Source organism: Eulemur rufifrons, chromosome 20 (genome assembly GCF_041146395.1).
Source record: "Eulemur rufifrons isolate Redbay chromosome 20, OSU_ERuf_1, whole genome shotgun sequence".
NCBI lineage: Eukaryota > Metazoa > Chordata > Mammalia > Primates > Lemuridae > Eulemur > Eulemur rufifrons.
In genome coordinates this window covers 47,529,573-47,599,344 of record NC_091002.1, presented here as the reverse complement: position 1 = coordinate 47,599,344, position 69,772 = coordinate 47,529,573, and the positions used below count along the sequence as shown (strand labels likewise).

General features: G+C 56.0%; 1 protein-coding gene across 2 annotated transcripts; it reads left to right on the top strand.

Moving 5' to 3' along the window:
- The first annotated feature begins 14,810 nt into the window (after positions 1–14,810).
- Positions 14,811–68,327, top strand: PMEPA1 (prostate transmembrane protein, androgen induced 1). Of its 2 annotated transcripts, none has more exons than XM_069495718.1 (4): positions 14,811–14,852; positions 63,156–63,310; positions 66,997–67,050; positions 67,427–68,327. In XM_069495718.1, exons 1-4 carry the CDS (start codon positions 14,849–14,851, stop codon positions 67,970–67,972), a joined length of 759 nt encoding a protein of 252 aa, XP_069351819.1. In that variant the 5' UTR covers positions 14,811–14,848; the 3' UTR covers positions 67,973–68,327. The 2 variants fall into 2 exon arrangements, with proteins under 2 accessions (XP_069351819.1, XP_069351818.1); XM_069495717.1 differs by lacking the exon at positions 14,811–14,852 and adding an exon at positions 15,391–15,822.
- Positions 68,328–69,772: the final 1,445 nt, after the last annotated feature.

Here is a 69,772-nt window from a genome sequence, read left to right as displayed (position 1 = left end):
ATTACAAAGCACATGTGCAGTTGGGATTGCATCTCGCCTTTCAGCATGGCCATGCAATTATCTGCTTTTCCCAAAAGCAGTGGCTGGGTTGGCAGCTGCCAACTCAAGACTGAATCCAAACGAGAGCTCAGATGCTGTGAATGGATGTCCAAAGCTTCCCTCCCCTTCCGTGAAGGTCCCTTCTGTCCCCCTGACCCATCTGCCCAGCCCTGTGCACGGGAGCTGGGAAGGGACACCCAGGGGATGAGGGCTTGGCTCCTTCCTACAGGGGACGGGACCCCAAGCTGAGCAGCTGCCCTGGGCCTTGCACTACTCCGAGGGCTCTGCCCTATGAGATCATTTTTACTTTTCCACCCATTTTACAGAGGAGCCGACTGAGCCCAGAGAGGCAAAGCAATTTGCCCAAAAGCCCCAGCTGAGTAGGGCCCAGCCTTCAAGAAACCAACCCCACTGATGGAGCTGAGTGATCAAGTTTCAAAACATACGATGCTGTGATCACAGCTGGGGACCCTCCAAGCAGCTGCCCCCCCCCCCTTGGGGCTGGACTTGCCACTTGGATTGTGAAAACCACTGGGTCGCATCACCCAGCCTGGAGGCACTTTCCCCAGAGCCAATCAGTGTTCCCTTACACTCCCACTGTTTTCAGTACTGGGCCAGTCAATTGACAAATCGAGCAGGTACATCAACATTTTCTTAAGTTTTTATTGTTGTTATTACCAGAAATGTAAGCGCATTGCTTCTTCATTTATCACCACAGTCGTCCACCTTACGGGCTTCTCTTCGCACAAACACACTTGCCTCTCCCTCCCTCTTAATTTGTCTCCCCCAGGTCATGTCCGACACTTCTAAGCCCACCCTCAGGTTGCACTAGCTCAATGCCTGAGTTTCCCGTGTGCCAGGAAACGGGACTCTCACCCTCACCTTACCCCGGCTTCTCAGTGACGGGCCATGGCGGGTCCTCACCATGTTCCCTCTCCCTGATGGAGCTAAGAAAGCTGGAGCAATTCACCTTTTGCGAGATGTTGAAGCCTCTGTTCTAGCCAGTGAAGCTGTTCCCTGCCGCGGAGGCACACGCAGCCCCACTGACCTTGGAGAGCTGTTTCCCATCTCCCCAACTGGCTGTCCCGGTCACTTTGAACCCTGGGACGCCACCAAAAGGGGCCAAGGCAAATGGTGCTATAAACTGGGGTGTAATGAGCCGCAGCTGGAGACAGCAGCACACTGGGCGGCCTCCTTGGGGGCCTGTCTCCCTCCTCGCTGGGGGAGGCCCGTGTTCATCTGACAGTCGCCTCCCTGTGGAGCCCGCTCTGCGCTGGGCCGGAAGCTGGGGTGACACAGCAAACAAGGCAGAAGGGTCCTGGTCTCCACAGGGGTTCCAGCTCAGTGAGGCAAAGGCAGTCAACAAGTAGACAAAGGCACACGTTAAACACAGGTTCTTACTGGTGACGCAAGGGAAAGAAATGGGGGTGTGGGGCGGGACATCACAGGGGTGTGGGGAGGGCTTCCAGGAGGCTGAGCCCTGAATGACGAGACCAGGCCAGGCAGCAGGAGCAGCACGTGCAAAGGCCTGGGGTGGGAGGCAGTGAATGGCCTGTAGGCCCCTGTGGCCGTGGGTTCCCGGCCAGAGGACGCAGGAGGAGACAAGGCTGGCCAGCGGGCAGGGCTGGCACGGCCAGACTGAGCACCCAGGGCAAGGGGTGTGGACTTGGCCGGAAGCGTCAGGGAGGCCTCCCAGGGTTGCAACCGCCTCCCCCAGGGCTGACTCTTCACCTGGCTGGCCCGGAGGCCCTTGGCTGAAAGGAGGCCTTGTCTGTCTCGCAGACTAACCTCAGCCGACCCCAATCGGGCTTTCAGTGGGAGAAAGGTGATCTTGTCCGCCGGTCAACAGGTTTGGAATTTCAAATCGCTTTGTCAGGTTTTGGGCGAGGAGAACGGGGCAAGATTTACGATTCTGTCTGCAGCGGGTGTTTTTTTGTCTGTTTTCCTGACAACGTCTGCTCTCAGAGGGGCGAGTGAAGACTCAGGGGACACATGCTCCCTGAGGTCAGGGCCAGTGTCTGTTTTGGTCAGAGCCAGATCATCAGGGGCGAATGAATGAGTGAACAGTGACATCCCGGTGGCCCTGTGGCTGTTTGAAGAAAACTTCCATTCTATTTCCTGGATTCTAAGAAGCAATCAACATGCCACTGATTCGGTGACAGCTTTTCTGGGAAAGGGAGCCCAGGTTGAATGCGCACCTCCACCGAGACACCGGAGAGTGTGACCCCTGGGCCGGGGGCGGGGGGTGGTGGTATTGGGTTGAAGAGTGCGTGGAGCCTCCGAATGTGACCTTATTTAGACACAGGGTCTTTTCAGGTGTCATGTATTAAATGTGTCTTCCTGGATTTGAGTGGGCCCTAAATCCAATGTCCTCCCAGAAAGGCCACATGAAGACACAGAGAGACAGGCAGAGGGAAGGTGGCCACGGGAGGACAGAGGCAGAGACTGGAGTGACGTGTGCACAGCAAGAAAGGCCAAGGACCCCGCAGCCACCGGAAGCGGGAGAGAAGCGTGGACAGATTCCCCCCAGAACCCGCAGGAGACCCCACCCCGTGAGATCCTGCATTTGGACTTCGGGCCTCCGGAACGGGGAGAGAAGAAACTTCAGTTGTTTCAAGCCAGCCGAAGGCGGGAACAGGTGTTTGGGCTTTGCTTTTGCAGTTGTCTCACCATTGCCCAAATCAGGAAGCGCCAACACGGGGGCCTTGTGCGCCAGACCTCGGAAAAACCGTTTTCAAAACTTCCGCCTTCACGTCCTGGGGCCGCTGCAGCAAACTCCCACAAACCGGGGGGGCTTAAAACAACAGAAATTTATTCTACCACAGTTCTGGAGGCCAGAAGTTCAAAATCAGTATCGCAGGACCGAAACTAAAGTGTCCGTGGGGCCACGCTCCCTCTGAAGGCCCCAGGGAAGGGTCCTTCCTGCCTCTTCCAGCTTTTGAGGGCTGCTGGGGTTCCCGGCTTGTGGCTGCCTCACTCCAAGCTCTGGCTCTGTCTGCATGTGGCCTTCTCCTCTGTGTGTGCCTAACCTCCCTCTGCCTCCCTTTCATTCTAGAGATGAGGAAACTGAGGCTTGGAGGTTGCAACCAATTTATCTGTAAAATGGGGTGCTGATACCAACCTCCCACGGCTGCTGGGCAGTTGACATTGAGCTTGTCCGGGTACGCAGCCCCCAGCACAGCCTCCCTGCAGTGAATGTGCCACAAGGGTTGGGGGTTATTTTTATTATTGTGTTTCTGAGATGCATTTTTTTCATATTTTAATCATTCGGGCATTAGGCCGCAACCTACAATCACTATGTAACCTTAACATGGTCAAACATCTGTGCTGTTCCCTCCTCTCCTCCCAAAAATGGTTTCTAAATAGAGCATGTGACACCTTCCTGCTCGGTGCTCAGCTGGGAGAAGAGCTGAGCGCAAGACCTGCCCACTAGAAGGGACTTACCCACCAGGAAGGCCCAGGTGCCTCTTCCCGAATCGGGGTTCCCATCGATCACGCACAAAATCAGAGAACCCACACTTGCCAAACCTGCAGGCAGCCTCCAGGAGTCTGAGAAGCTCTCCACAGTGGTCAGCAAAGAGCAGAAAACTTGAGTCTCGGCACCTCACTCCCTTAGGTCGGTTGCAAAAGCCAAGGGTGACACTGGCCAGAACGGCTACGATGAATAAAAGTGGCAGATCAAGTGTTGGTAAGGGTGTGAAACAGTAGGAAGTCTCAGACAGCCGCTGGTGGGAGTGTAGGTTGGTACAACCACCTTGGAAGACTGTCTGGCAGTATCGACTACAGTGGAACATAAGCCCACCCCTGGCGAAGTACCCTGGAGAAACAAGGACGTGAGCACGCCAAGGGACAAGTGTGTGACTGTTCACGACAGCCCCACCAGGAACAGCCACCGCTGGGAACAACCAAATGCCCATCAGCAGGAGAATCGACAGATTGTGGTGTGTTCACACAAAGGAATGCTACTGAGCAACAAAAAGAACAAACCATCATTACAACAACAGGAATAAATCTCCCGACTGAATAGTGAATGAGAAAGATACAAGAGAACACATACTGTACAATTCTGCTGTAGAAAGTCAAGGACAGGTGGAACGTCTGCGATAACAGAAGTCAGAATGGCAGTCCCCTCTGCAGCAGGGTGGGCAGGAACGGGAACTCGTGATGGAAATGTTCTTTATCCTAATCTGGGTGGTGGTTACCTAGGTGTAATCAACATAAAAAGCCATCAAACTATAGACTTTGGATTTGTGCACCTTACTCTCAATGTATATTTTATCACAATAAAAAATAGGTTGGCTGGGTGCGGTGGCTCACGTCTGTAATCCTAGCACTTTGGGAGGCCGAGGCGGGAGGATTGCTTGAGCTCAGGAGTTCGAGACCAGCCTGAGCAACAGCGAGACCCTGTCTCTACTAAAAATAGAAAGAAATTAGCCAAACAACTAAAAAAAAATAGAAAAAATTAGCCGGGCATGGTGGCGCGTGCCTATAGTCCCAGCTACCTGGGAGGCTGAGGCAGGAGGATCACTTGAGCATAGGAGTTTGAGGTTGCTGTAAGCTAGGCTGACGCCACGGCACTCTAGCCCAGGCAAGAGAGTGAGACTGTCTCAAAAAAAATAAAATAAAGTAAGTCGAGGAGGGAGAGCCTACAGCCGTGTGGAAGGGGACAGGGTCAGTCCTGTGACCTGGAGCCCCTCGGTGAGCTGCAGAGACAGAGCCCACATCTGCAGGTGGCCCCCCCGGGGCCTGGATGGGAAACGCCTTCAGAAGGGGCCCTGCGCTCTGCAGTCACCATCTTGAAATTCTTAATAACTTTTGAACAAAGAGCCAACTCAGAGATGGCACCCACCACCAGAGTTCTCAGATATTCAAGCTACTTTCCATCCAAAGTTCCCAGTTCCTGCCCACCCTGTTGCAGAGGTGACCACCATTCTGACTTCTGTTACCGCAGGTGTTTCACCTCTTCCTGACTTTCTATAAACAGAATCCTACGGCACCTGCTCTTTTGTGGCTTCATTTTTAGTTTGTACTGGACACCACAAACCCCGCAGCAGGTCTTGAATGGAAGCGTGATCTTTAAGTTAGTCCTCTGTTTCTGAAGGACTGTTGCATGGAAAGAGGAGCACATTTATGCTGCCAGAAGCATGACGTTATGGAAGTGACAAAACAGGCAGACCTCAGCTTGATGTACGGAAGAACTTCCTGCCAGTGACAATGGCTCTAAATGAGCTGCCTCCCAAAGAAAGAGCACCTACTCTGTGCCAAGCATTTAGCTTACATCATCTTACTTACTCCTCACAATAACCCAATGAAGAGGGAGCTATTATATCCCCATTTTGCAGAGGAGGAAACTGAGGCTCAGCAGCTTTTATTAGCTTGCCCAGCATCACGCAGCTGGTCAGCAGTGATGCTGGGACTCGAACCCAAGTTTGGCTAGCTCAGCGATGGCATCCACAGCCAGAGTTCTCAGATACTCAAGCCACAGGCTGTACAATATGAGGGGCTGGTGGAGGGGCTTTCAGCCCTGGGAAGCACAGGACTTCGGAGCTCAAGGTGGAGATTCTGGGATTCCAAACACAGAGAGGAGGCAAAGCAAGGAACACCAGAGTGGTCACTACACCGGCAGCAGAGGTGCCAGAGGCATTCAGAAGCAGGACATAGGAATGAAGCTGCACATGTGTGATAATAGGAAGGGGTGGGAAATGTGGCAACTTATGTTAAAAAGTTTAGAAAATTTCCAACATCGTGCAGGCAAAACCACAAACCCTTCCTCAGGCTGTCCCCGGGTCACCAGCTAGTGCTTGCTGGTTTAGGCTGCCAGCCCCAGGAGGGCAGGGCTGGGTTTGTCACGCCCAGCACAGTTCCTGGCATGCAGTGGCCTGTTCATGGGAGATGTGGCTCCAGTGGCTGTCAGTCTAATGGCCCCCTTCCTAATCACTGTGGCCTGGCAGGGCCGGGCAGGGTGGCAGGACCCCAGCTCCCCCATGGCCTGATGCCTACTCCTTCCCCTCTCTCACTTCCCAACAGCACAGGCCTGACTTAGGAGAATTGGCTTGGAAGAGCAATGCTGAGAACTGGATACGTATTGGGATAGTGCAGTGGTTAAGACCAAGGGTCCTAGAAGCAGAAAGACCTGAATGTGAATCAGGCTCCACCACCTCCTAGACACAGGCCCTCAGAAAAGTGACCCAGCCTCCCTCCGCCTTGGTTTCCCCATCTACAGAATGGGAACTATGAGAGTGCCAAGCCTGTTTTTTGTGAATATTAAATTAGATAAGACTGGTAATTCTGTGAATATTAAATTAGGTAATATACATAAAATGCCCAGAACAACATCTTACGCATAATATTTAATCAATGCTAGCTGCTGTTCGATAGTGCATGAATAGTGCCATTTATCAAACACTTCCTGTGTGTTAAGCACCGTGCTAAGAACTCGGCTTCACAATAATTATTCAACAAGCATATACTGAACAGCAACTCTGGAAGCACATGGGTACCTCCACCCTGGAGCCTTGCAGTAAAGCAGCGGGAAGGGCGGGATGGGTAGCGCTGAGCACCTGCACAGGGTCACAGAGACAGCAAGCCGGATTCCCCTCCCACTCCTCCTGCAACTCATCCTCGCTGCACCCCATCCTCGCTGGCCCTGCCTGGCACATAGTAGCTGCTCAGTAAATGTCTGTCAAAGGGGCAGATGCTCACAAAACCCCACTGGTACAAACAGGCCCGGGAGGCTGAGTAACTTGCCTAAGATCCTAGCGGGTGCTGGAGCAACCGCAGCCACACGTGCACTTCCCGGGAACAAATCGCGCTCAGTCTCGGCGGAAGCCCCTGCGGGCCCTGGGCCTTTAAGTGCCGGGCTCCCCGCCCCGCCCCGCTGCCACCACGTGGATTTAAAACCCATGCAGCCGCCAAGCCCCTGCCCCTCTTCCGCCATTGGCCGAAGCCGCTAGCACTTGTGTCCAATAGAACTGGCTTCTTCCGGAATCCGAACTTGGGATTGGTCCGTCCTCTGTGTCATTTCGGGCTGTCCATGACGTCATCCCGGTCTGGCCCCCGCCGCCCCCCGCCTCTTCGCTGTCTTGACTGGTGTTAAAGGAGCCGCAGGAGAGAAGACAGCAGAGGCACTTTTAAGTAACCTCTTGAAAAAATGTAAAAGCAATGTTCTTCGGAGAGAATACAGCAAACACCATAAGAGAAAGACACTGCATGTAATCCATTACACAAAGCTGACCAATATTAACATTTTGGCATATAGCATTTCAGTCCTTTTTCTGATAATATAATTTTATTTGTATGAAGTTGGGATCAGTTCTGCAACCTATTTTGAAATTTACTTTTTAAAGGACTTTTTCTGTATCATCAGATAATCTTTGAAAACATGATTTCAGCACTTGCATTATCTTTGACCTTTATTTAACCATCCCCCCTTTTTTTAAAATTTCATTGCACTTTTGCCTTTACAAATGAAAAGAGGATCAACATTCTTGTCCTTAAAATTTTGTTCAGTTCTCTGATTACTTCCTTAAATAATGTGGTAGAAATGGAACCTCTGGATAAGGATACACATACTTTAAGGGCCTAGTCCCCACTGCAAAATTGTTTTGTATTTGTTCATTAATTCAGTGAATGTTTACTGAGCACTTACACAGGGCAGTTGAGCTGTGGATACAGAAGAGAAGGGGAGGAGACAGGTGTAGCCCACGCCGCTGTCACAGATGCAATGCCAGTGTTGTCACCTTTGAAGCCGGCTCTGGGACCCGCATCTCCAAACCCATATATGAGGACAGACGCACCCAGCAGGAGAGCGCCCTGTGCAGACAGGACAGGACGGTGCCTCCAACCCTGGCATGGAGACGAAGATGAGGGCACAGAATGTGTTTCTGGTGCCACACTCGTGTGGGCACCGTGGGGGCCCCATTCCTCTGGATTCCAACAGTGCTTGCCTGGTGTCCTGGAGACCTTGGGGACATCTGAGCACGTGTTCTTAGGACCACACTAGGGATATGCAGGGCGCAGTCCAGCTGGGGTGACAGACATTGAAGAAAGCAACTTGGAATTCCATTAAAAATTAGAGTTGGGAGAAGTTCTCCAGAGGGGAGAAGGGGAACGTAGGGTTTCTTTGTATTTTGTATGGGACTGGGAGTCCCCGGAGTGCGGGGCCTGCAGTAATAAGATTCCAACAGGCCCGACTTATCCATGGGAAAGACGTTCCCAGCCCCCCAATGGATGCCTGAAAACTTGGGTAGTACCGAAGCCTATACACACTATGCTTTTTCCTATCCATACATACTTACAATAAGGCTCAATTTATAAAGTAGGCGCAGTAAGAGATTAACAACTAACAATAAAATAGAACAATTATAACAGAATACTGTAATCAAAGTTATGGGAATGTGCTCTCTCTCCCTCTCTCCATGTCTTACTGTACCGAACTCACCTATTTTTGGACCACGGGTAACCAGCACTTCGGAGAGCAAAACCACTGCTAAGGGGGCACTACTGTAACTTTTTCCACAAGCCCGGCCCTGTGCTGAGTGCCCTGTGCAAGTTCCCCATTTGATTCTTCCAGTGGCTTTTCGTGGTACCTTTCTGATCTCTGTTTTAAAGTTGAGGAGACTGAAGCTCAGAGTAGTCGAATAACTGCTCCAAACAAGGTCGCGCAGTTGGAAGTGGCGACACGCGCTTGTGTGAACTCACGGTTTTGGCCTGCAGATTAGGCGTTGGGGACGGGATCGATGAATGAGAGAGCACCCCCCCCCATGAGCTCTGTGAAGGTGGGGATGACTTGCCACAGTCACCGTGGACCCCAAGGCTGCTGCGGCGCTTGGCACATGGTACGGACTCGTCTCTGTGCCAGGCATTGGCACAGCACAGAGCCAGGCGGACATGGCCCCCACTGCGTCCTCTGATCAGCTCGGCCTTTGCCCCCACCCTGCCCTCTGACCTGCCTCCCTCACACCTAGCAGGGTGCCAAGGCCCAGCCTCACCCGAATCCCTTTCACGCCAGGAGAATCACAGCTTTACATTATTAATTGCTCCTGACAACAGTAAAATGTGTTGTTCATGACAACAGAGACACAGAACATTTTTGCTCGGGTATTTCTGGTCCATGAAATCAGCTTGAATGACAGACAGTTCTTTCTGGAAGTGTTTCAGACATGAGTTGAACATCTGGAATCTTCCAAACCCCCCTGAGGCTCAACCTGGGGTAGGAAGGTCTGCACACTAGGCTATTTAAGGTAACCAAAGGCCCTGCGGCACCCAGCCCGTGGCAGCAGCTGGATCCTAGCTCAGCTCTGCCTTTCACCGGCATCTGGACCTCTGCCAGGTCATGTCCCTCTCTGCACCTCAGTTTACCCATCTACCGGAAGACAAAACTGGCTCTAATGTTCCCCTCTGCCCATCCCCCATCTCCCTGCGTGACCCCCAAAGCCCTGTCTTTTTGGTAGAACTCAGTTCCTTGCTGGAAATGAAAACTGGACAGGAGAGGAGAATGGGATGACTCCCCACGTAGACCGGGGCGTGTCATCTGTGGCCAGTTTAGTAGAGCTTCCTTGGCTTGCTGTTGGAGAGCTCAGCCACGTGACATTGGTCCAGCAGCTAAGCTCCCGTGTCACACCTAAACACACATGACACAACCAAGAAGACACACACACACATGTGCACACACATACCCCCGTAGCACAAATAGTCACATATACACCCACACACATATACAACTCAACATGCACCCCCAAATCCATAACATGGACTACATACACACTCACACCACACATATGCAAACACACACCCTCACACACAGAATGAACAGGCATATATATAGCCCACCCATATATGCAACACACACACCCACAAACCCACAATACAACTACACACACACACACACACACACACTCACCATGCATCCTTATGGTTAAGACTTCTGGTTCTGGTTTTGGTAGCAGGCAAGTACTTGCTGTTCTTCTTGGTAGGCACTTGCCAGGTTACTGGCTTCCGGACACTTGGTTGGCAGAGGGGCTGAGTGAGCAGGGAAGAATTGTTACTAAGGAATGAAGGTAGTCAAAATGTGATTTGTGTGTTCATGGGTAGATGCCACCCAAGCATTTACTGCACAGAAGGCTGCTGCACACTTGCTACACGCCAGACCCCAACCAAGGCTCCAGACGCAGCAGGAAACTAGCCAGACTGGCCTGTCCCCCAGGGCTACCAATCAAGTGCAGGGCATCTGCACTCACAAACACTCGGGTTCCGGTGCCACTGGTCACTGTGCTGAGGCCTTGGCACACTTCCCTCCTTGCTGTGAAATACTGTCCCTGCCCTTGCCTAGTGGAGAAGGGATGCAGGTTCAGGGAGGTGAAGCCACTTGCTGAGGTCACCCACACAGAATTCTGGAGCAGGTGGCTGGAGGGCCCTCTCTCCCCGCCCAGCCTCTAGCCTCACTCCTCTGCAGAAGTCAGCTGCCCTTCATTTCTGCAGATGAGGTTTTCCGAACAAACACCACCAAGCAATGTGGCAAATGGTGGCTCTTAGGGAGCTGAGGGGGACAGTGTTGCCTGAGTCCAGGGTGCTTGGACAGGGAGGACCCAGGCAGAGGCAGCAGGAGGGAGAAAGGTGCAGAAGGCACCACTCGCCAAGGTGGCCCACGCACCTCCACATCTCAGCTCCACCTCAGTGTCCCCACCTATCAAATGGGAATAATATTGGCTTGGACCTCAGAGGGCCGTTATGGGGATGCAACGAGCTCCGTTCTGGCTCACTGTAGGATCCAGTGCATATCTGTTGAATGATTAAATGGAAGACTATGAAGTGGTGAGAACAGGGCCTGGCACACTCACAGCGCCCAATAAACATCAGCTCTTATTAGTGTTTCAAAGTAAAATAAGACAAACAAACAAACAAAAAAAAGTCCAAAGATGCTTTGGGAACGTTGACAGCCTGAATGAACCACAGGAAGGACTTGGGGGGAAACTGACTCAGCTGGAAGAGTTTCCAAAGGTGCTGAGTAGGGAGGAGAGGTGCTTAAACCGCTCGCTCGAGGCTGCCTCTGCAGGGCAGGCCTGGGGGCAGCAGGAGGAGGGGGCAGCACTGCCTCTGAGGAGGCCCTCCTGCCTTGTCCCCATAGCCCACTCTCCAGTCAGGCCCTTTGCTGGCTCAACCAGGCACTTCCCACCGGGCCCAGCCCCCTTGGCCAGTGGGCACAGTCAGGACTTTGCCAGCTACCCTCAGCCTCGGCTAAAACCCACCACTGGCTTGCACAGGGTCCCAATGGGCTGCCAGCACAGGCCTGGCAGCTGAGCAGGACCCGCTACAGAATTTGTGGGGCCCCTTGTTGAAACATTATTAATCATTATGAATTTCAAGATGGAAACAGCAGAGAATTAAATGAAGCCCAAGGCCCTTCCAAGCATGGAGCTGTTGAAGCAGCGGGGTCCACACCCATGAAGCCACCGGGAACAAAGCCTCCTTATGGCTCAGACAAGACCTTTTAATATCCCTCTGCAGCAGACTCAACCCACGGTCAGGGCAAACGGCACACGCTGTCTGGAGTCCCTGAAGGGCCTGTCCCTGGCAGCCGCCTGTTTCACAATCTAAATATTTCACACACCCGTTTCACAACCCGTGATCGTAGCCGGCTTGGGAAATGCATCCCAATGCCAGACTTCTGGGGACCATGAGGGTCCCTTAGCTCCTCTTCCACCAATGTCTTTGGCCTGGGACGCCCTCCCCACCATCCCTTACATGCCCACCCTTTGGACTCAAGTACCTTCAAACCCTCTCCCTTTTATTTTTCCAGGTCTTGTCCCTCTCCAGAATTATCACTCGGACTCATTTGTTTGCACACATGTTGTCTGTCTCACCTGCAAAACTATGAGCCCCAGGAGGGCGGGGGTTTGTGCCCAGCCCCCCGCAGGTGCTCAGTAAAGAGAGGTTGAATAAGATGCCACTTCCTGGGGAGGGCCTCCCCATCGCACCCCACTCGGCATGGGCTCACCGCCAGGTCTGAAACGATTTCCTGACCTTGCTCAGCTACAGGCTTGCGTGTGTGTCTACAGTCCCTTTTGCCCCAGCGATGTCACTCAACAGCAGGGAGTTTGTTTTCTTCACAGTCCTGTGCCCAGTACCCAGCACAGAGCCTGGCACTGAATAGAAGCACAATATTTGTTGAATGAAGGAAGGAAACTTCTTTCCCTGACTTGTGGCCTTCCTCCCCAGGACTCAGGCCTGCCAGGTAGAGGTACCCCCACTCTCCTGCCCCCAGCGTCCCCCCTCCCAGCAGAGTGAGCCCTCCCTCCTCAGCCCCTAGCACCCTGGGTAGAGTCAGCAAGTTGTGAACTTTTCTGTGTGTGCCGTGCCCCCTCGTGCCTGAGTTCCCAGCACCACAACGTCCAGCATACGTAGGGTTATAAGATCTAGCAAATAAAAACACAGGATGTCCAGTAACATTTGAATTTCATCATAAGCAGCACATACATTTTTAGTATAAGTGTGTCCCAAATATTGCAAGGGATGTGCTTACACTAAATATTATTTGTGGTTTGCCTGAAATTCACATTTAGCCCGGCATCCTGTGTTTTATCTGGCAGCCCTGGGCACACATGAAGCCCACTATGGGTGCAAGCAGTCAAGCCTGACCCCTGCCAAAGCAATTGTGTCCTTTCCTACTGCCCACCCTAGCCAGGGCCCTGTTGGTGCCCAAATCGTCCATCCTCTCATCTGTAAAATGGAAAATAAAATGATAGCAGCTCCTCCCTCCCAGAGTTGCCATGAGGATTAAATAGCATAGCAACTAATATGTATTCAGCCCTCTTCACGCACACTTTCAAGACATCGACCCCGTCATTCCTCACAATCACAGCATGTGAAGGCGCCATTTACGGCTCCATTTTGCAGAAGAGGAAACTGAGGTTGGAGAGGTGAAGGCACTGAGCCGAGGTCACACCGCTGTGTCACACTCATCTTTGCGTCCCACAGGCCTGACACCCTGCATTAAGTCCCCAAGCAGAACCAACTTTGGAAGTAGGACCGAGACCACTAAGCCAATCCCTGGTGACACCATCAGCACAGTGGGGTCACATAGCCACATAGCTGCACTCCATAAACGGCAGCCACTGCTGTTGTCGCAGACAGATCAATGGGAGGTCAAGTGTTGTGGGGAGGTTTGTTTTTTTCTAATCCACTGAATTAACTGGTTATTTTCGCCCCTCGGCAGTTCATTCTGGATTGTGTAAATGCTGCCTCATTTCCAAGACAATCAACCTATGAGTTTTCACTGCCAGACTAGCCAGATCTCTGGAGAGAGACTTCCGGGAGGGCAAGGGGCTGTGTCTGGCATTGCCACTGCAGAGTCCCCTGCTCAGTGAAAGTTTGTTGATTGGACACAGGGAGGGATCGCTGGAAGGAGGGGTGGTGATGGTGGTCTCCTTTGGCCTAGGAAATGAATGGGACCCTTGGTCTTCTCCAGGCCCACACAACAGTTTCAGTATCCCTCAAGAGACCCTCCCCCTTCTCCCAAGTTAAAGAGGCCAAATCACAGCAAGATCTTCCCTGGTGAAAGACCTGCTGGAAACACTGCCCCTTCCTCAAGGCAGGGGCTGAGAATGCCCAGTTCACAGCAGGGGCGCCGTCCACTTCCACGGTGGGCCCTGGGCACTGCCCCCCTCCTGGCCCCAGGCTTGGGCCCTGCCTAGGGCCAGCTGTGGCTCTAAGAGTGAGCGTCTCCCAAACAAATGATGGTCAGTGCCTTTGAACCTCCTTCTGGGCTGGACACTGTTGGGTTTCCCCATAAAGCTGGGACCAGCCAACCATCTCTGAGCTTGAACCCTCCAGAAAAAGTGTCCCCACCTTCCTGGGAGAGCTCTGGAGGCACCACTGTGCCTGGTGCAGGGAGAGAACCAGCCCACTTCCTGCGCCGGCTTTCTGAGTTCTGCAGGATGAATTTGCTCCGGTCTAGACAAGTTCTTCCCCCAACTGCACCTTCACTTCCCAAATCCTAGCTTTTCCTCCCCTGTCCAATCTATTAAAAAGAAAATAATAATGATTTTTAAAGCTTTTTTTGCTCTAAATACACCAAAAGTCTCAGCTCATCACTGAATCTCCAGGCATTACAGGAATATGTGGATATTTAAAGAACTAGAAATATGTAGGGGAGGGGAAGCAGTTACCCAGGGACCCGGGTGGGAACTGGCGCCCCACCATTGTGCCACCTTAGCAGGCGACTTCCCTGGCCAGATTCCTGGTCTATAAAATGGGGATAATAATATTCTGCCTCACCAAGTTGGTGCCAGGTTGAGTTAATGTTTGGAAAGTTTCTGGCACAGGGCAGGCACTCCATGTGTGCTCATTAAATAAGTGGAGCTTTAGGAAAGGGTCTAAGAGGCGACACACCAAATTCTTGAGAGGTTGGAGTTGGGCCAGGGAGGGGAGGTCTCTTATGTAATATTTTAATACTTGTGAAATCAGGAGAATGTGTTCTTGTAGCTCTCCTGTAATTAAAACTTAATGAAATAAAAGTAACGTCCCCCCACCCCTTTGGAACTCCGGAGCCGCGCCCTCGTAGCCGGTGGCCCCTCGGGCAGCAGACAATGGGTGTGGATTCGCCCCGGGCCCCGCCGGCTGGGGCAGCCACAATACACAAGCCACGGATGTCCATTTACATGACAAGGGCTCCTGGGCGTGTCTACGCGAGTTCCTGTCTTTCCTGGTCGACCTCCCTGGGCTCGGGTTAAAGTGCACCGGGGGCTTGATGGGCTAGGATCCTCGTGCTGCCACAGGACCGAAGGCGGAGAGTCTCCCGTGAAATCAGGCAATGGGTGATTGATCTTGGGGGCTTCCCCCCTTTCTCCAATTTCCCTTCCCTGAGCCCCCGGGGACCTCCGGCTCCTTAGAAGATAGGCTAACTCCAAAAGCCTGGGTCAAGGACCCCGGGGCGCGGGCGGGAGAGGGCGCAGCGGCAACCCGGGTGGGGCTGAGACCGAGCCCCCCTGCCTGGGAGAGGGCTTGTGCGAGGCGGGCGTTCCAAGCAGACCCCCGTTGGGGAGGGGGCACAGCGCCCCTCCTCTGTCGCTCCCGTCCCGGGTCTACGCGGGCCGTCTGACTCTGGCCCTTTAAGAGCCCGCCCCGTTTCATGTCACCCCGCCCCCCGGCCCGGGGAGGGGGTGCGGGGGAACCTCGGCGGGGATTGGCGCAGCGCGCGCCCCCTTCCCGGCCCCCGCGCGGTGGGAACTGGCAGCCCCGTCTAGCGCTGACGTCAGACCGTCTGCCTGCCTCCGACCGCGGTCTCGGAGCGAAACCCGATCTCCTTGGACTTGAATGAGGAGGAGGCGGCGGCGGCGGCGGCGGAGGCGCTCGGCTGGGGAGAGCTAGCGGCAGAGGCTCAGCCCGGCGGCAGCGCGCGCCCCGCTGCCAGCCCATTTTCCGGACGCCACCCGCGGGCACTGCCGACGCCCCCGGGGCAGCCGAGGGGCGGCCGGGGGACGCAGAGGAGCGCGGCCCGGCGCACTGAGCCCCGCGGCACCCCGGGAACTTGGCAGCGACCCGAGCCCGGAGAGCCGGGGCGCGCCTCCCCCGCCGCGCGCCTCCTGCATGCGGGGCCCGAGCTCCGGGCGCCGGCCGGAGCCCCCCCCGGCCGTCCCCGCGCCCTCCGCGCCCCGTGCCGCGCCGCCGCGCCGTCCATGCACCGCTTGATGGGGTTCAACAGCACCGCCGCCGCCGCCGCCGGGCAGCCCAATGTCTCCTGCACGTGCAACTGCAAACGCTCTTTGTTCCAGAGCATGGAGATCAGTGAGTGACCCCACGCCCCCCTCCCCGGAAGCCCCGTTGGACTCCGACCCGGTGTCGGGGCGCAGCTGCGGGCAGGGGCCCCGGCCGTGCGCGCCCCTTCGGGCCGAACGTCCTGCGCTCCGGCTGCGCCCGCCGCGCCCCGGGCGCGCCCTCCCGGCTCGCGGCAGCTGGCGGCCGGCCCGGCTTTGTCCCGCGGCGCTGCGAGCCTGGCACGGCCCCCGCTACCCGCGCCCCGCCCGCCCGGACTCGGACCCGGGGCCCGGCGGCTGCGCGGGGCGCGGGAGGGCCGGGGCGAGCGGATCCGTGAAGTTTCAATTTTATTTCCCTGAGGGGCAGCCGCGATGGAGCAATTAGGCCGGCTCTTTATCAACTTTGGGCGGGGGGGTGGGGCATGTGAGACACTGTCTGGTCTGCGAGGTGTCTGGGGCTCCGGGTGTGTGTGTCTGGAGTGTTTGTGGCGCTGTGTCTCGGTCTCTGTGAGTGGATTTCCGTGCGTCTGTGGAGAGTGCGTGTCTGCGTGGCTCTGTCTGGGTCTTCGGCGTCTCTGGTGTGTCTGGGTCTGAGTCTCGGTCCTTGGGAGTGTGCGAGTCTTCGGCGTCTCTGTCTCCCCCGTGTCCGGGTCTGGGGCAGCTCTTGAGTGTGTGCATGTCTCTGGGGGTCTGGTCTGGGTTTGGCCGGGTCTGGGGGCCATTTGTGTCCAGGTGTCTGAATCCAGGGCTCAGCGCTGGTGCATCTGGCCCAACGTGGACCCTGAGTGTGTGTGTCATTGTGCCAGTGTCTGTGTCCCCGACGCACCTATAAATAGCCTCTGTCTGGACAGCTTGGTTCAGTCTGGCTGGGACAGCGGTTACAGATGAGTCAAAGTTTGGTGCTGTTTGTGCCTGGGACTGCCTTGCCCTGAAAGGGGGCAGTGGACCAAGGGTGGGGAGTGGGGTTTGGAACCTTGTGGCTGACGTCCACACCCTGCGCATCCAGAAGTTGAGACAACTAAGTCTCTACTTCCTTCATGCACAGCTCACCCAGCTAGACGTTTGGTTGGGTGGGGGACTGAACCACCACCCCCTGGGTTCTGGCTTCTAGCCTGTGCCCTCGCCCCAGCCCGTGTTTTTTGGGACATTTTGCCTCTCTGAGCTCTCTTACCACCCCAGGTAAAGGGGCACACAGCCCCTCCCTGCTTGGGCCAGCCTCCCTCCAGCTGGGGCCAGGAGCCTAGGCAGCCACCACCGAACCAGGGAACAAGGGCAGTTGCTGGGTGACTCATAAGCCAGTTTCCGCTGGCGGCTGCCACAGTTTGTGGCCCCTGAGCCTCTACAGTGAAGCACAGGAGGTAAAAATAAGCAGCGTGGCCCGGCTTTGGTGGTGGGTCCTCCTGTCCACCTCCAGGCACTCCCTTCCACTCTGGAGCTGAAAGCCCTGCTCTCTCCCCCCCACCTGTCCCCACCCCACCCCTGCTGCCCTGCCCAGGCCAGGGAGGTGCCAGGAGAACCTGCCCAGAGCCAGCGTTTGCGGAACTGACTTGCCTTCCCAAAGGCCCTTTGTGAACTCAGGAGGCTAATGAGATGCACGGGGATGTTATTAAAATATGTTCGCACATGTTTGGAGTCTCGCTGCTGCTGGGTGGATTGCTGCTTAAGTACCCTCAGTGCCGTCTTTTTTCCCCCTCACTCTGTAAAGCTGCCTTAGGGGACCTTCTGCCCAAGGGCTACACATTGTTCTGTCACCTTTATTCCGAGAGCTGGGCATTGTGGAACATTCTCCTCTTGTATTCTCTTTATGTTCAGGACTTTTTTTTTTTAATGCTTCATTATTATTTCTGTCCCTTCTTGGGCTAATCAGCCCTTAATGATGTTTTGGCTGACACCAAGTCCTCTCTTTAAATTCCTCGTCTTTGCCGTGTGCACTTCCCCACTGATGGCATTTGAGGGGGATCCTTGAGGTTAGCGGCTGGAACTGGCCCCCTGGGTGCCCCAGTTAGTCCCCTGCTCTCTGTATACACAGGCCCCTACTTACTGGAAGAAACCCGCAGGGCAGGAAGGGAACCAATCTTAAAAATGCAGGTACAAAGTAACAGTTTGTTGCAAGCGTTAATCAGATTTCCCCTAAAGGCCTGGGTGAGGAAGCCTTAAGTTCTGGGGTTTCCTGGAGTTTCTTTACACCAAAAGATAGGAAGGAAGGAGGGAAGGAAAAAGGAAGAAAGGAAAGAAACTGCTAGTGGCTGCTGGATATTTCACCTCGTACATGTTGGGAGTTGTTTGCAATAGAACTCTGCATGCTGATGGATTTGGAGGTGAGCCTGGGACCACGTCCACACAGCCGCTCTTATATAAGGCACTTTCTTTCTGCAAAAGAAGATTGACCACCCCTGGGCCTCACTTTCCTCATCTGAAAAATGAGACCATGATAATTGAAATCTAAAATTCTAATCTCAAGATACAGCCTCTGTGCTCCGAAGTCTGGCTGGAGGCCTCCAGGCTTCCTGCCCTCTGGTGCGAGCTCCCCTGTGTGGTCTTCATTTGCCCAGATTTCAGACCTGGGAGGAGCCTGGGCAAGCTTGGGGTTCGAGCCCTTGGTTTATAGTTGAGGGAGTCTGAGAAGGAGAGCTTTACCCAAAGTCACCAGGGCACACTAGCCCCAAGCCAGGGTTGTTTCTCCTAGACCACACTCGGTGGGCCCCCAGGGGAGGTCCAGTTTGAACTTGAGGGATGGAAGAAGAAATCAGCAGCACTCCATTGTACCTGGGAGGGCAGGAGCCCGACGGAACAGGCTTGACTTTAAAAGACACTCTTGGGGCCCCATCTTTTCTGAGAGTCAAGGGGCGAGGGTGCTGTCTGTTCCCCCAAACACGCTACACGGGGAAATGCATCTTTCTTTTGAAAAGCTCCTGGCTGGGCGCTCGCTGCACCTACTTTTGAGGAAAGGACTCCTCCTGGCACGCGGTTTTCCTGGCACTCTGCTTGACCTCGTGTCAGTTCTGCTGTGTCTCAGAAATTACCCCTAGGCTTTCTCCTCCGGAGAAAGTTTGCCAGAAACTTTTTGGTGGGCAGAACCATGCTAGGTATGCTCTGGGGACAGACTGCATGGCAGTGCCGTCCAGCGCGTGTGGCAGGCCTTCCTGGAGGGCCCTGGGAGGTGCCCAGCCCTGGACCCACCTCTGGCAGTATGTACAGTGGCAGATAGATACTGCCACTGGCTGGCCAGCGTCACTGAGCCCCTCTCTGACTCCTCTTTTCCAACCTGTTCCAAACAAATATTCCAAAACATTCGAAACTCAGAGGACACCCAGTTTTCTATGGGTTTGTCTGGCACAGGCTGTTCACGGGTGACACTTGCTGAAATCTAGGGTATCTCAGCCTCGGCACTGTGACATTCTTTGTTGGGAGCGAGGGGAAGGCTGTCCCGTGCACTGCAGGATGTTAGCAGCATCCCGGGCCTCCACCCACCAGGTGCCAATACCCTTCTCCCAGCTGTGCCAACCAAAAATGTCTCTGGGCGTTGTCAAATGCCCCTGGCTGAGAGCCACTGTTTAATCAATTAGTGGTTTCTCCAAAGGGGTTTGGGGGCCAGAGAGCAGCCCCAGGTTGCCAGAAGATGACCCCTCAATTCCCTTCAGAAATCAGTTCCTATAAAGGCCTGATTTGGGGCTCACTCTCCATGTTAGCTCCTGCTACTCATCCACTCAGCCTTTATTGAGCGCCTGTTGTGTGCCAGGAAGGGAAGATAGGGGCTCCCTCTTGAGATGAAGTTTCCAGTTTTCACCTTGGATTTGCATTTATAAGGAGCAGAGACTCTGGCATCAGTGAAAGCTGACGTTTCAGGATTCGTGTTCAAATATAGATGTCTGACACCTGCTATTTTCCCCTGTGGGCCCTCTAAGCTGGAGCTTTTCACCCGCAGGTTTTCTGATATCCGGGTTTTAGGTGGTGGTGCAGTCAGCGAGTTGAGTTCTGTGACTGGAATCTTAGGTCAGACTGCTGGTGGCGTGGCTTCCTGGGAGGTCTGGGTTAACTCAGCTACACTGCTCAGAGTGACCCAGGGTCCGGGGGAGTTTAGCGATTGTCAGGATGCAAAATAAGTAATTATTCCTGCACTGGCACACATGCACGTGGGTCTTTGCACACACACACGCACACACGTGTGCACACACACGCACACACAGCTCCTACCCCTATCTACCTTTCCTGCCAGCTTCTCCTTGGGTTGGGAACGGTTAAAACTTCTGGGCATGTAAGAAGAAGAAAAGGGGGAAAAGTGCACATTCTCCCCTGTAAGTTGCAAGGGGCAGTGGTGTGTGCAGCTGCCCAGGAGAGGGAGGCTGTCCAGGAGGTCAGGTGGAGGCCGGAAGGCCCACAGCCGGGGGACTTTTCCCCAGGATGCCTGGCCTCTGGGTGGAGATGCAAGATGCACCTGCCTCCAGATAGCGCCAGAGCCACGGGATCAGGTGTGCCCAGATACCTGCCCCCACCTCCTTTCTCATCCCAGCCCGGGGTTAGGTTATTTAAACGTTTATGCTTTGGTCAATAGTTTAAAAGTAAGGAAATGTCCTAGGAGGGTGCTAAGGGTAGGGCCCAAACCAGAGGGTCCACGTGGCTTTTTCTGTTCAGGTATTACCACCCAAAGACAAAGTTTGCAGGCATCAGCGTCTGGGATCCTGCCCAGAGACAAGGAGCTCTTACAAATTGGATTTTGGAGGCTGTACTGTTGCCAGCGCTGGGTTCTGTGTGGCGGGCGCACATGCTGGGAGGAGGAGATTGAAGCCGAGGGCCCATTTTTTTGCTTCTGAGAAGGTGTTGTGTAACGCGTGCATGGCTGGGGCACGTGTGGGGAGCCGTGCAGCCGGCATGCCTGCTCTTTGTGTGCCCTGAGAAGCAACGAGGACAGCACCACTGTGCCGCAGCAAATGCAGTCATCTTGGGGGTGGGCTTCAGGGCCCGGGGGCGTGAGTCCTGTCTAAAGGGGCGACCGTTGCCACGTGGGCCCCGTGTGGCCAGATCTTTCAATCCCAGGGGACCTGAATGGTTAGATTTTGATGTAAAACTCCTGGGTTTTAAGTGCTGGCAATTCCCTTTTTTCCTCTCTCACCAAGAGGTATAAGAAAACCTACTGCCAGACCCAATCTGTCCCTTGGAGTGACCTGCCCTGCTTTGGGTTAAGAACTGGGGCCAGAAGGATGGAGGCTCCAAAACTTGTTGGCTGTGTCCCCCTTTGCTGTCACCTGGCATGTCTGTAAAGTGGGCTAACAAGAGCTCCTGTGCTGAGGGTGTCCTGAGCATTCGGAGGGCATCCCTGTCATGTGTGGCCTGGTGTCTGGCACCACTGTACGTTATGGGAGGCGGGTGACAGCAGTGGGGGTGTGCTGGATGCCACCCTACGTTCTGCCCAGCCCCCTGGTGGTCACTCTCTGGCTCATCGCCTGATGAGAAGGCCTGAACCAGAAGAAGGTTCCCCCTCTCAGGGACTGGTTAGGAACGTTAGAATCACCAGGCCCGTCTGGGGACCATGACCTTGAATGTGGAAGTAACGGAACGTTTGTGTAATATTCCTGCCTTTGCCAGGCCCACTACAGACCTGGCTGACAACAACCCAGCACACCTGCCCCTGGCCCGGGGGCCCAGACAGTCCCCTAGGGCCTGCCAGCAGGGTTCCCTTCATCCACTGCCAGCCTCGGGGGACAGAGGCTGGGAGAGGGGGTGTAAGGCTCAGAACCTGGGCCACGAAGGTGATACCACCTTGATGTCCAGACACTCCACTGGGTCCAATTCATAGGACAACCCAGGTGCAGAAAGCCTGGAAACTTGTGATGGTTTGAGGCTTTCAGTTTAGGAAATTTTTAAAATTCTAATTCCCAGTTTAAATTTTTAACGAGTGAGTGTAGATGGAAGGCAAACCACCAAAATAAAGCATCCCCCCACAGTGAGGTGGGGAGGGGCCGAGTCCGCGGTTCTCAGAGCACTCCTGCCCTGCCTTCTCCCGGAGGCGGGCTGCACCCTCCCTGCAGCCTTGACAACGCCGAGTACTGACAGTCAACCTCATTTTCCCCTGGGTGACACTACAAAGCCAAACCCTGACACCTCAGGGGTCTCGTCAGGGTCTTGTCAGGCACTGGCAGAAGTGTTTGTCACCAAGCTGGGAAAAAAATCCCAGAATGACTTGACAACTGGGGAAGGAGGGGCTTCAGCACCCTGGGGTGGGCCCAGAAAATCTTGGGGCATCCCTAGGCCTTCTGAGAGCTGCAGAATGGCTTCTCTCTCCTGTTCCCAGGGTGACTGGTGGATTTTTGCTTCCGCTCCTTTTCCTAGTTGGATGTGGAGAGATTATTATGTGCCAGGTACTAGTGACGCATTTTTCTAAATCTTCAAAACAACTCTGAGAGAGAGCTACTGCTGTCAGCGATTTGCAGATGCAAAAATGGGATCAGAGAGGGTAAGATACTTGCTCAAGGTCACACAGCCAGGAACTGCTGATGCTTAACTGGGATTCAAACCCAAGCTCCCTGACCTTACAACCCATGCTCCCAAGCTTTCTTCCCTGCAATACCCCACCACCCCCTCAACTCCAGAGGAGTTTTCTTTGCAAAGGTCATCATTGCAGTGGTATTTTAGGTTTTGTCCTAAGACTGCAAGCCCGTATTGGACCGTGCCTTAGGGACTAACACTGAAAAATTGGTCACCTCTCAGAGCAAGCAGTGGCGGTCACCCTGCTCCAGCAGGACACTGGCCTCGCCAGGCTACGTGAGGAGCCGGGGTCTCTGTCTGCAGCTCTCTCTTGCATCCCTGACACCAGCACTAACAGATGTTGTGGCAGGAGCTTGACGAGTGGCTGGGGGATGTTCCTGCAGGGACCAAGTCTAGGCTTGCTAAGGAACATGGTGGCAGAGCCTCCCTGGGTGCTCAGGCATTCGGCACCATTTGTCACGCACCTACTGCCTCCCGCGTTGCTCCAGGAACAGCACAGACAAACCTGCCCTCCGAGAGCGGCCGTTCTCCCCAGGAGACGGATGAGAGGACGCAAGCTCATTTCAGGGTGGGGGGCTTAGGGGAAACACACGGAGGCCCCTGCAAGGCCTCTCTGAGGGGAGCCACCCCAGCCTGGGCACCCCTTTTGGGATCTGTGAGTGACCCGTGGCTTTCTCCTGTCACACTTGTCATGGTGGTCATTAAACATCTGTGTAATTAGTTGTGTCGCGTCCGTTTACCCTCCGGCCACCAAGCACCAAGTTTGTTCTGTTCATGGTGTTCCCAAGCGTGCCTGGTAGGTACCTTTTATGCGCTGGATGAGGGAGGGGAGCGAGCGAGCGGACGGGCGGGCCGGCTTGTAGCAGCCTCTGGGCGGGTAATTAGGATGCAGACTCAGAAAACTTTCATGCTGGGGGCAAACGTGGAATCCCTCCTAAGCCTCCTCTTGCCTCTCCGTAAAATGGAAAGAATATCTGCTCGGTAGGGTTATCAAGACAGTTGCCTGAGCTAGGAAAAGCACCTTTGGTACGAAATAGGGTTTTTAATGCTCTGAAGAAGTTTCCACTGTTGGGGCAGGGAGCTGTGCCTTGGTCTCCTACCCATCCTCTCTTCTCAGAGTATCAAAGCTGAAGCGGGGCAGGTGCGGAAATCAACGCAGACCTTCCCCTTCCACCCCGGTTGTCTGGGCTGGGCGGTCAAGGTTTCACAGCGGTCGGTGGCTTTAGTGCCCCTCAGGGCATCCAGGTGACAAATGCATTGCCTTGGCTTGCCCCACGGCCCAGGAAGGGAAGTTTAGGGTGATTCTTCTTCGCAGGCACTTGCTGCAGGCTGGGGACATTTGGGGGTTACTCTCCTACCTGCCTGGCCCCCGAGGGTGGAGCTTGCACGTGCTCAGATGCGGTGTTGCCACGCCACGTTTGAAAGGAGTCAGGCGGCTATCGGGACTCACTTTCGGAGGTATCAGGTGGTGAATGGATATTCCTGGTGTTCCAGCGAATTCTAAGGTGTATTTGTTTTTCACTGGGGCGGGGGTGGGAAGAATCAGTGGCTTCGAGTCAGTGCCTGCAATAAATTTATGAGGATGTCAGAAAGGCGAGGAAATGTCAGGTCTGATTTTCTTTCCCTTCAGATGCATTTTAACTGGAATCATTTATTATTGTATCAGCGGGTTTGGGAAATGGCTCTACTGGCAGAAAAGAGCGTTTTAATTATTTGTTAACAAGTTTAAAATTCCCAGTGTGTCTGGGATCTGAATGCCCGATGAAGTTTGCTTTGGCCTCTGCAAGCTGACTGTTAGGGCTCCCCCGCCCGTGAGCAGAGCCCCCCAGCTCTCCTGGGCAGTACACGAGGCTCCCCCAGGCCAAGACCTCTGAAGTTTTGAGAAATTGTCATATATCCTTTGTCCTCAGTATGGGATTTTGGTGGCTGTGCTGGATCCTAGTTTGCACTGCTGTACCTTGCATGAGCTTGGCACAGAGTAGATGTTCAATAAACAGACAGCTGGCAAATGAGTAGATTTATATGTCCCTCAGTTCCCCCCCGTGACTTGTTTCCTCCAAAGATGGAGTGATGTTCTATAAAGTGTGGGCACGTGGTGGTGTCTTCAATGGAAGCTGTCATTGTTTATTGTCACCAGTGGGTTGTCACTGATTCCCGGTACGTGGGCCATGTCAGAATGAGGGACCGGAGAGTCTCCGGTGGTCCAAAACATCTCTGGGAGGGGATGTTTCCATCCCTGGCTTTGGGAGTGTGAACGTGACAAATCCAACTCTGAATTTGTTTGGGTATCAGGGGCTAAGAGTATGTATTTTTATATTTAAAACCACATATGTTTAAGTATATAAAGTGTGCCTATGTGTTATGTGTCATATGTATGAAACATAGACTGTGTAAACATGCATGAATTCCACCCACCGAGGCTGAGGGGCTTCTCCGAGGTCCCTTGACTGGAGTCCACCATGGTGACTTCGCTTCCCGCAGGTGTGCCCCAGGGTGAGCTCAGGTGAGCCTGGACCTTCCCCCGCTTTGCCCTGGGTTCCCCCAGGCAGGTGAAATCAGGTTTCCCAGGCTCTGGCGGCAGCAGGGGAAGTGAGAAGCTGAGTCAGTTTTTCAGAAATTTTGGGAGAAGCAAACTGCCCTTTCCCCAAGGAGATTTTTCTGCAATGGCTTCGGTTACCTGGTTGTCCGCTGCACATCTAGGCAAGATTCCGGGAGCATCGCTCTGCACCCTGCCTGCCTTGCTCTGCTGGTGGGGCTGTCCAGGCAGCTGGTGGTCTGAGGGAAAGAGACTGGGGGTGGAGGGGGGGGAGTCAGAATTTCCAATGCAGCTCAGCCTCTTTCCAGATGTGTGGTCTTTGGTCAGCTACTTCCTCTTCTTCATCTTAGCTGCCTGATTTGTAAACTAGGACTTATAATTCTTGCACTGAGGTGATGAAATAAATTGTCTTTTAAGCAGCTAGCACAGGGCTGAGCACGCAGTAGGTGCTCAGTGAATGGTTGCAGGGGTGACAGTGCTGATGGTAAGTAGACCTGCTGCCTGAGAGCACGAGCCAGTCCTGTGTCCTCCAGTATCAGGTTGCCCCTGGGGCTGGCCATCTGGATGTGAGGGGCACCCACAGGTGGCAAAAGCTGCCCGATGAGGTTCAGATGCCCAGGCAACCAATTTCAGTCCAAGCCCTGTGAGTGATTCATGCCAGAGGCCACACTTCCTTTGGGACGGCTAAGAACACGTGTGTAGCAGCCACGGCCAACGCCACTTCTGCATCAGCCTGAGTTTTGTAGCAGGTGAAATAGCTTTGATCTGAAATAACCCCGTCGAGGTCAGTGGAGAGATGGCGTGAGAGTTTGGTTGTTGTCGGTGATGTGCTTCCCAACCCCAGTCAGAGAAGGAAGAACCTTGGTGGTCTGTTATGGCTGCTACGTTTTAGGAATTAAAAAATAAGTTAATACGGAGACTTTTGCCAAGACTGTGTATGTACGAGCTCCCTTCCTGTACATTGCTCATGTGGCTACACATTTTAAGGGTTTAATTAAAGTCTTAAATAACTTTCTAGAAGAAGGTAGAAAGTGGAGGGGGAGGGCGGTTGGTTCAAGTCTGGGAACCCCGTGAGAGTTTGGGGAGCCCCCGCCCCGCTGTGCACGCTCCCAGCTCACTGGCTGATGTGCTGTCGCTGGCCACGGCTCTAATTGCCTTCCTAAAAACAATTTAGTCGGTAATAATTCTATAAACCTATGAATCAACTTTGCGCAAACACCCTGAGTAATTTCTTTGTTCTTCTCTTTCTGCTTTGTAATTGGTGTCTGCAAGAGCCAAAGGTTTGGTCTTGCGGAAGGCATGATTCATTTATTGGTGTCTGTGCCACCTCGTTATCATTCAGTCATTTCAGAACCGTCGCGGTGAGCCCGGCGTGATTCATGTGGGGCTGAGCTTGGAAGCCGACGGGGTCATGGCCATAAGAGGAAGCTATTTTTCTAATCTATTTATGATATGAGAGAAAGGGGCGGGAGTATTGGGATGATAGAGAGGGTGTCAATTACATTGGCGAATAGAACCTATTAAATATCACCCGCCGGCCCTTAAACACCGTTCTGTTTGCTGCTGTCGATCTGCTGGTGATCGTTGGATAGATCACAGCTAAATGCACTCCTATCTCGGTGCATCTCTCCCCACGTTTATGGATCACGATCTCTGAGTAGGCTGACGTGTAGGGGTGGCCCCCGCAAACCTGGACGGGAGTTTCAAGTTGGAAGCCACAAATGCAGAGACTGTTGCCTTTTAAAAAAGTGTATCCACTGGGTCCACCTTGGTACCATTTACGTGTCTAGGCTTCAGGATAAGGGGGCCACTCCCCCATCGCCTTCTCATTTCTCTAACAATGACGGTTATTAGACGTTTGCAATTGTTGGGTCTTTGCACTGTTCTGCAAAGCGTGTGGACTTACACGTGCTGCTACTGATTTTCCCTAATTTTATTAGTTGCTTTGGGCCCTAAATAAAATTGTCACCATCCTCCCATCTAGAGGGTAATTAGAGTGGCTTGCCACATGGCCCAGAGGTGTAATTACGAGTCCGACTTCCAATTGTCCGTATAAATCTAGGCTCTGCCTGCAAGTGCATAATCCAAAAGTTGCTTATGTGTAGTTGAGGAATATTTCTTCCTGTGGGCTGTTTCTTTCCTGCGGTGCCTTCTCCGGTTGGTTCTGCGTCTGCTTGACTCTAGTGCACCCTCTGCTCTGCGCCACCTCCCAGCCCGGGGCCAGACACAGAGCATGTCAGCTGGTGTCTGTCTGGTTCCTGGCTGAGCGGCTATGAGAAAGTTCACTGGAGGAGAAGTTTGCTGATAACCCTTTAGTCAGAGGAAAGTCCAGTCAGTATTTATTGAGCTGCTTTGTGACTTTCAAAGTATAGATCAGGGAGGTTGAGTGCACGGCATTTGATCCAGCATACCTTTAGCTGCCCGTGACAGACATTGCTAATCGATTGCACAGCCGTCCTTGCTGGGCTCAGATCCTTGCCGAGGTGCTGTTCCTGGGGTCCGCTCCCCGTCAGGGTTCAGAGTGGGCTTGAGTGATGACAACTGTGTGTCATGGAAGTTCTCTGTGCAGAGAAATGGCTGGCAGACAGAGAGTGGGGGCTACAGAAACCCTGGCACGGGAGGCATTGCTTCCTGTCCCTACTGTGCTGTTTAACAAGGCACAGGTAGTCCCTTCCCCACGGGTGGATGGCCCGGCCCCAGCCTTCAGCTGCCTAGTCGCAGAGACCTCCCAGCCCTTTGGTGAGGCTGCGTCCAAGTGTGACTCCAAGAGCAAGGATCTCACCAAGATCACGGTTAGATCTGCAGTAAGACCCCACACATTACTCCTCAGTCCCCTGACAATACATTATTTGTCTTTCTTTAAAATCAGGGTCACAAACCAAAATTGGCACAGAAGCCTCCATTTCATCTTGCCAAGCCTCTTTCCACCGAAGTTTGAACTCTACCCTCAGCACTTTGCAGCATTCCTTTACACTCTAGTGAGAGTGAGCTCTGAACCCTTCTAGAGTAGACTCACAGGCCAGTGGGGGTGGGGCTCAGGAACAAGAACAAGAAAGGGGAGAACCTGTTGGCAGTCAGTATTCAGGGCATGAGCCCAGTGCCCAAAACTTTGTCTACTGGGTTATTTTTCTTGGTACTTGCCAATGACATTGGCTTTTCGAACCCTAGCTGTTCCTCCTGACAGTAGCAGGTGTCCAAGCACTTTTCATCCGCTGCCTCATTAATCCGCGTGGCAACCCCGCTGGCCCTTGAGGACGGGGAGCCAAGTCACCCGCCAGAGATCACCCAGCACGGAGCTGGGCAGGGTTTGCACTTGGTCTGTGGCAGTCTCGGCGCAGGGTGGAAGGAAGAGCCACAGAGAAGCAGGAACAGGGCGCTGGCAGGCCCGTGGTCAAAGGGGCATGTGCTGGACACGAGGTTTTCTTGTGGTCCCTGCAGCCCCAGAGGAGCCCAGGCCACACCACTCTCCTGGCGGAACTGGTGCTTTGCGGGTCAGGCGGGGGTGCCCCCACCCCAGAACACCTGCCCTCCGTGTGAGGGGTGTGGCTGAATTTGAGTCTTCTGCTCCTGTGTCCTCTTGGACTTTCCAGCTGGGCCTGCGACCTCTTCAGCCGGCTGGAAACCTTCCCCTCCCCGCTCACCTTCCTCCTCTAGAGGGTCACCAGGCGGTGGGCAGCAGCGGAGAGCAGGAATTGTCTGGTGTCAGGTTGCAGCCAAAGGGAGAGGGGTCGCTGTGACCTGTGGGGCCGGGCCTGGGCTCCCCAGGAGCGGTGAGGAGGGACCCAGAGAGTACTAGGATCAGAGGGACCTTCTCCAGCCCCTTCAAAGTGGCTCGGTCCCCGCAGCATATCACCCCCACCCGGGGCTCTCAGGCTGCACCCGACCCACCGCGGCAGAGCCTCAGGCGGGGCCTACCATCGGGGTTTCTTAAACTCCCTGGGTCATTCCGGGTGTGGCGGGGTTAAGCCCCGCCAGGCTGACCCCAGTCCTAGCTTGCAGAGGGACAAATCCAGGTGCAGTTGGGGGAAGGAGGAAACTCCAGCCACTTTTCAGCCACAGTGTCCTCTGGCTGCAATCAGAGGGTATGCTGGGTATCCTAATAATGCTGTCCTCGCAGGGCGCGGTGCCGATGGGGGGCCTGGGTGCCTGGGTGCATCCTCCGGCTGAATGGGGAGCAGTCCCGTGGGCCCGGGAGCACTGGCACTGCCCTTGTCTCCCAGTGCAGAGGGCTTGGCCTTTCCTGTCATGTTTCTGCCGGGTGCGTCCAACAGCTGGGACAGGAGTGAACCCTGAGGCCCCCTGCCAGCCTGGGGTGGGAGATCACCGGGTTTGGGTGGCCTGGGGCCTGTGCGTTCCTGTCTAATTCAGGTAAAACAGGGAGGGTTTCGTCAGGACCAGGACGGACATTTGGCGTGCTGGCTCTTCCCTGCGCCCCGTTCCTGGTTAGATGCAACCTTGAACCTGGGCTTCAGGTTGAAGCCGCCCCCACCATTGCCTTCTGGGTTCTTGGTGACCTGTGTGTGGCTTTCTGCTTCAGCTGGGGGTGGCATCATCACTTCTCCAAAGGAGTATCTTGGTGTGGGGTCACAGGGAGAGGCACAGAGGAGCAGGAACAGGGCACAGCAAGCCCGCGGTTGGGGGTCAGCGTCCAGCTCCTCGATGGTCCCCTCTTCTCTCTTGCTGTCCCTGTAAAATGGGCCTAACCCATAATGAGCTCCCCAGGGGTATCTGAACACTGCAGATGCCGTATCAGACGCTCCAGCTGTCCTTCCTCTTCCCTTAGGAACCCGTGTGTCCCCTGCTGTGATGTGTTCATGGAGGTATGAGTGACAGACAGAACGCACTGATCCCAGGTGTGCGGATGGTGGGTTTGTGTGTGCAGCTCCTGTCCCCCGGGGCAATCGCACCGTGGATTCGGTCATCGGAGGTGACATTTACCTTCTGTGGGCTTTGCACGGGTGGAATCACACTGTATGTTCACAAGTTCTGTCTGGCGTCTGTCACTCAGCCTCATGGCTTTGAGATCGTCCATGATGTTGCATGTAGCAGTGGGGGGTCCTTTTTATTTCTGAGTAGCATTCCACTGTGTGCGTGAACCACGGGCTTGCAGTCTAAACGGGGCAGAAGGGCTGTAAAGGGGCCAAGCTGAGCCCGGAGGAACGACTCTGTCACCGTGGGACTCCAAGTGCCTCTGTGGGAAAACATTTTGTAACCTGAATCTGGGCCCATAACGGGTACCAGAGACCTGGGCGTCTGTCCCAGCCAGGGGGACTCAGGGTGGTGGCAGAAGCTTGGAAGCCCAGCAGGCTCCAGCACCTCGGGCTGGGATGGCCCCCCAGCGGCTGCTGCCCGCCCGCCCGCCTCACCTGGCCTGCATTCCTCTGCAGGGAATGAGGATGTGGGCGACCCCAGACAGGTATGAGTCATGTCTTGGGGAGGTGGTTACTGAGCGGCGGTGAGCACCGAGGCTGCCCTTTCTCCCAGACAGCTCGGACCTCGGAACGGAGCTGCACGTCCCTGGGGTTGGGGCACGGCCGTTGATGCGGGGCTTGTGGTGCCTCCTTGGAGTGAGTGAGGCTGGCAGGCTGTGGTCACCGCCCCCCAGCGTTCTCTGAAGACAACGGCAGAGTGGCCCTGGCGTCAGGAGTCCGGCTTCGTGGCTCCAGGCCTTAGCTCTTCCTCTGTGAACGGGGGATGCCAGGAAGCCCCCTGGCAGCACCTGGTTCACCACCCTCGCTTACCAGGTGCCCGCCATGTGCCAGGCACTGTGGTGCAGCCAGCCCTGCGGGAGCCACCAGACCCATTGTACAGAGGGGGAGACTGAGGCTCAAAGGACAGAAGTCACGTGCCTGAGGGCACATGACAACTGGTAGTTGGCCAAGCTGGAACCAGAGCCTGTGGAACCCCCATGTGTCCTAACCACCCAGCCATGTGCGTTGAGGAAATCCAGAAACCCAGAGCAAATGGTGGCCCACGAGAAAATTTGAGACGGCACGCAGATGGGCATTTAAAATTTAATAGTTATGTTAACGTAGGTTAAGTGTATGTTAGGAAAAATATAACAAGCACATTATTGATTCCATGAGTATTATTGTTTAAAACCAGGCTAGGTAATACAAGGGGATCTATTGAACCTTTATGTCAGTTGAAAAGAAAAATATTGAGGAATTTTAATTCCTTTAATGGGATATTTGGAGATGGCAACAGTCAGGAAGGCTGAGAGTGACATCAGGAGCTACGTCCCGAGACCCTCGCGGTTCTTAAGTTACGCAATCACGGACCTGGAGCTCCTCCTCGGGCACGGAAGCACTCTGCTCTTTGGCCTTCTGAGGTCTCCCAGCCATATGAAGGTCAGGGTCAACTCGATCCTAATGAGATCGAGGTCATAGTGTCATGTTGCCTGAGGGGAGTGGGAATTGGAATTCTGTTGCCCAGACTGTGGCCCTGCCTTGGGGATTGGGGACGAGTGCAGGGAAAGGGACTCCCATCCTCACTTCCAGAGACACAGCTGGCGGGTGGTGGGTGGATTCCTGGCAGGTGGTGGGGCTCCAGCCTTAGTCTTGGGTGCTGATGATGGACATGCCAACACTTCACTGAGTGCTTCCTGGGTAACACTGTCACCACCCCGCTGGGCTCTCACCACACCCCACAGGGTTTGCAGTGGAGTCCCCTGAGGCTGGGAGTGTCCGTAACCTGCCGAGGTTGCAACTCGTGTGGCATCCTGCTCTCTGAGCCCACATTCTCTTTTTGTAATGGAAAAACATCTCCTCAATTTAATTGCTCTATGGTGTCTGAAATGGCTTGATATTTTGCAGGATAGATCTGTGACTTATTATCTAACCCCCGATGCACCTTTTAACCCTGGGGAGAGGGAGACACAGCTGGAAGCAAGAGGAGCAAATGGCTGTGGGCCTCCCGCCCGCTGACACCCATCTCCCACCATCACCCGTTTACTGCTGGGAAAGCGTTGGGAAGTTCTGCTGCCTGTCTGGCATGCAGTTTGGCAGATCTTCCTTGAGCCACGTCTAGGATCCTGGGCCTGGATGTGGTCCTAAAAGAACTAGGGGGGAAGGTCAAAGAGGTGACACCCCCGGCCCACAGGCCCTGGTGTGTAGGGCAGGGAGGGCAGCCGGCACTCTCCCCTGCCTCTCCGCGCATCCCGTGGGCCTGCCTCCCACTGACTACCTGTCTAGGAATTTTTATTGCAACCCACAGAGGCATTGCAGGTTGGCTGGAATGTGAAAGATCCTGGCCCAGGGAGGCGTGGGGCGGGCGGGCTTCAGACACACAGTTCCTGGCCACTGGACAGGAACACCAAGGTGGCAGCCCCCTGGCCTGCTCACAAGATAAGCGTGGACATCGCGGTGCCCCTGCTTCCGGATGTTTCTTTGTGCCCTGATCCGGCTGGGTTAATTATGATTAGATTTTGGTGTGCCCACATCCTGGGAGACCTTGACCCACAGCAGCTACTGACATAAACAGTGGATTATGATGAGGAAAACAGTCACAATAGGCACAGCGCGTAGACAGCCCCATCGTGTCCCCAAGACACCGCGGAGCACTGTCCTGTTGCGTGGAACCCTGGGAGCTACCTGTTGTGAGGCCCATGGTGCAGATGCAGACACTGGGGTCCAGGAGGTGCTTGCCGTAGGTCTCGCTGATGGGCGAGTGGCGGAGCACCCCAGCACCCCGGCTCCAGCCTCCCCAGCGTGTCTGAGCATGGGCCACGTGGGGGGCTGGGGGTGATCACAGCCCCATGCAGATCTGATCAGCCTCACTGGTTTCAGGAGAGCTGGTGGCCTAGGGCCTCAGTGGAGGGGAGACGTCGCCGGGACTTGACTAAAGCCTGCCAGGCCCCGGCCCCAAGCGGGGTGGACAGAGGCCCCTCCGCCTTTGGGTGCGGAGCCAGTGGTGCAGCCGGGATCCCCTCCACCCGGCAGCCTCAGCCCTCGAGGAATTAGCTCCTCCTAGGGCCAAGAGTGGCCGTGTCACTGCCCCGTGGCCACAGGCCAGGTGGAGACCTTGGCTGTCCTATGGGAGGGTGGCTGGAGCAGGGAGGGGCTTCTGCGGGAGGCCAGGCCCGGGGTACCAGGTGCCATGACCGTGAGGTGGGGCCTAAAACCCCCCATCCTGGCTGCCCCGTGGTGTCCTGCCATTGGCCTTGACAGCCCCATCATCCACCCCTGCCCCTGCATCTCCGACACACGCTCAGGCCACGCCCTGACCCTGCAGCCTGTCCCCGTCCCCAGGGGTGGGAGGCCCAGTCCGTGGGGAGTCAGTGGTCTGACCCCCCCACGTGGAAGCGTGTGCACGGACAGGCTGCTCCTCCTCTCTCAGCCTCTGTTTCCTCCTCTGTAAAGTGGGGTTGTAATCAGCACCCGACACGTGGGGCTGTGGTGGGCACTGACTGGGACAGTGTGTGGCGAGCGGTCAGCTCAGGGCTGGGAGTCGACGGTGCCGCAGCCTCTTCTGTTACCTGGACGGTGCTGGAAGACACAGGCGGCCAGTATTGACTCCAGTATAGACGGCTGCGAGCCCAGGACCTGCCCGCGAGCTGGGGGAGGAGATACCAGACCATGCCCTCAGGCATGGGTAGGTGTTCCCCAGGGAGGGGTCCTCTGGGATTACCGTTGCCAGCCCCTCCCAGTCACACCCAGGGCTCTACTCTCCCCTTCTGTTGTCCCCGGACCACACAGCGGAGGGGGGGGGGTGACATTAGAGCCCAGGCTGTGGGCACAGTGAGGGGGGTCCGAGCCCTTCTGTGGACAAAATCTACAGACCCCGAGTTGGTAGCCCTGGCCCTGGTCTGGCCTGGCTGTAGCCTGCAGTGGGACCTGGAGGGGTGAGCCTGAGGGTGAGGGTGAGGGGTCCTGCCTGTCCCCACCTCCACTCTGGCCTGTGTCATTCTCCACAGCAGAGCAATGTTTGCCTTTGGGGAAAAACAGTCCCCCCTCCCCACCCCTGGCCTGGCGAGTAGGAGCTGGAGCTGGCAAAGTGGGGACAAGGGTGCCAGCCACTCTCCAGACCTGTCCCCTGGGGCTGGCAGCTGCTCCACCCTGGGCACCTCCTTCACCCGCCCTGCACCCCCCACCCAGGCCAGGCCCAGAGACCCTTTGTGACTGTCCTGAGTCATGGCTGGGACCCTCGATGGGCCCCACACCTGCTCCTTCAGAGCCTACACAGGGACCGGGCCCAGCCCCTCACCTGAAGGAACCTTGGGGTGTGCTGTTGGGGAAGGAGGGAGCGCCCCTAGTTCTGTGCTGACGGGGGTGCTGCGGGGCAGGGCGAAGCCGACGTCTGCAATTCCGTGCACATTTGGGAACCTCACCGGTGGGTGATTTCACTCAGTGTTTCACTGCGTCCATGAATTCATCTGGCACGTTGGTGAGCACCTACTGCGCGTTGGGCCTCGTGTGCTGGGAGCGCACCGCCACAGACAGATGCCCTGGTGCAGTGTGGCGCGGCTCCCACACGTCCTGTGGGAAAAGACCCAGGAGGCGGTGACAGGGAGGGCACCAGGCCCACTTCTCCGTCCCCGTCGGAAGCTGCAGCCCCAGATCTCAGGGTGTGGGTGCATCGGCATTTATGGGGCGCGGTGGTTCTTCACCCGGGTGTGGGACTGAAATGGGGTGAGCCCAGGATCCTGCATTTTAACAGGCCTTCTCCAGGAGGTCCAGGTTCATGTGACAGATGTCCAGTCCCACAGCAGAGGTTCTGGTGGACGGGGTTGGCTGGGCGTTGGTTGCATTTACAGAAATTGCAGCCAGAGCTTTGCCCCCTCTCCGAGCCCCTCCCAGGCAGCAGAGCCACAGGCTGACGTGTGTGTCTGTGGTTTGAGCTTCTGACACTCGTTTCCAAATGACCCTGCGGATCCCAGGTGGGTGTACGCCCCACCCGGCGGGCTACAAGAGTCATTAGCATATTTCCCCTTTGCTTCACCATTCAAATAGCATAGCTCTTCTGATGGTAAAAAGTGATACGCTCCTTATTTAACCAGAAATTCAAAGAATTTGATAAATGACAGACAAAAGTCAAAATGCCTGCAGTTCCGGCAAGGGGAGGTGAGTTATTCTGTGGGTAATATTCTTAAGTGCATTTGCATTTAAGGCTGATAGAGGGCTGGTAGCAAGGGCGGAGGTGTTAGGTGCTGGGCCCAGCCCATTCCCTGCAGCAGTTTGTCTCCGTCAGCCGGGCTGGTGTAGCTTTGTCTCCTCCCTTGGACCTGTGTGGTGGAGCCCGCTTGGGCCTCTCCTGACTCGGGGCAGCCTGGCTGGCTGAAGTGGAGAGGGACTGGGGACCAGCGTGGAGGCCCTTGGGCTGGAAGCTGGGGGAGGGCGTGTTTGGGTCCCAGAGGCCTGCGCCTTCACCCACCCCAGCCTCACCCTCCTTATCTGTGAAACGGGGTGATGCCGACAGTTGCAGCCTTGCAGGGCCGAGGGGAGGAGTAAGTTGGGTGTCAGGAGAAGCTCAGCCACCACCCAGCACACTGTCAGCACCCAGTGGCCCCTGGCTGCTCCTGGGTGAGGGGCTACATCCGCCCGTGCGGCGTGGCCTCTGCATCCATTGACACACGGAGCCCCGAGTCAGCTCGGTCCAACACCGGCCGCTTCTACTGGAAGACCAGGCCTCTCTCTGCAGACGGGGTCCCCGAGACCCAGAAGTAAGCAGGGGTTGGGGTCACAGAGCCAGCCAGCCATGGCCCCTGCCCCGCCCCAGGGCAAGGCCTTCCTCCTCCTGGTCTTGAGAGGCAGAGGCAGGAAGACTCCAGGTCCCCTGGTCACCTCGGCCTGGAAGCCACAGGAGGCTTCTAGTGACTCTGTGACACACAGCTGATCCTTGGGCGGTCGCCGTGCTGAGCACATCCCGCAGACTAACTACTTCCTTTGCAGACGGTCAGGGGGACTCCCAGCGTCTCATTTGGAGACAGTATGTCCAGTCTTGGCAACGTCCCAGGTTCGATTCCGGGCGCTGGGCTCCAGCCACATCTCCGTCTCAGGAGGGACGGGGCAGTGTCTGGTGCCCCAAAGGTGGGCCAGGCCAGAGCCGCCCCTCACCTCGCCCCACACCCCCGCCCTCCGACCGACCCTTCCGCCTGGGAAGGCCAGGCCTCCGTCCTGGTCACACAATACCCGCTTCTCACGTTCAGACTGGCGGTCTAGACGCTCATGCTCCCTTTGTTCAGAAGGGTCAGGGGTTGGGGGAGGGCCCCAGAGAGTGGGATTTGGGCCAAGACAGAAGGAGGGGGGTGGGGGTGGGTGAGGGGAAACAAGCTTCAAAGGAGGCGGCCGGTTCTCCCTCTGCTGCCCGGTGAGTGACCAAGCCCACCGGCAAAACGTGCACCAGTTTATAACGATGGAGGCAGCTCTCCGACAGAAACGCGTTTTGAAACCCAATCAAGTTGACGCCCACTCGGGCCCATGCGCCCAGAGCTGCTTAGCTGACACCGTCTAAATAAAACCCCACGGCCTGTGCCAATAAGTCTGGGGCAGGCTGCCAGCGGGAACCGAAGGCCCAGAGGCAGCGCTCAGCCAGGTCTGAGCCAAAGAAGCCCCTGGGGACAGACATGGCGTGCCACGCTCCACCTGCTCAGGGGACGCTCGCCACGTCCGGGTGTGTCCAAAGGGCAGGGCAGAGGAAACATCCTCAAGGACATATGAACCCCGAAACCACCTTGTCCCCATGGCCGTTGGTGACAAGAAGCTCCGAGTGCTGCCTGGGAGCTGGTGCTGGCCAAGGAGAGACGCAGAATCTGCAGTTTGAGTTTCTAGTTCTAAGCTCAGTTCTTTTTTTTTTTTTTACTTAAAATTGCTCTAAAAAATGAGATTTCTTTTTTTTTTTTTTTAGTTCAAAATAGATTTTATTTTTATTTATTTATTTTTTTTCCTGGCCTGATTTTATTTTTTTTATTTATTTATTTTTTTATTTCATCTTGTTATGGGGGATACAGAATTGCAGGTTACATACGTTGCTCCTGTACCGCCTTTCCCCCCAAGTCAGAGCTCCAGGCGTAAGCTCAGTTCTTGACTCGCAAGGTCTGTACCTCTGTGAGCCTCGGTTGCCTTACCTGTAGAACGGGGCCATGGATGGTCACCGTAGTTGCTCGCAGGGTGGACGAATGTGACGATTACTTCAGGTGGTTCTCATTCCCGGCGTGGCACCGAGTGAGTGCGACCACTTGGTGCTGAGGATTCGGCCCTTTCCCCCCCAGCAGTGCTCGGCAGCTTCCCATGTAAGAACTCTCACCCTGGGGTTCTCAGCTACCCCCACCCCGGGACGTTGGCAATGTCTGGAGATGCTTTTTGGTTGTCACAAATGGGGCATGGAGGGGCTGCCCTGGCGCCCAGTGCGTAGAGGCCAGTGGTGCTGCTGACATCCTGCCATGCACGGGAGCGCGGTCGGCCAGGCTGAGACTGAGGAGCCCAGATTTAACACAAGTGATGCCCCAGCACCCCTCCCCAGCGTGCCACCTGCATAGTTGCTCGAATGAGGCTACTGGACTGTGGTTGCACTGGCCCAAGCAGGAAAACAGAAACCTTAGAGTAGAAAAGACACATCCAGGGGCCCCTCCCCTGGTGAATTCAAAGCCAGCGGAGCCTGGGCTGAGGCCACCGCAAGGTGGGCAGGCTGCCAGTCGGAAAGAGAAGTACCTGAAAGTGGAGGGTGACGCTGGGGCAGGAGTGTGTGTGGAAGCCGGTGGCTGAGTGGGGACGTCTTGCCAGGGTGGGAGTTGGCCCACGTAGGACCCAGTTCTGCCCCCGACTTTCTGCTGTGTGATGTAGCCAGTCACTCACCTTCTCTGAACGGCCTGTCCCCACCAGAAGGTGCCTCCCAGCTCTGCTGTGCCCAGGGGTGGCACTGGGGAACCGGGGTGGCATCCAGGCTCCCTGCCCACTCAGGCACCAGCATCTGCTGCCCCAACTTTAGGGAAGGAGGAGCAAGAGTTCATCTTCAGGGGTGACGATTTCGTGCTGAGGGTGGAAAAAGCATGCGGTGCCTCGGAGAGGTGGCTGCAGCTGATGGGGGAAGAGCAGAGCAGTTGGAGACAGGGCTGCGGGGACAGGCCTGACCCTGCAGGGTGGGAGAGGAGCGTGGCATTGACTCTGGGGCACTGGGGAGCCCTGTACAGGTTTAGAGCAGGGGAGGGTAGCAGGCCGATGCATGGCTGGCTAGAGGCAAGGAGAGCAGTGTGGGGTCGTCCCGCCATGGTCAAGGGCACTGGTGGTGGTGGCTGCACCAGGTGGAAGGGGGGGAGGGTGGCAAGGTCATCCTGAAGGCAGAGGTGCTGACGGCGGGCGGGAAGATGGACAGAACCCGGGGTGGGTGCACGTTCTGGAGCCAGGGTCAGATTTGTGTCCCTGGATGGGAAACCGCAGAGGGGAGAGAGTCGCTCACCCCGTGGGTGTGAGATGAGTTTGGGGAAGCTGGGGTGAGTTTGCGACTGAACAGGGCAGGAGGCTAGACGCTTCTGTGGATGATGTGAGGGTTCCCGGCGCCCAGCTGCTCCTGTTGCTCCCCACTTGTCCCTGGTCTTGTCCTGCTGATTGCTCATCCTTCCTCTGAATATTTTGTCATTTCCTTTCAGGTCAATGACTGCCCATGACTATATTTGGGGAAGACTTGGCCAAAAGTTTAATTTGCCCGAGGAGTAAGGAGCGGAGCCTTCCTGGGGCCCTGGGGAGAGGGAGCTCCTGAGGCCAGGGCAGGGCCCTTTGAGAAAGAGTGTGGAAGTTGATTAGTAATGTCTGCCCTGGGTACCGGATCAGGAGTGGCAGTGGGTGTGTGGGGAAACCACAAATACAAGAAGTAACAGGGTTCTTCCTGGTCCTGGCTGGGTCACGCTGGGCAAGTCCCATTTGCTCTGGCCCTGGGGTCTGTCTATTAAATGGCAGGTGGACCTGTGACATGCCATCACTGCAGAGCTCAGACCTGCCCCGGGCCTCAGCACATCTCTTCCAGAACCTGCACATCCGTGTCTGGGCTCAAACCAGAGGCTTTGCCCACAGACAGCAGAGCCCGTGAGCTGTTCACTGCAGGCGCAGCGGAGAGTAGGAGCAGCCTTTCAAAAAGCAATTATTAAAAATGAGCATGTAAAACTCAGAAATAAAAAAAGGGGAAATTCAAGTCTATGGTCCTCTGACATGTAGCCCGTCATCCCCCCTCACTTCTGGGGGTTGTTGCTGGGAGAGGCTGTCCAGGGGTGTATGTCGGTGACACACTGTCCTTCCCAGTGCTTTGGTGTAGACAGCGCTGTTTTTGGTGGGGACCCTGAGCTGAACAATGATTTTGTTTATGGAGTGCTCGGTGTGGGTCCAGCACTGAGCTGCACTCCTCTGTCCCTCTGTCATTTCCTCCTCATTGCAGTGACCGAGGCAGGTCGCTGTCGCCCCACGCACAGGTGAGGGCAGCCCAGGGCCTTGCTGTACAGGAGGCCAGCAGGATGCTGTGCTGGTGGCTGGTGGCTTAAGGGTATTTAATCCTCACAACAGTCTTTTGGGACAGGTGGTCTGGACCCCATTTCACAGTTGAGGAAACTGAGGCTCAGAGAGGTGACTGGCCTTGGACTACCTGGCCTGAAAGTTGTGGAGCCTGGAGTTTGTCTAGCTCTAATGTCTGGACTCCATAACGTTTGAGAGAAGAAGGGAGGGAAGGAGGGCAGACTAGTCTCAGATAGCAGTTGCCACTAACAGGGAAGCATCTAAAGGAAGTGACCGTCCGGCCGGTACCCTGGCAGAGAAGGTGGCAGAGGTTGGTGGAATGAGCGATCCCTCGTCGGGCACCTGGCAGGCAGAGCAGATCTTGCCGTAGCAACTGACAATCCCAAGGGGAAGAACCAGAGACCCCCATTTAGGAGACTCGTCCCTATTGGGCTGCCCTAGATTGGCTCCCGCCTGTGCTGAGGCCCCGGGAGCCCCTGGGTGCTGTTCCTCCCTCCTTTGAACTCTGTCTGGCTGAGGGGGGCCCACTCCCTAGTTCAGAGGGTGTTTGGGGTCACCCTGAGTGTGCCCCGGGGGCACACCCTGGTGGCCGACCCACCTGCAGCACTGCCCTTCTTTCCTGGCAGGAAGGACAACCCGTTTCACAATGACCCTTTGTACAGCGAGGGTCAGGAGCTACACCTGCAAAATGCAAAGTTGGAGGTGACATTTATGTTCCACCAGAAGCAGGTGGAGACAAGTTCACAAACACCTCCCCATGCGTTTTAATTTAACCCTTTTTGCCACACACCCTTCCTTGAAGTGAACAGTGCTCCAACAAAATTGCCCTTGCCAGGTACTAGAAACATTTCAGCAGGCGGCTTCTTAGGACAAGAACAGCAAGAATTGTTTGCTGGTCGGTCACATACAGTCCTATTTTCAGAGCGACCTGGAGGACAGCCCAGTCACAGATTATGGTTTCTGGTTCTCCGGAACAGCCAGCGCCCTCCCCCCTCCCTGTCCACCAGCAGACCCTAGACCAGACCGATAACTTAGCATTTTCATTTAAGTCCATCTGACAAATCGTTTTAGACGGAGAAAGCAATACTGCATCTTTAAATGGCTACTTTGTCAGCGCGTCTCTGCGCGCTGTAAAAAGTCCTTTGTTATCTGTGTCTAGACAGCACGCCAGCGGAATATTTGGTCTGCGTGAGGGGAGAGAGATCTGACAAGGTTGAATTCATTTACCGGCTTATTTAAAGTGGGATTTCAAAACACTTGCTCATAAACTGCTTTCGGCCCAGACTCCCCCGGCCTCCTCCTAGCCTACACTGGCTTTTCTTGTTTTTATAATTTTTCACCTGCTTGGGCAGTTAGCGCGGGGCTATAGCCGGGTGGGTGCCCTGGCGAGGAGAGTGACTGCGGCTCCCAGCTTTTTTTCTGTTTTTAATTGTCCTCTTTATGACTGTCTAGACGTCCCGCAGATGTACGTTCTCCAGGGAAATGGCTTTTCCCTCTGGTTACGCTGCGCGGGAGGGTTGCAGACGCCACCCCCTGACCATTTGATCTCCCTCCCTCCCTAAACTGGTCTCCAGCGAGTCTTCCTTAAATGAAGGCGCTCTGCCTCCTGGCAGCGGCCTTGTGTTCATAACACATTTACTTGACTGTGCTAATTTTATACCGTCATCAAAAAAAAAAGAGAGAGAAAAGTGACATTCCAGGTTTTCTCCTAGCTGAGGGGTGGGCAGAGGCCCCCCCCCCGCCCCTCCCCACAACTTCCTCCACTTCTTATAGCTTTTCCTTTTGTGTTTGTTTGTGTTTTGTGCAGAGACTAATAAAACACCACAGGTTCGTTTCTTAACAATGAAAATATCAGGGCTATTTGAGTGGGTCCAAGGTTTTAGTTCTGCCAAATAGATGCATTAATTAACCTGATTGCCATAGCAACTAGGTCGTTGTTGCCCGAGTGAAGAGGGGGCAGGCTGTGGGGCTGAAGGGTCTCCCCAGTCACCCATCACCCGTTCGCGCAGGAATCGGGCAGAGGCCAAATAGGCATTGTCCTGCCTGCCACCAGGAAAGTGGGCCCACCCTGGGCTTCCTCTCGACTCTGCAGTACTCGGGGCTGGGAGGTGGCCCTCAACCTCCCCTCCTCTTGTTGGGCAGCCACGAAGCCCAGTGGGCTTGGGAAATTGTGCCGAGTTAGCGGGCAGCTGTATGTTAAGACCAGAAGGATGCAGGCTCCAGAGCTCCCTTCTGGAGTTAGTGCTGCAGGACAGAGAGATGACCTTGGCCTGCCCCGCCCACTCAGCCAGACCCCTGACTCCCCCCACCTTGAAAACTATTGTCATTGCTGTTGACCTGGCTTCAACGCCATAAATGTCCACCTGCCGCCAGCAGTCATCCATCTGCCCTCTGGTCTTTACGTGGTAGGGGGCACAAAAGGTAGGGAGGAGGGGGTTAGGGGTGGGCGGCCGACCAGATGTCTCCTGGGATCCCAAACTGCATCTCATTCCTGCTGGACGAAGCAGACCCAGCCTGTCCATCCTCTTGCTTGCGGGGCACCGGGGGACGTGGACATCTCATCTGCTGGAGATGGACGTCTCCTAACGCCTGGGCTCCTTAGTCTGATCTTTTTGTTTCCACTTCCAAAACAGACACCCCACAGGCAGGGGTGGTCTGTTAAAGGGCCGCTCCCACTGTGCCAGGCACGGTTTATTATAATAGGGCTTTGTGCCGCAGCTGAGCAAGGTGCTCCTGCGGCCGAGCTGTGGGGCCCTGAGGCTCCTTAGCGTCCTTACCTTGAAATCCTGCAAATCCAACTGGAGGGAACAAGTTGGTTGTCTGAGTTTGTAATATTTTAAGTTATACCGTCATCAAGGTTTCTCTCCCTGCTGTCCCATAATTATAGCATCTTTAAGAAGAAAAATCCAAAGTGAAGTGTTTTCGGGGGAAGGAGCCCTTAAAAAACAACAACAACGAAACACAGAGGCCAAAACCATGTCACCAAGTTTTCATGGGGCAGACCTGCCTCCGCCACCAAGTTCCCGATCAGAAATGTGCCTCAAGAAGGGTGGGCTGTTAAATACTGGATCCTTCGGCTGGCAGAAGCATCTGCGCTATAATTGGGTCTGTCCTGGAGTAATTAAAGGAAAATGATCATGATAACCCAGTCACCAAGCCAGCGCGGCATAGGGAAATGAATGGCAGCGGCATTGAGGGTCCCCTCCAAAAATCGGCCTTTCTTGGCATGTGGGAAATGCACTCTTGGCTTGAGGCACGGAGCCTTTTTTTTTTGGCAGTTTTGATAATAGATCGTGTGTCTGTCTCCCGGTCTTCTTTTAAAGGGCCGCGGGGATGTCCATTCCCTCCCCCGTGAGCAGCTGCGGCCTGCTCCGGGGGAGCCGAGCTGAAGGACGTGCGTGGCACAAATGCCTCCGGAGCCTGTGGCTTGAGAGACGACATTGAAAAAAGTCTGTTTCCTAAAGCTCAGATCTGGGAGGCCCGAACTTCTTTTCTGAAGAGTTGGAGAAGCCGGAGTTGCAAGATGGTCTTGGTGCGCTGCCTTATTTAGGAGGCGAAATGCTGCTCATTTGTCAGGCAAAACAGATGTGGGGGGGAGACAACATCTATTTTCATAATTCGAAACAAATCTGGCGCTCTGCCTTCCTTTTCAGCGGGGCTGCTCGTGCAGAAAGCCCGGCTCCCGGCAGCGCTTAGCAGAAATATTTATAGCTCGTCGGTTGAACTTTCCTTCCTCCAGGAAGAGTTGGTTTCTGCTGGCAATGGGGACACAGGCTCTCTCGATAGGGAGTGGGTGCTGTTTTGGGTTTTTTTTTTTTAAATCGAAAAACGGAGAGGCGTGGGTCACAGCCGGTCGGCGCAGCTGTGCCTCCCTGCCGGCGTGTCCTGTCGCCTCCCAGGTGTGTGGGGTGTCGCCCAAGGAAGCTGCTCTCTTTAGGGCAGTGGGAGCCTGGACCTGGGAAACGACTTCGGGCGAGCAGCTGACACACCAGGAAGACCCAGGACCGGGACCCCATGCTGAGGTTTGCAAGGGGAGCTGGCCATCCTTTCCCCCATTTTATGGATGAAAACACAGAGGCTCTGAGAGAGAACAGCTCGGCGAGGTCAGGCAGAGAAGGAGGTGGAGCTGGTCTGCCTTGAGCACCGGGAGGATTCGCTGCAGCTGTCACTCCCACCTGGAGCCGTTGCTACACTGTAACCTTTAATTAAATGCAGCGTGTACAGACGTGTACACAGATTGTTGGAGGGAAGGGCTGGGCCTGGCGTGCGGGGAACGGGCCATTGCCTGTTCATTTGTCAGGTAGCTGAGCTGGAAGGAGCTGGGGACGGGCTGATGGGTGATGAATGAGACAGACCTAGGCCTGCCCTCAGGGAGTTCGCGCTCTGGTGGGGAGTGGGGGAGGCGGAGCAGGCTCACGGGACTGTTTACCTGGCAGGGCTCTGAGAAGGCCTCCCGGAGGGGCTGACCTTTTGCTGAGACTTGAGGGATGAGGAGTCATCCGTGGGAGGACCTAGGGGGAGCAGCTCAGCCGTCATGGGGGGCGGTCTGTTAAGAGACGTGTGGTGATCACGGCCAATTCCCAGCTGGCTTTGTCACCCTGAGGAGGGACTGGCTGGGTTCCAGGACCCTTACCTGTAGAATGAGGACTGCTAAAAAGTACAGAAGCTTCTGGTTCATCTGGGAGAACCAGAAGGGTGAATAATAGTTTGCAGAAGGCTACCATCGGGGGAACTGGGTGTCTGGTATATGGAGACCTTTACTATTTCTTACAGCTGTACAGGAAACCACAACAAGCACCTTTCCCTAATTGTTTGCTTTCAAATCAGATTTTGAGACTCGGTTGTTGTTATTCTTTACACCGGTTGGGTGTGATTTAAGCCCTTGCTGCTGTCGTCATACTAGGGCCTGCTTAGGAGTCGGTTGTTGCCTGGCTAATGGTCACGGAGCGGGCACTGTGGATCGGGCACTGCGCTTGAGATATCGGTCACTGTCTTGTTTAATCCAGAGTTTCTCCGCCTCGGCACTGTTGACGTTTGCGCTGGGCAGTTCTCTTCTGTGCCCGGCAGGATGTTCAGCCACATCCCCTCGCCCACTGGATGCCAATAACACCCCTCCCGGTTGTGACGACCACAAATGTTTCCAGACGTTATCAGATTTCCCCCGGGGGGCAAAATCATCCCCAGTAAGAGCCACCAGCTTGGCCCTAAACCTGCGCTTGGGGTAGCCGTCTGGGTGTGGGCTGGCGGGTTAGCGCTCTTGCTGGGCTCTTCATCTGTCAAACGTGGGCGATGGCTGCAACTCTCCCTGCTGGCGTGTCTGAGTGTCTGACGGGCAGAAGTCATTTTCACCATTCACTGATGCCACCAGGGTTCCCTGGGGCTTGCAGTAAGAACCAGGCCGTGCCACGGACTGGTCTCACCTAGCAAAGATGGGTGAGGTCTCAGCCACCGTGATCCTCACCCTGACCGGGTAGGCAGCCTGTACCCAAGGGACTGAACAGGCACCGGCTCTCACCAGCTTTGCCCAGTTGCTCTGTGACTCTGGGAAACTCCTTGCCCTCTCTGGTCCCATCCTCTTCTCATTTGACCCATGTCAGGGGCTTCCAAGCCCCCCAGCCCCTAGACACCCAGCATCAGGGCTTAGTTTTTCCCCAGGGTCTCTCCCTGGGTCATTCACAACCTGGATCATGCCAGGGATCTCTGAGCCACTCAAGGTGCCGGGTGACGTCCCGCTTCCGCCATAATCAATTTAAATGTTAGGCTCTAGCAGTTGCTTTTACATCCTGGGCTTCAACGTAAGGAGTGAACGCCTGCTGGAGTCTGTTAATCTGCAGCGGGGTGCGTGTAAACAGACTATTTGCTGCAGTTCCCTGGACCCACCACCAAAAGGAGTTGATTTGGTCTGTTGGATGTGGAGCTCCCGTGTTGCTCCACAGTAATTCTGATGCGTAGCCTTCTTTGGAAAATCACATTGGAAAAAGATTCCTGAATCATTTTCAAACTTACATTGTGCTGCCTTTGCCTCGGATACATGCAGGCAGCCATCCCTAGCAACTCTCGGTGCAAGTTTGCCTAGCCCCAAGGCAACCACATGCCTCTTCTATGTCCTGGAAACATAGGCTTTCTTTCCCTTGAAAGAGACAAACATTCCTACCCCAGGACATTTGCACTTGCTGTCATTTGGTCAGGAGTGTTCTCCCAGCTCCCCTCATCCTTCAGGTCTCAGCTTAAAGGTCACCTCCTCAGAGAGGCTGTCCCTGACCACACCATCTAAGCCAGTCCTCCCTTCTGGGCACTCCGTCACATACCAACTCCAGCTCAGTTCAGTCTTCCTGAGAAGACATGAGGATGCTCCTCTTCACAGACAACCATGTTGTTCAGAGATCCCTGGGGGTCCTCACTCTTCTGTAGCTGAAGTGGTCACTGGCAGTGGAGTTTGCAGTTTTCTTGTTTTGAGTCATATATGGATACTTTACAATGATACTTTATCTGGAGGATATAATGTTACTTTATGCATTGTATTGGAGATATTTGATTGTGTTGGGGATGCAATACTAGTTTACAGTGATACCCTACAGTGGCAATGCATCGATACTTTGATACATTGTATTGGGGACGTTTGATTGTATTGAGGACACAGTGGTACTTCACACTGGGGACACTCAGACTGCTCTCCCTCCCCAGGGTCTTACGTGCCCTTAGGAAAGATGTTGGAGGTTCTTTGCTCAGGTCCGTGAGGAAGACAATAGGAACCCATGCTTCCAGGGTACTTAAAATCTTCTTTCTTCATTTCTAAATTTTAAATGACGTGTTTAGAATTTAATCTTCAAACCTGGGAGCCAGACCTGCAAGTTGAGAGATGACAGCCGCGAGATGGTTTCATTTGGCTGGCGGCAGCAGCCAGATGGCAGATGCTGTGCTCGGGAGACGGGGGAGGCTGGGAGGGAGGGAAGCGGCTTCTGTTTCGGCTTTTCCCTCCCCCTGCAGTAAACCACCCTCCCAGTGCCAGGCCTGGGTCTCGCCCTAGGGATCGCTTGAGGCTGCGGCGTTGGGCTCTGCCAGGGTGATCCTAGTGACAGTGAGGGACGGGGTTCTCCCAGACAGTCCCCTTTAAAACAAACAAACAAACAAACAACTTTTTATTTTGGCGTAATTGTTGGTTGGCATGCAGTTGTAGGAAATACAGAGAGATCCCATGAACACATCATAGAGCTTCCCCCAGTGGTAACATCTTACATAACTACAGCACAGTGCCATAGCCAGCAGTTGACATTTATTACAAACATCAACCTTATTCAGATTTCCCCAGTTTTGCATGTACTCATTTGAGCTTGAGTATGTGTGTATTTAGTTCTGTGCAGTTTTATCGCATGTGTAGATTTGTGTAGCCGCCATGGTTAAGACACAGCAGTCCCATCACAAGGACCCCTTGGTCTGCCCTTGTATTTGTATAGCCTCACCCGCCTCCCTCACCCCTGACAACCACTGATCTGTTCTCCATCTCTACAGTTTTGTCATCTCAGGACTGTTATGTAAGTGGAATCATACAGTATGTCACCTTTGGAGATTGGCTTTTTCCACTCAGCATGATTCTTAGAAGATTTATCCAGGTCGCTGTAATATCAATAGTGCATCCTTTTTCATTGCTGAATAGTGCTCCAAGTATGAGGGGACCTTGGTTAGCTTAACATTCACCTGTTGAAGAACATCTGAGTTGCTTCCAGTTGTTGGCTGTTACAAGCAAAGCTGCTATGAACACTCATCCACAGGTTTTCTGTGAACATTAAGTCTTCATTTCTCTGGGATCAATGCCCAGGGGTACAATTGCAGGTATATGGTAGGTGCATGTTTAGTTTTTGAAAGGCCCTTCCCTTTTCATTAACACCCGTGCTCTCCTCTGGCCTCTGTGGAAAGACGTGCACCCTGGTGAACGGACATTCGATGTGGATCCCTTCCTCCTCCCAATGTTAACTGAGAGCAACTTACTGTGCCAGGAGTGGTGTTGACCGCCATGGATATAGCAACAACGAGATAAACAAGGGCCTTCTCGTTGGGTTTTCTTGCTGGTGAGGTGAAATCAACAAAAAATAGGCAGGCAAATTAACGAAGAATGTGGTTTCTCATAGAAGCTTACACCCAGTGCCTCCTACGTGCCAGGCGCTTTCTGGTTACCTTACAATCCTCAAACCACCCAGCCAGGTAGGACCATCATTCACTCCATGGCACAGATAAGGCAGCAGAGACAGAGAGCTGGTCCCAGAGCCAGAATAATCCAGGCTCCTAATCTTACACTGCGTTCTCCCTCGTGGCCAAGGCAGGCTGTTGGGAGATGCAGAGTGAGATGAGAGGCGAGGGTGCACTTGGGACGAGTGACCCAGGGAGAGCGCCCCTGGCAGAGAGAACTGCACGTGCAAAGGCCCTGGGGTGGGAACAAGAAAAAGGCCAGGGTAGCTGGAGCGTGGGAGCAAGGGAACGAGGGGGGAAGCACACGATGAGGTTGGGTGGGTCTCGTGGGGTTTTAATCTGAGTGTGACGGGGAGTCAGTGACTCAGTGGATGCTTTTTAAAAAATTGCTCTGGCTGCTGGGTTAGAATAGAGCGGGTGTGTTTGCAGTGGAGGGAGGGAGACAAGGAGAACACGCAGCCTGAGCGGTGACCCCCAAGTGCCTCCCAGCCTCAGCCCCGGGGCCTCCGTGTGGACTGTGGTCAGGATGGGGCGGCACCTCCCTGTGGCGGGATCCGCCAGCCGCACCGCGAGCTCCCGTGTAGGTCTGTCTCCTGATGGATTTTCCTGGTTTCTCGACTTTTCTCGCCATTTCCCTTTCTCCTTCTCTCCTACCAGCTGTGATCCTATAAATTGAATTTACCTGCATACCATCAGCCTCGCCAGATCATTCATAAACACGTGCCTGCTGTCCTCCCCCAGTCAGGCCAGGCCGCCTGCTTTGTAATCGAATGATAGCCACCACTTATTGTGCACTTACTGTGTACACACTAGTGTTTGGCGAGCTAGTACCGATACATACTTGCTCAGTCCACCCTTTAGCAATTCTGTGAGGTCGATACTGTTGTTGGTCCACGCTTTACCACGGGGAAGCTGTGGCCAGGGCCCGTGTAACCCCCAGGGTCACACTTACAGGAAGGGGCTGCATCTGGATTTGAATTCAGAGCCACCTGCCTCCCACAGCTTTGCTGGGTCCCCGTCCGGAGCTTGGAGAAAAGGCTCCACGCGCCTCCCCTGCTTCCTTCCTAGAACAGTTGGTCAGAACCTTGGTCTTTCTGTCATTGGGATTTTCTGCTTCTGGAAGACGCTGTTTGGAAAGGAAGTGAAACCAGGGGCTAGAACAGCCTCACCCGTGGGGTGGGGACAGGAGAGGCGGCTGGCGTCTGGGAGGCTTGTAACTTCCTTCTTGGGATCTGTTTTGCCTGTTGCCTGAAAAAGAAAGAGGAAGAGACTCGTGCAGATGGAGGCACAGGGAGAGACTCGACAGATTTAGACCCCAGACAATCACACGGGAGACAGACAGACAGATGCCCCAAGAGGGAAGGACACAGGTGCCACACGCAGAGCCCTCCGAAAGACATTCGCTCACCTCGCTGCTCTTGCCCCCGCAGGAATGAGGTTGCCCCTCCCGCCTGAGCTCCCCGGCCGGCCGAGGGCCCTGCCCTGCGGTCTGTTTGGGGCAACTTGAGGTTCCCAGACCTTCCTCCGCAGAACTGTGAAACAGACTCCTGGCGAGGGTTGCCACGGCTGCGGGCCGGGGTCTTCCCCGGGACTCTGAGTCCCACATAAATGTGCGGAGCCGGGCTACCGCGCAGGGCAGCAAGTCGGCGTGGAGGGGGCGCTTGTGTCGGGACGGAAATGGCCTTCCAGCCCGGCTGGGCTCCAGTGGACCCAGCCCTTGGCCTTCAGCTGCCCCTCCTGAGAGATCAGAGGAGGTGAGGGGGCTTCTGGCTCCGGAGTCGGGCTGCCAGGAGGCTGCTTTTTGTGATTGCTGCTTCGCATGGAGTTGTTGTCCACTCGTGTGACAAGCAAGAGTGGTGGGTACACCAACAGGCTTCAGGCCCAGGCGTGGGTAAAGGCTGGCCCTGCACGTAAACCTGTGTGACCTTGGACACATTGTTGTGCTTCTCTGAGCCGCAGATTCCGCATCCCTAAAATGAGGTGATGAGAAGACGGGGGTGCTTCCTGGAGAGTGGCTGGGAACCTTAAATGAGATGGGAGAAACCCCGTCTTATGGGGCCTGCGGCACGGGACGGGGTTACATACCTGTTGTTGCACGTTCTCTGTTGCCACGTGGCTTTGGAAGGTCCCAGGTGATCCAGAAGTACTTTCAGTTGGGTTTCTGGGGACACAGATTCAAATTGTTTTGCTCCAGAGAGGACCATCGGCAGGATTCGAAGTGCCCCAGCTCGGGGTTGGGGGGCCGCCCCAGCTTGCTGGGAATCCACAGCGCCTGGTGCAGGGCCTGGCAGGTGGTAGGTGCACGGTAAGTGTGTGCTGCTCGAATGAGTGAATGATGGTAGAGTTAGACAACAAGAGAAAATGTCTTTCATGGAAGATAAAGTCAGACGCCCAGGTGTCCCTGCGTGGGGATGGAGGGCAGGTGTCTACTCTGTCCCAGGGCGCAGCTGGGTCTCTGCAGGCCCATCTCCCAGGGCCGGGGTCCATCCAGCCCTTTCTGTCCATACAGGGTGCCTTAGACTGCTCAGGCTGCTGCAGTGCCAACAAAACACCACAGATGATGTGGCTGAACAACAGACATTTATTCTTGCAGTTCCAGAGGCTGGGAAGTCCAGGTTCAAAGCACCGGCAAACTTGGGTTCTGGTGAGGGCCTGCTTCCAGGCCTGCAGAGGCCGCCTGGCTGCGTGCTCAAGTGGCCTCTCCCTGGTGCACGTGGAGGGAGGGGGTGAGGGGGGGAGAACGAGCTCTCCCTGGTGTCTCTTCTTGTAAGGCCACTAATCCTGTTGGATTTGGTGCCACCCTGCGACCTCTTTCAACTGTGATTGCACCCTCAGGCTCCACCTTCACATACAGCCACGCTGGGGGTTAGGGCCTCACTATATGAAGTTGGGGGAACCAAAGGTCCCCCTTTCCTTCTGCTCCAAACAGAGGGTTGGAGGCAGGTGGGAACGGCCACTTCTATAAGTAAGAACTATTGCCATTAGGAACAGCCCAACAGTGGCTGTCACTTGTGGGGTTTACAATGAGCCTGGCACTGTGAGCCCCATGGAATTCTCATGTCAGTTGCGTGGGTGAGGCACCATTCAGTCACAGGGTCTGAAGGCGGAGAAATGAGCCCAGATTGGTGAGGCCACCACTCAGGGTCACGCAGTAGTGGGTAGCAGGGTCAGGTGTGGGGCGCAGGTGTGTGCCGTATCCAGGTCCACATCTCAAGCCCTCCAGAGTGGAGGCAGCCTGACCGGTCATGTGTTGACCAACTACTGCTCTCTTTGCTGCCTGGGCACTACTGAGGTTCTGGTGCCGGGGAAAGACTGTTTTATAATTGGGAGTCCCACATGGTGGTGGCCTAAGCTTGGCGTCATAGGAGTAGTAGGGTATAGGGGATCCTCTCGGGCAGCCAGGGCTGGGCTCTGAGGGGTGAGGAGGAGTCTGCCGGTTCGAGACCAGTGGAAGGGCTCCTGCTTGTTGAGCTTGTGCCAGCTTTGAGAGGCCGAGGTGGGAGAATGTTGCAGTCTGATGGAGTGGCCAGACTAACGGGCAACGAGACATAGACTGACGAAAGGCTCCGTCGTGACTTAAGCATTTTCTTAGAAGTCACAGCAGATGTCTTGGGTGGTATTTACAAAATTAACCACCACATGGGAGAGTTTAAAACTGCCAGAGAAGGAAGTGGCTGCAGGGGCTGGGCAGTTGGGTGGGGCTAGACGCGGGCCACCAAGGATTGGCAGCTGGAGGAGAGAGGGCGTCTGGGGGCGGGTCCCCAACCCGGGCAAAGGTTCAGCGTCAGGATGGTAGAGCTGACTGCGGGGCAGCCAGGGAGGGCCGTGCAGGCAGCCAGGAGGCAGTTGGTGATGGAGGGCGTGCTGGGGCCCAGGAGGGCGGGAGGTGGGCCCAGCGAGTGGCCCTCGTGAGTGACAGCTGACGTTCACTGCCCACTTGATGATACACCAGGTGCTGCTGGTGCACTTAATATGCATTCACTCCACCCACTCCGCCGCAGCAACCCGTGAGGTGGGTGCCAGTGGTTTTCCACTTTAACAGATGAGGAAACTGAGGCACAGAGCATGAATAACTTCCTGCTGTCACCTGTTTGGACACAGGAGAGCTGGGGGATTGGATTCACACAGGCCAGCTCCAGGGCTCCCACTGACCACGGGACAATCCTCTGCTCTCCGGTGTTTACTGAACCACACTCAATTCCTGGGCGCGTGATGTGGGGGTGCCTGTCCAGCAGCCTCTGCCCCGAGTGAGACCAGGAAGAGCTGGGCCCCTCGCTCCTGAAAGGCAAAGCCACACTGGGTCAGCGCTGAGCCCCCTCCAGACGGTGCCCGTCACCGGCTGACCGCGGAGGCTCTCCAGCACGCGGCGGGCATCAGGGAGGCCCCGCGGGACTGAATGAGGAGCTATTGAGAAGTGGCTAAATACGGCCACATTGTGCTGTCCGATTCAGAGCGATTCAGAGCGGCGCTTTTTGTCCAAGAGGCTTGGAGACGCAGCCCCAGTTCACTTCCCCTCCCCGGGCGCCGCCCGCCGCCCTGGCTCATGTCAGGAAACACCAGGCTCTCAAAAATCAGTAATTGAGAGAAACATCTGCTGGTTTCCAAGGAGCTCGAGGCGCCTCCCTAGTGACAAGGGCATACGTGCGTCCCATTGGCGGCTGACGCTCAGAAACTCGCACATGCGAACACACACAAGCACTCACCGCCACGTGCGAGAGTCTTTTGGTATGTTATTAAGGTTTCTTAAATTAAAATTATTAATGCTTGTTATAAAAAATTCAGTCAACATAGAAACACAGAAAGGAAAAGGGATAGTCCCCCTCTTCCAGAAGTAGCCAATAGTAACAATTTCGTTTTTTATCTTCACTTTTGCTATAAAAATGGATTCATAATATTTTTACTGTTTCAGTTTCTTTATTTCTGCCCCAAAATACTTGCTAACATCATCCATCGTCAGACCTACGGACCAGTGATTCTCAGTCAGGGACTTTTTGCGCCCCAGGGGCATTTGGCAATGTCTAGGGACATTTTTGGATGTCACAAAGAGGAGGTGATGGTGTTTCTAGCGTCTAGTCCAAGCATGCTGCTCACCCTCCCATGGTGCACTGGGCAGCCCCACACAGGGGGGCCGTGGTCCGGCTCAGAATGTCAGTCATCTTTTTAGTGGCCCCATTGTATCCCATAATAGGATGTACCAGGGTTTGTTTGGTGGCATTTAGATGGTCTCTGGTTGTTCATTTTAGAAACAGCCCATGCAGCGATACGTGTGTCGTGTGTGTGTTTGGGCCCTTCTGTGAATTTTTCCATTAGTTATGATTCTGAACGTTAAGTTTTCTGAGTTGGAAGGTAGCGTGCATGTTTAGCTTTGACGGGCACTGCCCAGGTGCCTTCCAAGAAGGTCATGGCCATCAACGCTGCAGACTCACTCGGCCATGCCTACTGGCTCCCCATTTGTCCCCTGCTCGCCTCAATTAACGAAACACGTCTGGTTGATTTGAAATAACTTTTCGTTGCACCTCCGACGTGTCTGCCCATTGATGGAAGTGGCTCTTGCCGTGAATTCACTCCATTCTGCCAATAACGGGAACAGTGATTGATATTTTGCTGACCGTGGGTGTTTAAAGATGTTCGATGTGGGTGACAATAGAAACAAAAATCCCATTAGCTCTTTCCATTTGGATAATAACAAGAAAGATAAAAGGCACTGCTTTGCCTTTTCTCACTGAAGGAGTGTTCTGAAATCATGAGGTCCTGAAATGATGACACGGGTCCTGTGCTTTCCTGGAGTTCTTGTCTCGCCAGCCTGTTCTCCACGTGCACGTTCAGACTCGGGCCCCAGCGAGCTCTTCCGTGCCCACCTCCGCAAGATGACCTCGGGGTGAAGACGCGTCTCTGTTGCTCAGGATCTCCCGAAGTCCCAGGAATGAAGGGGGCTCTGTGCACTTCTGCCACTGGGGGTTGGAAGGCAGCTCGCCTTGAACCTGAGTGGTCCTTTGCAGGCTAGCTCAGGTGCAAGTTAAAGGGTAAGCACACACAGCAGGATGTGTGCGATTAATTTATCTTTGCAGCCCTTTCAGCCTAGCTCCTTATTGTCTAAGTAATGCACCGTGACTATGTGTGGTCCCTGAGGGCATCCTGACGCTCACACCTCCACGGGGCAGCCTGGCGCGGAGCCTTCTCTCTGAGGCTCAGCGCTGGGCCCTGGTGGGGGCAGCCTGCCAGCTGAGTCAGGCACACCCATCCTGAGACGCTCATGCTGGAGGGGGGCCGAGCAGGAGTTGCTTTGGGAGCCTGGAGTGGGTGTGCGTGAGACCTGAGGGTGGGAGGCGTCAGAATGCAGTCTTGGTCCTAGCACCTGGCAGGGAGGGAGGGAGGCTGGGTGGGTGGGTGGAAGGACAGGAGGAAGGACGTGGAGTCAGCCAGGTGAGGGAAGGGTGGAGGCGGCCTCCAGGCAGAGGGAATGAGCATAGATCCTGCAGCTGGAAGCAGAGTGGCAGAACTGCCCTTCAGAACCACCTTGCTTATCTGCAGCACCACGGAGGCCCGAGGCCCGGAGAGGACACCTTGCTCCCTGCAGGGGCCCAGAGTGAGGGAGAGGCACCGAGCCACTGGGTGTCACGGGGCTCCCTGCATGTCTGGCTGCAGGGACTGCCTCCAGGCCAGGGGAGGGAAGGCCTGGGGGAGAGGAGATGACAGTCTGGTGCTTGGATGTCACCTTGGGCTCCACGGGAGGGGTGGCCAGAGGCCCCCCCACTCTGCCCCAGCACAGGCCCTCACAGCCCTGGCTGAGGCTCCCAGGGCCAGTCGGAGGCTCTCTGGCTTTGCCCACCCTCAGTCCCAAACCCCCTCCTGCAGTCCTTGCCATCCGGGGACGACAGTACCTCTGCACAGAGACCACCTGGGAAACCTCAATTACGGGCAGCAGCCGTCTGTTTCGGATACTGACAGATGCTTTTAAATCTTTTTCAGTTTTACTGTAAATGTAATTATATATGCTCACAAATGCTGAGATGCAGAAGTGTGTTATATGGGAGGGGGTGTCCCTTCCCCACGGTGGGCCCTGCTCAGGGCACCCACAGCTGGTAGCGTCCTGTGTACCCTGCTGGTCCCTTGTGCAGATCCAGATGGGTGCCTGCAAGTATAGGTGTGTATTGGAAGAATCCACCTGTGTTTTTAAAAATACATGTTTGTTCTTTTTTAACCCAAAATGAGCTCATCTTACTTGGTGGCTTCCTGTGAGCGCACACAGATCTGCTGTGGCTGTGCCTCCCTGTGTTGTGTCAGCCCCTGTCGCAGACACTGAAGTGGTTCCCAGGTGATTTTGACCTTTTGTGCGAACCTGCTGTGGACCTGCCACATCACCTTTGCACACGAGGACAAATGTGTGTGTTTGTTCGCCACATTTGTTGGGTGCCTGCTTTAGGGAAGGCACTGTTCCAGGCACTGGGGACACAACAGAATAAGCCAAGTCCACTCTGGTGTCACTGATATTCTAGAGGAGGAGGCAGGAAATGACCCATCAGACAGATTGTGTGCAGCATTCCGGGTTAGTGCTGCAGAGAAGAAGAAAGCAGACACAGGGCGTGGGGGTCCTGGGGTTGGGGACAGCGACATTGGAGCAGAGATCAGAAGCAAGCCCTGAAGAGGTCGGGGAAAGACCGGTCCAGGCAGAAGGCACGGCGTGTGCAAAGGTCCTGAGGTGGCACGGCACGTGCTTGGTGCTTTTACAGAAGAGAAACAAGGTGGTGAGAGCAGAGTGCACGAGGGGGTCCCCGAGAGAATGCGACCTGGGAGATCAACACCCCGACGTCCATTCACCAGGCTGAGGGCTCACACCTGCCAGTGTCCGGGGGCTGCTGTTTCCTTCTGCAGAGGTGCTGCAGTCTGCGTTGTCCTGCGCTGTAGTGCTGGCAGGGGGGACCCACTCGGGTGGGCTTTCTCCACACCCACTGTGGGTTTGGACGGCTGCGGCTCAGGTCTGTGTAGGGAGCGGGGACGGACTCAGGAGGGCCCCTGGGAAGTTAAGTTCTCACTGCGACCTTGTCAAGTGCAGACTTGGTTGTCTCTCCTTTGTTTCCCCAGATGAGGACACTGAGTGATTTGCCTAAGGTCACAGTAAGTGGCAAAGCTGCGATTTGAACCCAGGGCTACTGGGGACAGACCTCATGCCCTAAACCTGTGCCCTGAGAGTCATACAGGGTGAGGAGCTGCCACGGCCCCAGCCTCTCGCTGAGCGTGTGACGCCGCAGCGTCCACTTCCTCCCCAGCGCGGGGACAGTATCTCGGGGTTCCCCGTCCAGGTGCCAGACGCCCAGCTGCGCGCTTGGCAAGGAGTAAGCACTCTGAAAGCAGCAGTGCAGCCTGTTTTTAAAAATGAGAAAACTGGCCTAGATTTGCCAACCGCCCCCCAGACCTCCAAGAGAAAGACAGCAGAGCAATTTCCTTTTTACCCATAAAAGGTCTTACCCTGAGAAACAGACGTGCCGTCGGGGGTGTTTGAAATGGCACCAGAGCGATCAGAAAGTTATTCCTTTGACGTCTGGTTTGATTTTACTTGAAATTCGGTAGAGGGGGGGTTCTTATTCAAATGCGGTGGGGGCGGGGGGAAGGGCTGGAGATGAAGTGGCTGGAACCTCAGGCCGGCTGGGTCTCTGCGGAATGACAATGAGGCCGCCTGGCGGGTCTCATCCAGGCAGGCCTAACAAGATTAGATTTTCATAAATTTCAGACAGTGCCAATTCCTAATTCCTCGGTGTGCGGCCAGGAGGCCAGACAGGGCGGCGTGCACGGGCTGCTTGTTAACCAGGAAGGACGCGGGCATCCCTTCCCCCGGGACAGACACGGTGGTGGGGGATGGGGAGGTCGTCCGGTCTGGAAACCTCCCCAGGTGGACTCTGCCCAGCTCTCCAGCTGAGGAAGCAGAAAGGAGCTGCAGCTCCCACTGTCGGGAAACTTGGGAACAGTCGCACCCACTCCTGACACCTGTCTGGGCTGGGTGCATTCTTGGGGCAGCACCCCTCCCCCACCGTCGTTCACGTCTGGGAAGTACCGGGACAGGGATTTGAACTGAGGCTCTTGCTCTGCTCCAAATCCAGGTCCAGGCTCCTCCACCAAGAACTGGAGTCCAAAAACTTGATGCAAAAGAATTGCGCCTTTACTCTCGCTGAGCCGTCACTGAAATGCAGGCACCTGGCCACGGCCACCACAGTGGCAACCACTGGCTTCGTTCCACATCGGCCGCGTCTTTTACAAGCATCACAACTTTGATTCCCGTGGGTCTCGGGCCACGGCGAGGTCATTTAATGCAATTCTACTCCTGTGTTGCACAGACGCCATCCTGTGTGTTATTCCTGCGTCACAGATCTGGTTGAGAGTTTGGTAACTGCATTTCAATATCGTTGGCTTCCTTTTTTAACCCGATGTATTTTATTTTAAAAACCATATTCTGATAAAGGGTCCGCAGACACGGGGCTTTACTGGAGTGGCCCAGCTCCCGGCCCGTGACCGAGGCCAACTGTTGTGAGAACTGTGAGGGGAACAAGTCCTTCGTGGTGAGGGGACTGGCACGCAGGAGGTGACAGCGGAAACGGCAGCTGTCAGTATCTCTGTGCTGTGCCATGGGAGGTGTCCAGAACTCCAGCATGCGGTTCCTCCTGCCGGGAGTTTGCTCTGCGTTGGCAGGAGGTGGGCGTCACTGTCCACAAATGCTGGCTCGGTGGCCCCCGTTGGAGGGGGTGCTGCGGGCATTTCTGATCCAGCCTGGAGGTCAGTCACACTCAGTGCAAGCCCTTTGCCTGCACTTGAGCTGCTTCTGCCATTCCGGGATCGTCACACTTTGTGGGGCCGTTGGTCTACCCTAGCCATGAAAGCATTGGCTCTGGGGCCCGAGAACCTTGGCTCTGGGCCCCTGGGCTGCGTGGCCTTTGGCCAGTGGCCTCACCTCCCTCAGCCTCAGTTTCCTTGTCTGTAAAGTGGGGGGTCATATTCGCATTTACTTCACAGAATGGCAACGATCCAGTGAGGTGTTTGGCCCCTGTGCCTGGCGTTGAGGGAGCCCCTGGCTCACAGACGGCTCCTCCCGGTGTGACTTGGGCCAGGAGAGGCTCAGACACGTGCACACGTCCTGAGGGGGCTGCGTCTGTCTCGGGGGGGAGGATGCAAAAGAGGGGGTCGGCCACTCCAATGAGGCGCACGAACCTGTTAATTTGAAATTATTCACAAGGAAAGAGGACACTAAATTAAATTAGAGTGACCTTATTTTGCATGTGGAAGATGGGCTTGGTCACCCCTGAGAGCCTGCGGCATTCATCACCCGCCCCCAGGGAAAAATTACCAAGAAAAGTGGCAGGAGCTGCTCCCTGGCCCCCCCGGGGAAGAGTGCGGGCGGGACACCGGGAGCGGAGTGAGGGAAATGGGATGTTTCTCTCCCCGCAGCTCCAGTTCCCATGGCCAGGTCCTTGGAGCCTGGGGCCACGGGTCCAGCCACCCCTTCACACGGCCTTTTGGGACTGCCCATAGCTCAAACCTCCGACCTGGGGACAGAGGCCGGCAGGCTTTTGCTCCACAGCCTGGCAAACCTCAGCCTTTCTGGGGGCATCCGTCGGGATGAGGGATGCTTTTTATCCCCAAAAGGGTGTCAGTAATTGTGACATTGATGACAGTGGAGCCCCTCTCTGTCTTCTGCCCTCTTCTGAGCTCTTACGTCGTTATTTCACCCCCCGGAGCCCCCCATTTTCAGATGAGGGACCTTTGGCTCGCAGACATGCCTGGGCTCACACAGCGATGGGCTGGCGGGTGCCAGAGGCCAGACCAGGCCTGGGTCCAACCGCATCCCCAGAGATTCCCGGGGCATGGGGAGTACTTTGGGAGAGCTGGGAGAATTTAGCAGGAGAACAAAGCCCTTTTCCCTTCTTAGGTCCTTCGGGGTGGCTCTGGGTTTGGGGCTCAGCCCTGCTCTTTCTAGTTGCACAAACGAGAGCAACTTCTCCCTAAGCCTTGGTTTGCCCATCAGCAAAATGGGAACAATGAGGGTCCCTGAGCTGGGGGGCCCAGAGCCTGGGGACCCTGGGGCATGCGTTGTTGCTGTTAAAACCCTAACAGTTCTTACGATGAGTGGCCACAGTGAGCCTGGGCTGTGGACCAGACCACCTGCCACCTGCCCCACCTGCTCTGTCCTCAGCCTGTGTCCTGTGGTCATAGGAAAGTTGAGGTTGGGGACAGTGGTAGGACCCAGCCCTGCCGGTGCCATACTGGGCATTTGGCCTGGGTAAAGGAGCGGTCTGTCAGACCAGGACACTGAGGCAGGGTCAGTGTGGCTCCGTATCTGTGGTTAGTAGCTGGGTGACCCTGAAGATGCCTTGGGTTTGGCCTGCTCGACCCTTTTAAAAGTTTTTCTTTTTTTGGAGACAGGGCCTCCCTCTGTTGCCCAGGCTAGAGTGCAGTGGTGTCATCATAGCTCGCAGCAACCCCCAACTCCTGGGCTCGAGCCATCCTCCTGCCTCAGCTTCTCGAGTAGCTGGGACTGTAGGTGCACAACACCGTGCCTGGCTAATTTTTTTTTTTTTTTTTTTTTGAGACAGGGTCTCACTATGTTGCCCAGGCTGATCTCAAACTCCTAGCCTCAAGCAATCCTCCCACCTCGGCCTCCCAAAGTACTAGGATGACAGGACAGCCACTCTTAAAACTCGTGAATGAGCTGCCAGACTTGAAGGCCAGGCAGCTTCACAAACAGCTTCTGGGTTCTCTGGAGAGGTTGGGGATGCGGCTGCACTAGGGCTGCACGGCCCCGTGAGGCTCCTTCCTCTGCCTGGCGAGAGGCACCTGGGTCTGGCAGTGCCCAGCTCTCCAGCCGCCCGAGCTCACCCTGTCTGCAGAGTGGGTTCCGCCAGGCCCCTGTGCTGGGGGAGCAAATGAAGGCACACAGGAGGATTCCGTGAGCAGTCACGGTGGAGAGACGTGTTCACATTGGTCTGCTTCATGCAGGTATTGGGTTGTGAACTGCACCCTTCTCTCCGCAGGGGCTCTTTGCTGATCGGGCAGTGGTGCCTGTCTAGGGGGGTGTGGACTCGGGGCGGGGAGAACTCACGCTTGACTGACGACACCTGCCGTGGGCACGGAGTGAGCGGTGGAGGAGGACGATGACGCTCCAGCATCCTGCAGGGCCTGGCAGATAGTGTCGAGGCGTGGCATGCCACGGCCCACATGGGGCCTGGAGCCACGTGGACAAGCCTGTGTAGAGGGCCGCCGCTCCCAGCTCTGTTTCTTTAATGCCAGGTGGGAACGCAGTTGGGCCAGGCATCCTGGGTGCAGGTGTCCTTGGGCCTCCAGTTTGCAGCCTCTACCAGCAGGTGCTTGCATGGCCGGCGAACCCCCAAGGGCGGGTGTCTTCTGGGAGTGGCACCATGGGTGTGAAAGTGCATGGGGGGCTGCTGTCAGGGGGCCAAGAGCCCCTCACCCCATGGCCAAGGGTGATCATCAGTGGATCCACCTGAGGGTCCCGACGCTGCGTAACCAGCTCTCCCTCCTCACGGTGCTGGTGCTGGCTGGGGGTTGATGAGACCCGGATGGGGATCTCCGGGCCTCCTTGGCCAAAACACCCAGCTTAGGGTGTTCCCTTACTGCTGGCCACCCACCCCGACCCCTGCACCCCTCCATGCCCCTGCAACTGGGCATGTTCTGCTCCCGCTGCCCCCTGTGCCCGGGGCCTGTGCCCTGTGCCCCTGGCGCCAAGGCTGCTGCTCCTTTAGGCCCAGCGCCCACCTTCCAGGGAGCCCTCCTGGGTCTTCCGTCGAACGCTCCCCGGGTGAGTCCAGAGCATTCAGTTGTTGCTCCTTGAGGGCTCATGGGCTTGGACCACCCTTGTGTGAGCGCCGCGCCCATCCCTGGCCAGCATCAGAGATCCTCCTGCGTGCCGAGCACACTACCCACGCCGTTCACGCAAGCAGACTGTGATGGGCACAGAGGGCCACCCTGAGCCAGGCTGGGACCCAGACCCTCTGACCCAGCCACTGTGCCCCACCCGCAGGGCTCCTAAGCTGGGGTTTTGGAACATTTGCGCATCCCCTTCCCCTCTGAGCCTGGGCCCCTGGCTCCAGGGTCTGGCCTAGCATGCCTCCATAGTAGGAGCTTCTTTCCGGGCCTGTGCCTTAACAGTGTTGGTGGCCCAGGGACCAGGGTGGTGACGTGTGTGCCTTACAGCACCCTGTGCTCATTTCTGGCAGGGATTTTGTCATTCTGTGGTCACAAACGCATACAGGCCAGATCCTCCTGCCCTCTGGCCGGCTTGGCATGCCGCGCAAGGTTTGTCCACACCTGCTCTGCCTGCAGTGGCCTGTCCATCGCGCCCGAGTCCCGTGGCCCTGCTGGCCCCGCCACATCAGCTACTGTCTCGCCACCACGGTCTGTGTCCCCTGGGCTGCCAGGGCCCAGGACAGGGACAAAGGCAGCCGCACCCCTCCCTCCCTGAAGCCTGGTGTGGGCAGGGCTCCTAGAGCCAGCGGGAGGGGTCGCTGGGGTGAAGAGTGCACGGGGCTGGGGGCAGGGAATCACAGGCCCCTCGGGGGAGGGGGCGTGGGAGTTGCACAAAGCAGGCCCTGTCTGTCCCCTGAATGCACGGCTTTATCCCGGCCCTGACAGACGGACTGGGCCCTACAGAATCAGGCCAGGCTGCCCCGGCCCTGGACCTGCCCCGTCTGGGGAGACAGGAGGTGTGGCGTGGTGACCTGGGTCTGAGGTCTGGCCTCTGCCCAAGCCATGCTCCGCCCTCCTGGCAGGAGCCTGTGGACGTCCCACGGGCAGCTCCAGGCTTGGGGCCCGGGTTCCCACCAGGCAGCGCCCCAGGCTTTTGGGGGCTTGGGAAGATCTCCCCAAAGCCCTTGGTTAGTTCATCCTCCCCCCGGCCCCTGCCCAGGGCCCACCAGCTTCGAGCTCTGGGACTTGGTGCGTCTGTCATTTTACCTCTGAGCCTGTGTCTCCTCACCTGTGGAACAGGGATGATAAAAGCACCTGTTCTTAGGTGTGCTCGGCGCCGAACAGGGATCCACAGCCGGGGACTGGTGACTGGATCCTTCTTTGTCGACACTGGCAGCGTGGGGTGTTTAGCAGCATCCTTGTCCCCCGCCAGATGCCAGTAGCACCCCCAGCTGTGGCAACCCAGGGTGTCTCCAGACATTGTCACATGTCCTTGGGGTGCAGACTCACCCCTGTGGGGAAGCATCGACTTAATAGCTGTGTGTAAACAGTGGCGCTGCCGAGCAGTTGTGCTGAGGTGGGAACTGGGGGAGGCATGTAGGGAAACAGGGGTGGCAGGGAAGCAGGGCTGGCCGGAGGATACCGGGCAAGTGACTGCCTCAGTGTGGAGAAGTTTCCGCCACTTCATAAACAGTGACGGTCCCATCACCTTCCCCCTGGGGGAAACTGAGGCTGGTGGCAAGAGACGGGTGGCCCTCCCAGGGCACGCCGGCTCCACACCGCCAGATGTTTTCCAGGCCCCGCCTGAGGCCTGCCTGCGGCTGCTCCCTTCTCCAACTTCAGGGCCTCCCTTGGGAGGAGGAGGAGGCGCTGAGTCAGTGGCACAGGGCTTGAACCTGTGACCCTGGGAGTCCTCTCTGGCACACCAGGTCTGGGGGAGGCACGTTCCTGTGCCCCTTGGGCCGGGCATCCGGTCTGGCGAGGCTGGCGGAGCTTCAGCCCTTGACGCTGCGCCTGGTGCCCACTCCGCGCGTCACCTCCGAGGGACCCGGCATCCTGCCCGTTGTGGGGCTCGGCTGGCACCGGCTCGGCCAGCTGCCGCGACTGCTTCGGCGCACACTCGCTTGAGTCAGCAGAAACCGCCCCGGCTCAGGCAGGATCAAAATAACCTTCTTCCTTTTCCAGCACTTGAGGGTTTTTCCGCCTTCTAGGGGAAAAACAAACCACCCCCCACCACAAAAAAAAAAAAAAAACTTTAAAAATGAGACTTGCAACATTTGCAGCCATCTGGAATGTGGTTTTCTGAGGCCTCTTCACCAAGAGGAGGGGCCTTACGACCCCTGTCCTGTCGGGGGCGAGTGGTGTGTGTGAGTGTCGTGTGTTTGCTGGACGTGCGTGTGTGGGCCTGTGCGGTGCGTTGTGTGTGTGTGTTGTCTGTGTTTATTTGCGTGTGCTGGGGATTGCGAGTGGGCCCACTGGGGGGTGTAGGTTTGTGTACACACATCCACACGTACTTCCCTTTGTTTACTCCACAACGCTCCAGCTCCACACCTGGTTCCAACATCCCCTCTCCACACCCAGGGGTCCCCTCCTCTTCCCCGCTGTCTCCTCCCCTGGTTACCCCAGACAGGTGGAAGGGCCGTGACCTCTGCTTTAGCCTTTGCCCGGCGACAGGAGGCCCACGTGCAGGCCCCTCTCTGCAGGTCACTCGTGCTACGAGGACAGCTACGGGCGGCTCTGGGAGCAGAGCGGGGAGTCCTGCGTGGGTCGGTCCCTACAAGTAGGGTCTCTGGGCCGCAGGCTCTCCCCGTGCGTCCTCCCGGCCGACACCGCTTCCCAGGAGAGCTGCTTCCCCATGTGCACGCCAGCCCCGGGCACCGCCTGTGACCTTGCCGGGAGAATGTGGCGTGGCGTCCCTGAGTCTTTGTGGCGTTCTTGCTCTGCCGGGAGAGTGTGAAGTTCAGAAGGGCTGAGCCCTGCGCCCGGCGGCCCACAGGTTTGTCTCGAAGTCTCACGTGCTTCTCTCTGTCTCCGCAGCGGAGCTGGAGTTTGTTCAGATAATCATAATCGTGGTGGTGATGATGGTGATGGTGGTGGTGATCACGTGCCTGCTGAGCCACTACAAGCTGTCCCCGCGCTCCTTCATCAGCCGGCACAGCCAGGGCAGGCGGCGAGAAGACGCCCTCTCCTCGGTAAGCTGGTGACCCCCCGGGTGCTCTCGGGAACCCAGATGCAGGGCAGGAAGACGGGCTGCCGTCCTGGGCACATGCAGAGGCCTGCGGGAGAGGGCAGAGGGACGAGGACGTGGCATTTCACTCTGTACCCGACAGGGCGCTGAGGGAGAGGTGCCTGCTGCGTTCCTGCAGGTCCTACACCCGCCCTCCCGCCAGTGCCCTGCGGGCGTCTGGCCCTGTGGGCAGTCCCCGATCCATTCCACGGGGCTTCCATTCCCTTGTGTGTAAAAGGGGTTCACGGTTGTGTCCACCTCCCAGAGGCCTCGGGGCGTAGCACAGAGGGGGGCCGGTCATTGCTGGCTATGAGAGCACTTGCATCCTGTCGTGCACCCACTCGTGCACCTCCACCGAGCCCGCACGGGTGCCCAGGACACCCCTGCACTGGGGGCCCGGCTGTGAGCAAGTGCCATGGGGTACTGGGCGGGAGCTGGGAGGGGCAGCAGGCGCCCCTGCAGGACGCCCAGGGAGAGTCGCTCCTAGGCCAAGCGCCGAAGGATGAAGTGGGGTGGGCTCCGGGGCTGAGAAGGACTTGGAGCCGCATGGAGGGCCTTGCCCTTCGGATAACCCCAATTTTGATATGATAGTAGGATGGTGAGCATGGTCGGGCATTCCGGAAACTCGGGAACATCCCCACAGGACTCCACAAAGTCGGGGCTGAGGGATATGAACACCCGGCTGTCCCTTGGGGCCACACTCTGCCCTGCAGCTGGTGTCCTTCCTCAGGCGGACAGAAGGGAGGTGCAGCCTCAGTCTCTAGTGGCCTCCATGTCTGCGCCCAGGGTGTGTAATTTAACGGTGTGGGGCAGGACGTGGCCGTCTCAAGAGCAGGCTGGGAATTACGGGCAGGGGGTGGCCCCGGGGCTGCAGGCAGGCTCTGAGCCGGGGCGTGCCAGGTGTGGGGAGGACTGGCAGAACAGGCAGCGCCGGGCATGGCCTCCTCCCTGCTGGGGACACCTGGAGCTGGTGGCAGTGCCAAGTCCATGGGCTGAGCCAAGTCGGCCGAGGAGTCTGCTGGCCGTGGCCCGAGCCGGCAGGCCTGTCCCTGGCGGGTTTGGCGTCTCTGCTTGCGTCAGGCCCCAGCCTCGGTGCGTCACCAGGTTGTCAGGGCAAGGAACACCTGCCCTCCGACAGGCACGTGGCACCCCAGCCTGAGGCCCGCGGCGTGTCCCTGAGGTGTCTGGGGGCAGACTCTGCATCTGCTGCTCTGAAGGAATCCGTGGCTTGGAAGCCCAGGGCTCACCTGCCTGTTTGTTTGCTGTTGCTGTCGCCCAGCAACGGGTGCCACTGTTTGCCTAGGGATGAGCTACCTGCCCGGTCTCAGTCGGGACCTCAAGGGTTCACCCACCTAGAGGCGGAGCTGGGCCTCAGAGAGGTGGGACACTGGCCTGAGGCTACAGCGCCTGTTGGTGGTGATTTGAAGAGCCTGTGGCCCCCTTTGTCCTCCCTCCAGTGCTGGGGAGAGCGGAGGCAGATGAGCCTGGGGAGCACAGCCTGGGGAGCACGTGCTACAGTGTGTGTGTCTGTGGGATGGGGTGAAGCCAGCGCCTCTCTGCCCACCCTGTGTGGCCTAGGGCCACGGGGAGGGTGCAGGTAGTTGCGTGCTGGGAGTACGTTCCAGGGTCTGGGCAGGAAGGGCCTGGCCGTCATCGGGGGAAGGTGGCCCTTCGGGCAGCACCCAAGGCTTTGCTGTCAAGCAGGAGGGCAGGATTCTGGCCCTGGCTCCCCAGACACCTGAGCCTACTAGAAAGTCTGTCTACCCAGCCGCCTGCACAGGCCCCCGGGAAGCCTGGCTGGGTAAACATGGAGCCTTGTTGGACCTAAAGCAGAACGTGGCGGCTCCCCTGGGGGCCCCCTGCCAGACAGAGTGTGCCTGAGGAGTCTCTGGGCCCCGTGACCTCCCAGAGAGACCCACACACAGCTGCCGTCTGCCTGGGGCCCAGCCTGCGTCCCACTGCGCACTTGGGCCCTGCCGCGGCATGGCTGTCCTGTCTGAGCCCCTTTTCAGGGTGACCCCTGGGAGTCCCCTCCTCCCTGTGTCCAGCCAGCAGCTCCTGCCCCACCTGCCTGCCCCTCACGAACAGGGCACCCTCTCCCATGGCCCTGGATGTGCTCTGGCCCATCACCTCACCCAGTGACACTGGGCGAGTGTCTGCCCTCTCAGAGTGCGTGTCCCCACTGGTCAGACTGGGCAAGGAGGGTGGTCAGAGGGTGAGGCTCAGGTGCGGGGAGCCCCTCGGCACAAGGTAAGACGCGGCCTCTCTAAGGGGTGAGTGGGTCCTGATGGGACGGTCGTGAGAGCCACTAGAGGCCCCTAGTGGCCATTTAGGGAATTGCCGTCCTCTGGCAGTTCCCACCCAGGCTGCAGGTGAGACGTGTCCTACCTGGGAACGCTCAATTCAACCTGCCCCCAAGGAAGCTTCTGGAGTGATGGATGTGTTCATTATCTCCGTTGTGGTAACAGGCTCTTGGTATATACACATGCCCGAACTTACCCAATTGCAATCTTTGAATATGGGTTTACTGCATATCAGTTATATCTCTCTGAAGCTATAAAATTAACAGACATCCCTTCCCCTAGGCCCAGGGCTCTCCCTGATGGCATGTTGGGCAACTCAGACATACTGATTCCAGCATGGGGTCCCCTTTCCTTGGAGGAGCTACAGGCCCCTGCTGTGGATTTAGCCGGGGACGTAAGCTTCGTGCGGTGATGCTATGTCCGTGTACCTGGCCCAGAGCTTGGCACAGAAGTGACACTGTATTCCACGTTTCTTGGTGACCAAATCGTCGTTTTATAGCAGAGCATCCACCTTGGGCACTTCAACTCTCCTCTGCTTCTTCATCTGTAAACTGGGATATCAGTCATTATAGGTTCGTTCATAATATAGAGAGAGAGACGGACTGTGGAGAGATGAATAAATACACAGACAAGGTGACTGCAGATAGGACAGGTGACAGGTTAGTTCATGGGAGAAGGCCTTTAGATAATGGTGTCAGAGAGAGTTCACACGGGACCCTGGAACTGAAAATAAAGAAGGAGCTGGCCAGGCAGTGAGGCAGCCAGTGCAAAGGCCCTGCGGCACATGCTTAGCATGTGGGGACACCAGGGAGCTGGTCATGGTGGCTGGCCGGAGTGCAGTGGTGACACCCAACACTCTCATACCCTCCCTTAGGGCCACGTGGGCTCCAGGTGGTTTTTACGTTCAACTGTTAAGATTTTTAACCCCAACAGGCCCGTGCTGTAATTATTCACATTTTTAGATACAGGAACTGCAGCATCCGAGTTCAGTGACTTGCCCCACGGTGAGCAGGTGGTCCAGGCCGGGAGAGTCCGACTCGGAGAGGCCACCATGCTGGGCTTTGTTATAGGCCACAGGAAGCTGCCCGGGGAGGGGGGTTGAGAAGGGGGACCCTGGAATTGGGTATATGTTTTCGAAAGTGTGAGGCATGTTTCCGGGGACAGCAGCAGGAGCCGAGAGACCAGTGAGGAGGCAGTTGTCATCGTGTCCTCGAGAGGTGGAGCAGGGAAATGGAGGGGTTCAAGATCTGTTCCCTGGGTGACTGGACTCAGAGTCACAGCCGGGCTGAGTCTTTGCTCTCCCGCCCCCGCCCTCCCACTGACCCTGCCTGTCCCTCTCCTTCTCCAGGAAGGATGCCTCTGGCCCTCGGAGAGCACAGTGTCGGGCAGCGGAATCCCAGAGGTGAGAGCCGGCGCTGCCCCCCACCCACCCCAGCCCTGCCCCTCTGGTGGCCCTGCTGGGAGAGGATTGGCTGCCAGAGGCTCTTACTCTCTTCTCTGAATCAGTGTCCTTGCCTAGGATTGTAAACTCCCTGCCCGGAGGGTGGGAGCACAGAGGCTGCCCCTGTTTCAAGGGGGGCTGTGCAGCTCTCCCGTGCACACTCCAGGGCTCCCCAGGGGGTCAGGTGGAGGCTGCACCCTTGCTGGGCTCCTTCCCCGCTGCCCCCCACCTCCCCAGGGAACCGAGTCACATGCAGCCAACCCCCTGTCTCAGGATCTGCTTCTGGGGGGCCCGACCTGAGATGGCCGCCCTCCTCACTGCACTCTGCTCCCTCCAGCCGCAGGTCTACACCCCGCCTCGGCCCGCCGACCGCCTGGCCGTGCCCGCCTTCGCCCAGCGTGACCGCTTCCACCGCTTCCAGCCCACGTACCCGTACCTGCAGCACGAGATCGACCTGCCACCCACCATCTCGCTGTCGGACGGGGAGGAGCCCCCGCCCTACCAGGGCCCCTGCACCCTCCAGCTGCGGGACCCCGAGCAGCAGCTGGAGCTGAATCGAGAGTCGGTGCGCGCACCCCCGAACAGAACCATCTTCGACAGTGACCTGATGGATAGTGCCAGGCTGGGTGGCCCCTGCCCCCCCAGCAGTAACTCAGGCATCAGCGCCACGTGCTACGGCAGCGGCGGGCGCATGGAGGGGCCACCACCCACCTACAGTGAGGTCATCGGCCACTACCCCGGGTCCTCCTTCCAGCACCAGCAGAGCAGCGGGCCACCCTCCTTGCTGGAGGGGACCCGGCTCCAACACACACACATCGCCCCCCTGGAGAGTGCCGTCCTCTGGAGCAAAGAGAAGGATAAACAGAAAGGACACCCTCTCTAGGAATCCCGGCCGGCTGCGGCCGCAGCGGGTGAGAAGGCAGAATGCTCTGCACTTCTTACAAGAGGGGAGAGAGGAAGGCGGGCGACACACGGAACACACAGCGTGTGGCCGTCCTCTCCCACCTCTCTGTGTATAAATATTTACATGTGATGTCTGGTCTGAATGCACAAGCTAAGAAAGCTTGCAGAAAACCATGTTTCTTTGTTGAGCTGTGTCTTGAAGGCAAAAGAGAAAAAAAAAATTCTACAGTAGTCTTTTTTTTTGTTTCTAGTTGAGCTGCGTGCGTGAATGCTTATTTTCTTTCGTTTATGATGATTTCACTTAACTTTAAAGACATATTTGCACAAAACCTTTGTTTAAAGATCTGCAATATTATATATATAAATATATATAAAATAAGAGAAACTGTATGTGCGAGGGCAGGAGTATTTTTGTATTAGAAGAGGCCTATTAAAAAAAAAAAGATGTTTTCTGAACTAGAAGAGGAAAAAAAATGGCAATTTTTGAGTGCCAACTCAGAAAGTGTGTATTACCTTGTAAAGAAAAAAAAATTACAAAGCAGGGGTTTAGAGTTATTTATATAAATGTTGAGATTTTGCACTATTTTTTAATATAAGTATGTCAGTGCTTGTTTGATGGAAACCTCTCTCGTGTCTGCTGAGACGCGAAGGGAGAAGCGTCGAGATTTCGGAGCCGAAGGCAGGCAGGGGTGAGCTCCCCGCCGGGAAGGGCGGGCTTCCCGAGGGGCCGCCTTCCCTGCAAGGTGGATGCTTCCGCCAGTGGTAGGTTATCAGCCGTTATACATTCCTTACCGAAGGAGACATGTTTTCTTCCCCTGTGGGCCAGACAGCCTCTCGATCACAAACAAAATAGGAAAGTTACCGCAGAGGCGCCAAGTTCCGGGTGGTGGTTTTGCCCCTTCCCAAGATGACAATAAACTGTTACCGAAAGAATCCGTTTTTCCTCTTATTTTCAACCATGAAGGTCCCCGTGGGGAGGAGCAGGGTGCCGCTCACAGGCTGCAGCCGCTCCCTGCACGCGCTGCTGGGGACAGCGAGGGCGGAGGTGCTGGTCTGTGCAGGGTGCCTCGGTGGCGGTGGCGGTGGCGGTGCCGCTGGCCCCAGGGCTGACCCGCGGAGCCTGGGGCGGCACGCTGGCACGAGGAAGGGCCCAAAGCGTTAGCAATCGGACCTCATCCCCGTCTGTTTCCCCTCATGTATCGATTCCCACGCAAGAGGCCCGAGGTGAAAAGGCAACAAGCCCACGTTTCTCCCAGGACGTGGGGAAGGGTTAAAACGAGCAGATCAGTCAAACCGACACACCTGTGCTCCGGGCTTGGGCTTTAGGAGCAGATGTATTTCCCGCCTCCTTTCCCACTCATTCGTTCCCTCCCCCACAGAAACAGTCGTTTGATGTGTTTGTCTGTCTGTGTTTTCATGCGTGTCTGTGCTGGGCTCCACTCTCGCTTGCCAGGTCTGTATCCAGTGGATCTGGGGTCAGTGTGCCCCTGCTGGCTGTGTGCCCGGAACGCAGCAGAAAAGGGCGTGTGATTGCAGGTGACGGGAGAGAGCAGGACTGTGGTCTCTTCCCGCCCTGCCTCGGGCTCCTGGCCACCGTCACCCCGCCCATCCCATGGAGGTGTCTTGTCATTTTCGGCAGAATGCTAACTAGTAGACCAACATGAAAGAAAGAAGAGGCAGTAACTCTTGTGTGTAAGTCACCTTGTTATTACTTGAATACAAAAACCTGAGAACAGTTTTGAAATTCTGATCATTGGAACTTTATTTAGACACAAATGTA

What these genes read in the sequence shown, in the direction of transcription:
- PMEPA1 (XM_069495717.1), top strand. Translation starts at nt 15,714, where the DNA reads ATGCACCGCTTGATGGGGTTCAACAGCACCGCCGCCGCCGCCGCCGGG. An exon ending in GTTCCAGAGCATGGAGATCA is followed by an intron (nt 15,823 to 63,155) that starts GTGAGTGACCCC and finishes CTGTCTCCGCAG; the next exon opens with CGGAGCTGGAGTTTGTTCAG. An exon ending in CGGGCAGCGGAATCCCAGAG is followed by an intron (nt 67,051 to 67,426) that starts GTGAGAGCCGGC and finishes TGCTCCCTCCAG; the next exon opens with CCGCAGGTCTACACCCCGCC.